At 37.6% G+C, this 72,089-nt stretch overlaps 2 protein-coding genes across 3 annotated transcripts in view; one reads left to right on the top strand and one right to left on the bottom strand.

The window, feature by feature from the left end:
* Positions 1 to 17,583, bottom strand: part of kcng3 (potassium voltage-gated channel, subfamily G, member 3) — a 26,898-nt gene extending 9,315 nt beyond the window's left edge. Inside the window, exon 1 of the mRNA XM_020940700.2 lies at positions 16,803 to 17,583. Within this exon, the coding sequence (XP_020796359.2) occupies positions 16,803 to 17,404 (602 nt within the window). The 5' untranslated portion in view covers positions 17,405 to 17,583. The remainder of the gene's footprint in view (positions 1 to 16,802) is intronic.
* Positions 17,584 to 18,683: 1,100 nt separating this feature from the next.
* On the top strand, positions 18,684 to 71,034 carry mta3 (metastasis associated 1 family, member 3). 2 transcript variants are annotated; one of them, XM_020940678.2, is made up of 14 exons: positions 18,684 to 18,910; positions 28,207 to 28,274; positions 30,176 to 30,269; positions 39,499 to 39,625; positions 41,639 to 41,702; positions 44,967 to 45,084; positions 46,645 to 46,747; positions 49,898 to 49,997; positions 50,758 to 50,946; positions 59,101 to 59,175; positions 61,162 to 61,220; positions 62,452 to 62,570; positions 65,131 to 65,288; positions 70,667 to 71,034. In XM_020940678.2, the coding sequence occupies exons 1-14, from the start codon at positions 18,883 to 18,885 to the stop codon at positions 70,913 to 70,915; spliced, it is 1,551 nt and encodes a 516-aa protein (XP_020796337.1). In that variant the 5' UTR covers positions 18,684 to 18,882; the 3' UTR covers positions 70,916 to 71,034. The 2 variants fall into 2 exon arrangements, with proteins under 2 accessions (XP_020796337.1, XP_055006209.1); XM_055150234.1 differs by having other exon boundaries at positions 65,131 to 65,300.
* Positions 71,035 to 72,089: the final 1,055 nt, after the last annotated feature.

The following is a 72,089-nucleotide window of genomic DNA, read 5'->3' as shown; positions in this document are numbered from 1 at the left end:
TCTGATATTCACTTGGGGCCATAACATATGCTATAACTGACCTGTATAATTAGCTCTACTTAATTACTAGTTTGGCCTGATAGCAATTAGCAGAGTCAAGCAAAACACACAATGGTTAATTGTCTCCCACGAGAACATGCTAATGGCCAGTCATTTTATCTAAAATTAGTGTGTACTGTGTGTAATATAAAAGCGCTTCAAGAGGGGGTATTATGCAAACTTGATTATTTTAGCTTTCTTGTATTTGATTTTTAAATAAAAGGTAACATTATGATCTAAATATGTTTTGTGTTAGCAGTTAATACCACATAGAAGTAAAAAAAAAATAATAAATAAGTATTTGTCCCTGTCTGTAATAGGTTACTACAACAACACCAACAAAACTATAAACTACTACTTCTTCTTTACTACTATTACTACTACTACTGCTACTTCAAAAAAAAAAAAACATTTTAGCTTACATTTTCTTTTCAGTCTTTTTTTCTTATCTTCATTTCACCAGCTTGAATTCTATGTCATCTTAGAGTGATAATAAAAGTAGAAATTGGACTAAACCAGGACTTAATGAGGGGGTATTATGCAAAACTGATTTTTTGGTGCTTTGTATCATGTTATAACGTTCCCTCATCATCATCATCGAAAACATGCCTGAAGCGGTTTCAGATATCATGCATGTTTGAGTAGTTTAGTGATCTCTCCTGGGCCCTATTGGAACTCTCTTTGTGGTGAGCTGTACCCAGTAAAAGGCGCACAAGACTACATCACCCATGATTCCGTACGGTAAATTTTCATAAATATATAAAAGCATGAAATAAAAAAAAGACTATAGCTTCACTCTAGTTTCATTAGTGATTGCGCTGCTATGAGTGGACAGCAAAGGGAGGAGGGAGTGTCAAATATGAAATTAAAACTTATGAAACATATTAATAGGTTGCTTTCGGTGAATATAGCAAAACAGTAAAAAGTAAGAAAGAACTAGGTCTAAACCAGGTCCAAACCAAATTACATTTAGTCCGACTGGCGCCACCTAGTGTCTCCGCTCAATTTCATTTCTCTCTAGCGACTAGGTCAGGAATCGGAATACACTAGACGGTTTGCAAGAACCTCGGAAGTTCTGCGAAGAGCTGTGAAGCCATGACGTCAAACTCAAGCGTCTGTCTGGGTCCCTTTTGTGGTGCAGCACAACAGTAAACAAAGCGGTCGAGATGGATGAAGACGAAAACAGACTTTCTTTGTTGGCAATGACTCCTGAGATTGAGGATTTTCACTCTCTGCTTTGTTTGCTGTTGTGTCGACAATTACTTGGACAGCACTGAGCGTTGCATTACATACATCACGACCAAAGCAGCGATTGGTTAAATTAAAAAAGTACCCACCTATCATCGAGCAAATTAATTCTAATGCTGCAAGCTCAGATGGTTTCCACAAAGTAAAACCGGCTGACGAATCAGGCTAAATTAAAGTTAGTGTTAGGATAAATAACTAGGCGTCGCTGTTTTGTATAACCAATTCTATAGTTCATTATTGTACCGAGGTCATTTGAAGATGAGGGCTCTAATCCCAGCTGTGAGACTCACAGACATATGTCAAAACAAATGCATGATATTCCAATCTATCTAATAGCAAACTAAAGAGGACAAGAACTATTGATAGGGACGATGTCAGGACTTGTTAGCCAGATAACTCCCCGGATGGAGTCTAATTGGACTGTGCAACGTGGCGAGAGATCTAGTTGGCCTAAACCATGGCAGCCTCTCATTATAGTTTGTGTATAAAAGTCACTGTACAGGCGTAAACATGGAGTGTCTGCATGGAAATGTCGGTATAGAATCCTTGTACAAATACAGCTTTCTAATATTGGAATAAGTAAATGATCTGAACTTTTTTTCAGTTTCAAGTGTATTTTTTATCTAAGCAGAAACTAACAAACGCGAGAGGAAAAGGTTGTTTTCTTCAATATTAGGTCTAAAGAAGGACAAATTATCATCATACTAGAACAAATAACTAGAGATCATCCAATATGTTTTTTTTCATGGCCAATACCGATACTCTTAGACTAATATGAAGGGCAAATTTGGGTTATTTTTGCCAAATTATGTAGTATTCATTTATGACAAATTCACCTTCAGTGGCTTTTTAACACAAACTTTCAACAGGGCATAGTCACATTTTGATTAGTTATCTATTTGCAATAAAGTTTTGTGTTTGTCCAAAATAAAACGTCAGCCTGCGTTGGAGATTTAAGGTCAATTATTAGTGATAAGATTTGGTAAAAAGTGGAAATATCGGCCACCAGCTACATTCTCTGTTATCTAATTGCATGTTTTTGTAGTCAACCAATAAATCCACTTAACCAAATTAGAAACACTGTCTCATCTCAGTGTCTTGGCAGTTTCCTCTGACACCTGTAGCTCTCATTTTTGACCGCCCTCTCCAGTTCCCCATTGGGCTGTAGCTTTGGCAAATGGCTCGTACTGAAGTCTGGACAGGCCACTATAGAGGCAGACTTTCTGGCAGGCGTTCTGGCAGAAGCAGGGGCAGGAGCAGGAGCAGACGGGACTCGCAGAGAGAGGAAAAGGATGGAGGGTTTGCAGATTGTGTCATCCGGTCTCAGATTTATGGGCTTATTGAGTGATTCACCCACTGGCTTCAACGTAACACGGGCTCATGTGTAATATCATGTAGCTTTGTTGTTGTACTACTGGAGGAAGTTTGGTTTATTTTAAAGGTACTCTGTAACTTTTCTGAAATGTTAGTGCTATGTCTGGAATGTTTCACAATACGGCATTAAGCGTGTCCATCTTGCAGTTAGTAAATTACAGGTGTTTTTAACTAATCAGCCTGTTTCACTAAGTGGAAACTGTCTGACCTCGCAGTATTAGGATCCGTTCGCTCGACGGTAGGCAGGTACTTTTTTAATTTAACCAATCGCTGATTTGGATATGTGATGCACCAAATCCCGTAGGAAGAAGAACAATAACATCTTTCCCTTGATAAAATTCACCAAACATTCTCTTTATTCCGGCTTTAAATCTTTGATCTCGGGAATCGTTGCCAACACAGAATGTCTGTCTTCGTCTACATCCATCTCGACCGCTTTGTTTACTGTTGTGTTGTACCACAAAAGGGACCCAGACAGACGCTTGAGTTTGACGTCATGGCTTCACAGCTCTTCGCTGATTGGCCAGTGCAAGGTCTACAACTTCCTGGGTTCTTGCAACCCGTCTAGTGTATTCTGATTCCTGACCAAGTCGCTGGAGAGAAATGAACTTAAGTGGCACCAGCTTGACAAAGTTTTAACTACTAAATAATGCATTAACTTTGTGTGGGGTCGCCTCTCCACAGATCTTGCCTGTATATGTAAGATGAGTTTAAAATGTCATACTGTGGAAAACTCAAGGTAAAGCAATAACATCTCCATGGAGACAAGCAGGTGAAGTTATATAGTATAGTGCACCTTTAACGGAACAGTTTGGAATTTTGGACATAGGACCTCATTTCCTAGTGATCAGAGTGTTGGAGACGTGTGGAGACACTTTTTAAAATATTCCATCCAGTCCTTGTATTTGCAGAGGTCGCTGGTGCTAGACTAGTGCATGTCAATGGTCACAGTTATCCTGACACTAAAAACAGTCTTACCCACTCCACAAAACACCTGAAACAAATCTGTTATTACGCCAGACTGTCGATGTAAATGTCTGTGTTGATAGAATAATTTTAGAAGTAAAATCAACCTTATATTTGAAGGATTTATGTCTGAGCAGCAGCAGTGAGTTGTACTTCCTGATAGAAAGTTTGGCAGCGGCGGACTGATATATGAGAAAATAGTCCCTCAATATGCAACGATTCATGCGATGCAAGGTTAGTTTTACTTCTAAAATTATTCTATCAACACAGACATTTACATCGACAGTCTGGTGTAATAATAGATTTACTTCGGGTGTTTTGTGGAGTGGGTAAGACTGTTTTTAGTGACAGGATAACTATGACCATTAACATGCACTAGTCTAGCACCAATGACCTCTGCAAATACAAAGAATGGATGGAATATTTAAAACAGTGTCTCCACACGTCTCCAACACTCTGACTCACTAGGAAATGAGGTCCTATGTCCAAAATTTAAAATAAACTGAGGCCTGTGATTTAGTTAGAAATGTGTAAAATATACAGATATGAGTCATACAGTGTGTGTTAGAATGTGACTTAAAAAGGTTTCTCAATATTGAAAAAAACTGAAAAGAAAAATATCTGAGGCACGTCTTGTGTTAGCTATGTGGATGTATTATAAAACACCAACATGTTTCGACTCCCAGAAGGCTTCCTCTGAACAAATATCTCAATATTGTCCTTGTGGAATGTTCGCCATCTCCTTGTGTCCATGGAGATGGTAATACTTTGTCTGGAATGTTCCACTGTGTAGCATTAAATCTTTCTTTCAAGCAAGTGAGCTCCACCAGGTCAAGACACAGATCAAATTTATGGAAAGGCGACCATGCTCACAATGAGAATACATATTGTTCAAAACACAAAACTGTAACAAAACTAATGTAAGGAGTTCTAATGCCATACTGTGAAACATTACAGGCAAAGCAATGGGGACAGACAGGACTTCAGGTACATTGTGCAACTAATTAACGCTCATGCTTGCAGCTATTGTGTTTGCTTAAATTGAACTGCTTGCTTTCTCTTTGTTTATTATATTTCTTATTAGAATGTCAAACAGCAGTGTTCTGAAGACTGGATAATACATGACCTGAAACCTGGAATAAATGAATAAAATAACAGACAAGTGATGAATGGACACATATATAGAGAGAGATGTTTGGCCCTCACAGCCCTAGAGTGGAACCATTCTCCCATTCACACTCAAGTGCTCAGTCATTACTACACAAATGCACATACACAACACAGACACTACTGTAGGCAGAGAGGGTGAAGTGTCTTGCCCAAGGACACAACAACAATATCCACTTAGAATATCCGCTCCCTTGACACAGTGAAAAATGCGTTTCTCTCAAGCCATTCTCTCACAACTAACTTCATGTCCTCTTCAGTACATCCGTAAATCTCCTCTTTGTTCTTCCTCTAGGCCTCCAGCTCAACATCAGCATCCTTGTAGACATATATTTGCGATACATCCTCTGCACCATATACTCACTGTCCCTCCTCTGTAGTCCAATGAGATTCATTTGGTCTTCCGATATTCTATGTTATTAGTTTCTTTTATTGTGTTATTTCATACCTGACAGTTTCGACTGCTCACTAGCGTCTTCCTCAGAGTGGTCACGTGATGTTGCTGTGGTGTGTCGGTCAGCTGATTTAAACAGGTTTTGGCGCTGCCTTCCTACTGGTGGAGGCAGGATGACAGCGCCATCTGCAGTCCGACTTCCTCAGGACTGTATCCCAGGTGTGTGAGAGTAAAAAAGCCCCCTCGTCCCGGTTTACAGTCCTGTGGGCACGTTTCCGTATTTCGATTGCTTCTTTAATCCAGCGGCGATGTTTGTTTTCCTCTGTCCCAATGATGTTTGCTCCATCCCAATCCATAACGTGGTTCTCTCTTTTACAATGGTCAGAAATGGCCGATTTGAGTTGTTCCTGTTCTGCTTTGTGTTTTGTTGCTCGTGTGCAGGCCTTCGCTGTTTCCTTCTCACATTCTGTTCTATGTTGCTTTTTTCGTGTACTGAACGCCCTCCCCGTTTCCCCGATGTATGTTTTATTGCAGGACATGCAGGGTATTTCATATATTACATTACATTTATGCATATTCCTCCTCTGTACCTTATACTCACTGTCCCTCCTCTGTACCTTATGTTCACTCTTCCTTCTCTGTACCATATGTTCACTGTCCCTCCTCTGTACCATATGTTCAGGACGGGCAATCTGTGCATTCTGGAATAGTCCAGAATGGCCGTCCAGTCTACTGACCGTCAGCCGTACTAGCAGCAGAGGGTGCTAATAGAATAATTTGCCCATTTATTAAGCATAAATTGCATATGCCTAAAAGATGACAAAGATGGTTTCTTTTTAAAGACAATATAGTAAAGTGTATTTACCTTGTTGACATGTTCCGGTTGTTAGCTGTAAACCATCTTCAGAACTGACACTGGTGTTAGTGGGCGACCGGGCGATGGGAGGCGTGGTCAGTCTGAGTGACCTGCCAAGTCAGTCAGTCTGACCACGCCTACAGGAAGTAACAACAGCTGATGTACACGCATAAACTGTATAAAAGAAGTGGACTAAGCGAGTGTGACGTCACCCACAGCGTTCAGCGCCGCTCAAATGAGGCTTGTGATGCTAAAGGTTACAAGAGCGAATCTGGAGCCTGGAATCTGGAAAATAATTTTTCTGACAGACAAAAAAGCAAAAAAAAAAGTTCAGGATCATGTACAGGATTAATACGAACATTTTAAGACCAAAATGACGAGACTCACTGCAGCAGTTACAAAGAGAGGGGTGATAAGATCCTAATGTAAGTCAATTGGAGCCAGATTCAGAAGGAGCCGGAAGAGCCTCTTGGCGAACTTCCTATTTGGTACGCGGCGGCTAATGCATTAGTTACGTCCACTCATATGTACGGTCTATAAGTACACGTCACCACCAACACTGGAGACAGTTCTGAAGATGGTTTACAGCAGCAGCCCAAACATGTCAACAAGGTAAATACACTTTACTGCATTGTCTTTAAAAAGAACTCAAACAGAAAACGTAAGGAGAAAGATGGGGGTGGAAGTCACTTTGAAATGAAGTGATTTAGGTGTTTTTGTTAATAAACAATCAAAAGTAGTTCATCTTTGTGTGTTTTCTTCCATTTTTCATTATAGATTTATTGAAATTGTGGTAGGCCTATTTGTTGGGGAAAAATCCAGGGCTGTTATTTGGCCCCTGTCTGTCCCTGGTTACTCCTCTGTACCATATATTCACTCTTCCTCCTCTGTACCTCATATCCCCTCTCCCTTGAACTGGCCCAATGAGTCAGCAAACACCTACTAATAAAAAGCCTAATATAAAATCACCATTGCTTCACCCACTTTGAAAACCAGCAGGAGTTATAGAGGTGAATGCTGAAACCCCTTATCTCCTGGTGAGGTGTCAGAAATGATCCAAGTTTAAAATATAGTGGAGCGCTGGAGGTGGGATGATGACATTTTTAGGTCTACCTTACTCAGAAACACATGTCAAGATGGATATTTAGAGCCCTTACACTGGGAAAAATCAACTATTCAGGACTTAAGAGCTATAGACAGTAAAAAAATAAAGTAAAAAGTAGCATTATGTATTACTAAGGTTATAATATTTTAGCTTTAGAGGTTTTATTTGGTGCATTTCAGAAAACTGGTAAATGCCCTGGAATGTTGCTCAAACTGGTAATTCCCACTTGTGAATTTGCTGGAAAATTGTTTACCTGTGTGTTTTTATTTTGTTTTGTTGTGTTTTTTTTATGTTTTTGTCTCCTTCTTGGTCAGGATGGTGTATTTTTATCTTTAGTTGTGTTTTTAATGTATATTATGACTGTTTGCATTATTGCTCATTCTATAAAATTGCTGTATTGGTGTCTGTCTAGTACGAAGCAGGTTGGTTTATCACAGACAATGAATAAAAAAAAAGAAAAAAAAGAAAATTGTGGTGTATGTGAGTGGTAAACATTGCATAAATGATTGATTTGTTACATACAACACTATTCTGTTATTTAACATGTTACAGACACAACCTCTAAACTCCGCCCACATCATCATTTAAATAGAGCCTCTAAACTGGGCAGGACCTGGAGGACTAATGGTGCGTTCGATTATCCATCTGTCTCGGAGGTCTGAGAACGTTGCCTAATGACACGCACTGACACGCCCCTTTTCCTCGGACGGTGAACTTGCCGCTCGGAAGAACTCAGAGGAGACCGAGCGAGGATTCCGAGACTGAATCCAAGATGGCTAGACTGAAAGCAGCACACAACTGTTTTGAACCAGAAACTTGTACATTTGCTCGCCCGATTCATCAGCAATTTTCACTTGGAAACTGTTTGACCTCACAGCATTAGGATTCGTTCACTCGATGGTAGGCGGGTACTTTTTTATTTAACCAGTTGCTGCTATTTGGTTGTCACGTATGTAATGCATTCAGTCCCATAGGAAGAAGGGCAATAACGTCTTTCCCCTTGATAAAATTCACTAAACATTCTCTTTGTTCCGACTTTAAATCCTCAATTTTGGGAATCGTTGCCAAAACAGAATGTCTGTCTTCGGCTACGTCCATCTCGACCGCTTTGTTTACTGTTGTGCTGTGCCACAAAAGGGACCCAGACAGATGTTTGAGTTTGACGTCATGGCTTCACATCACTTCTCTGATTGGCCGGTGCGCGGTCTACAACTTCCGGTGTTCTTGCAAACCGTCTAGTGTATTCTGATTCCTGACCTAGTCGCTGGAGAGAAATGAAATGGAGCAGAGGCAGTAGGTGGCACCAGCCTGGCTACACATTTACATGGTCTGCACTAAAATTGCCCAAAATGACTATGAACTGTAGACAGTGCTATTAGAGCACAGTGTACACTATTAAGTCTTTCCACTTTAAAGGGCTTTTGATACCCTGTTTTCTGATCTCAATTATAATGTTGTTTCCTCATCAAAAACATACCTGGAGTTGTATTTTCTTTCATTCACACAAACCCCGCATATTTAGGCTGAGTTTGTCTCTCAAACAGAAAACGCTATGTTCCACCTTGAGATGTCATGTGGTAATACAGGAAGTGCTCCGCTGTGTTTTTAAACTCCATCCATCTTCACTAGAATCATTTGGATGATTTCAGTCTTGGATTTGCCGATCTCTACTGAACAAAAGATAAAAGGTAGCTCATAACTTGAAAACTACCACTTCATGACATCACAAGGTAGAAGAGAACATTTTCAGCATGGGAGATGTCATCAGACTAATAAAGAATTACTGAAACATGTGTGAATGAAACAAAACACAACAATGGGTATGTTTTTGAGGAGGAAACAGTATTATAAAATGACAAAAAGCTCAAAGGAGTAAATTTTTGAGTAATATAGGCCCTTTAATATATATATACATTCTTTCAGCAATCGTCAGTTTGTTTACATACAGTTTAATTCAGCTTTACTCTGTTTTCATGTTTAACAATCGCACATCTTTGTTAGTTAATCCATCATCTGACTTTGTGGCTGTTTTTATTTTATCTCTAAAGCAAAACATTGAATGCTTGTGATTAAAAGCTACATTTAGTCTCATTACCTAACCACTGTGGCTGCTCCAAATACTCCATAACCTGACCTTATAAAGACAAATGCTTCCTCTCTATCTTTATTTAGCAGCCGATACACCAAAAACTGAAAATGGTCCAATTTCAAACCTTAAATCACGGCTTTGTGCTCGAGTTGAGCTTCTGTTTGGTTTCCATTAGCCTGTCTTCCTGTTTCACTGTAAATGTTGGATCGTGAAATCGAGTTTATGGCAGGCTGTTTGTCTTTGTTGTGTACACAGTCAGGTGAACTGATAGACGTACACTATATGAGTGGTTCTCAAACACTACGGCGGGTAAAACTGGTAGCCGGGAGTTTGTGGATTTTATTTCACGTTATAGATTGCGTTCACATGGGAGAAAAACATTGTAAAATCGAGCTGGAGGGCAGTTAACAATTCAGTGATAGTGTTTGTAATATAACTGTAAAAAAAAACAACTATTTGGCATGATCTGTAGTTTAAAGACCTGTTATTTTTTTATCTATGTTATAATTTTTTACCATTTTTTCCTGATCACAAACATACCTGAAGTTGTATTTTGCTTCATTCATGCCTTTATTAACTCACCAACCCTTTAAAACACTCATTTAAATATAAAGCTCCTTCTGATTGGAACAATCTTCCCTCATCGATTCGAGCTTTAACTTCTGTCCTTTCATTTAAAAATGCTCTGGTTCAATATTTACAGAACTCGTGTAATTGTTTTTGATTATTTTGTTGTTCATCTTGTTTTCTGTGATTATCTTTGAACTCTGTTTTATTTTTATGTATTTATTATTCATGTATTATTAATGCATTAATCATGTATTATTCATGTATTATTGTTATTATTATTATTATTGTTATTAATACTAATAATAATAATAATTTGTTTTTTATTTTATTTATTTTTCTTTCTTTTAAATTTGTTATATTATGTGTCAAACAGTCAAGCGTGTCATTGTATTTATGAGGACCCCCTCAAAAACGAGATGGCGAGACATGTCAAGGGGCTTATCCTCCAAACAAATAAATTCAAAATTTATGTTTAGGCTGAGTTCTTCGCTCAAACTGAAAACACTCTGGTCCACCTTGTGATGTCATATGGTAATACAGGAAGTGCTCCACTGTGTTTTTAGACTCCTTACACCTTCACGAGAATCATTTGGATAATTTCATAGGTGATCTCTACTAAACAAAAGGTAAACAATAGCTGCCCTGGAAAAAAACAATATCTAGGTAAGTTAAAATGACTTCAATTAAAAACATTTTACTTTATTTGAGCAGATTCAGCTTGACAAGTAAAATTATCTACCAATGGAATAAGTGTGCTTTTCTTAATTCAAGCAACATTAGATTTAGTTTCTTATTTTAAGCGCAAAAAGTTGTTTTTCTTATTTTAAGTGCAGCAAGACGTGTTTTCATATTTGAAGTACAAAACGTCATGTTCCACTGGCAGATAATTTTACTTGTCAAGTGAAATTTACTCAAATCACGATCAAACTTTCTTAATTCAAGTCATCTTAACTTGACTAGATTTTAGTTTTGACAGTGTGTTAGCTTGAAAATCACCACTTCATGACATCTCGAGTTGGAACAGAGCATTTTGAGCTTTGGAGATGTAGACAGACTAATAATAAATTGTTACTTCGACATGTGTGAATGACAGCACAAGGTGGAACAGCGTGTTTTCTGTTTGAGAGAAGAACTCAGTCTAAAAATGCAGGATTTGTGTGTTAAACATGTGTGAATGAAACAAAACACAACTCATGTTTTAAAGAGAAAGCAACATTATCACACAGATCAGAAAACAGCACAATACAGGCACTTAAAAAAACTACAGTGTCTCAATCTTTACTTATGCTGGTGATGTTGCTTGCTGGCATATACTGAGCTATTTTGGGTTAAGTACAAACTGATTTCAGTCGTATAGGATTTGGCAACCCAAAGCTCGGAGCTCGTTCAGCTTTCTGATTAGAATAAATCTACATTGCAATTGGTATAAGTAAAACGTAAAGGGCCCATGTTACACCATTTTCTGATCTATGTTATAATGTTTTTTCTTCATCAAAAACAGACCTGGAGTTGTGTTTAGTTTCATTCACACGTACAGGAAGTGCTCCACTGCATTTTAAAAATCCAGGCACCTTCACTAGAATAACTTGGCAAATTTCAGTGCTGATATTGCCAATCTCTACTGAACAAAATGTAAAAGGATCTGCATTTTGAGCTTTGGAGATGTAGACAGATGAATAATAATAATAAAGGATTACTAAAACATGTGTGAATTAAACAAAACACAACTTCAGGTCTGTTTTTGAGGAGGTAACAGGATTATAAACCTCACAAGAGTCAATTTTGTGTAATGTATATATGCTATTAACATTTAGTTCTGTTTTAGTATATAATGTTGATCTAATTTAGCAGCACACTCAAACATTTGTTGTGAAGAGCCCCAAAGTACGGAAGCCAAGAGGGGTCACAACAAACGCAAACGCCGCAACAAAATGAAAAAAGCCACAACAAACCAAAAAAAAACACAACAAACCAAAAAAAGCCACAGTGGAAATGATCGCGAGACTCTATTTTAATGCAAACGCCGCAACAAATACAAACACAAATGCCGTGAAACGAAAAATTATAAAACAATAAATTACTTTTACTTATATTTCCAACTTCTCCGTTCCTTTACTTTTTACGTTGTAGTTCTTCTTCTTCACTTGCCGCTTGATCGGACCTTCAGAAAATAGAGTCCCGCGGTCACTTCCGTTGTGGCTTTTTACTGTGTTGTGGCTTTTTAATGTGTTGTGGATTTTTACTGTGTTGTGGCTTTTTAATGTGTTGTGGCATTTGCGTTTGTGTTGTGGTGTTTGTATTTGCTGCGGCGTTTCCATTAAAATCGAGTCCCGCGGTCATTTCCGTTGTGGCTTTTTTTGGTTTGTTGTGGCTTTTTGTTGTGTTGTCGCATTTGTATTTGTTGCGGCGTTTGCGTTTGTTGTGACCCCTCTCGGCTTCCGTACCAAAGCACTCAAAAAAACCTTTAATAATCAAGGGTGCACTTATGTTAATCGTATGGATTTGTTATTGATTATTGATTGTTAATTCACTTAGGACAAGGATGAATGATGTTGGCTGCTTTTAAATCGGATTAGGTGAACCCCCCTGCTGATGCAATGTACACATAGGCTCCAATGTTAATATGTGTACAGCTGGAAGAGTAACAATATACTCTTACAACATTGCGTATTTGTTAATGGTTTTCTATCTGTGTTGAACTCTGCTTAAAGAACCCATTTTACTCTGTTTTCTGATCTGTGTTATAATGTTGTTTCCTCATCATGAACATAACTAGAGTTGTCAGATGAAGAAAAGAGGTAGAGCTCTTCACTGGGTCATAAAAAAGTTAAAAGAAAATAGCAGTACAGGTGCTTTACGAGGGTTAAACTAGTAATCTTAACAGAAGAATACCCTTACTGAAAAATGTAAAAGTAGGCATGGTACAAACCCGAGGCACTCCGACTGAATATATTAAAAGTTTTTTATTACATGTAGAGACGCCAACGCTTTTCGTTCAGCAAGATGGTGTTTGTCAGGGCGTAATAGTTCTGGAGTTGTGCTTTTGTTTCATTCTCACATGTTTCACACATAAACCCTGCATATTTAGGATGAGTTCTGCTCTTAAATCGAAAACACTCTGTTCCACCTTGTGATGTCGTGTGGTAATACAGGAAGAGCTTCACTGTGTTTTTTAAACTCCGTACACTTTCACTAGAACTGCCTAGTGTCCAAACGTCTTTCAACATGGCCCACTTATTAAAACACATATGAAGTTTAGGTCCGACTGAGGGCCAGTGGGTGGTAGACTGGTGCCTAATACAGTGAAAAATTTGAAATATGTGTATTTATAACACGCTAGAATGAGTCACTCGACCTTTATTCATGCTTTAATCATCCACTATTTTTAGGACTTGAGGCTTGACTTGAAAACATAGACTAAGACTTGGAACTCGACTTGGACGTGAAGATCAATGACTTGAGACTCGGACTTTAGGCCTGTGACTTGAGAAGACTTGAGAAACACTTTTAAATCTGAATTCTTTCAATTCTGACCATAATGATTCATACTAAGATCTTGTCAAGACATTTAAAAAGGAAAAATGTACTAAATTCATTTCTACAACTCTTATATAAATACTCATATATAAATATACTATGACTTTCAAAGTACAATTTATCTTAAAATTCATATAAATTGCAAAAATCTAAGCTATATTTGGTACTTTGACTTAAAGACTTGAAGCTCAAACCAGATGACTTGGACTTGACTTTTATGGGCCAGTGACTCGAGACTTGACTTGGACTTGCCTGTATTTGACTTGGGACTTGACTCGGGCTTAAGGTCAAAGCCTTGACACTTACTTGAGACTTGCAAAACAGCGACTCTGGTAAAAAGTTCTGCTGACAGTAACATGCACCTGGAAGCCTGAGGGCCAAGATACACTGGTTTGGATGCCATAGTTTTGGACATGAATCATTTGGATTTGCCTGATCATTTCACTGAACAAAAGGTAACCTGAAAACTACCACTTCATGACATCACAAAGTGGAACAAAGCATTTTAAGATTTGGAAAATGCAAACAGACTAATAATAAAGTGTGAGAATGAACCAAAACACAACTCCAGGTTATGAGGTAAAACAAATCATGGGTTAAAGCTCACAAGAGTCAATTTTGTGATCTAACAGAAATAATCAGTGACAAAAAAGAGGAAGAAATACATACATGCACACATCGTAAGACACAAACAGTCCTTATAAAAATAGATGTAATTGTCCCCAGAGAGAAATGTAGAAATGCAGACAGATCAGACTGAGGAATCCATCTCTCAACTCTTTTACTTTTGTAACTACAGTCTCCAGTGCGTTTCTCCATATCATTTATTTTGTTTTTATATTTAATAATAGCAAAAACTGCACCAGCCAAGTTAAGGGTGCGTTCACACTTGCACACAGACCACAGCAAAAGGAGGACTCACGCTGAGACTAAACCAGGGCTTAATCATGACCAGAACAGGACCAAACCAGGACTGGACCAGGACTATACCAAGGCTAAACCAGGACTAAACCAGGGCTAGAACAGGACTAGGATTAAACTAGACCAGGGCTAAACCATGAATAGGCCAAGACTAAACCAGGACTAGACAAAGACTAAACCAAGACAAAACCAGGACCAGCACAAGAGTAGACTAAATCAGGACTAAAACAAGAGTAGACCAGGACTAAGCCAGGATTAAACCAAGACTAGACCAAAGATAAACTAGGACCATTCCAGGACTAAACCAGGACTAGAACAAGAGTAGACCAGGACTAAACCAGGACTAAAATAAACTAAACCAAGATTAAACTAGGAACGTTCCAGGGCTAAACCAAGACTAGACCAAGGCTTGACCAGGACCATCCAGGACTAAACCAGGACTAGTATAAGACTAAACCAAGACTAAACCAGGACTAAAACAAGAGTAGACCAGGACTAATCCAGGACTAAAATAAGACTAGTCAAACATGAAACCAAAACCATTCCAGGGCTAAACCAGTACTAGACCAGGACTGAACCAGGAGTAAAACAAAACTAGACCAAGACTAAATGAGGACTATTACAAACCATTACAAACTAAACCATTTCAAGAACAGGACGAAACTAGGACTGGACCAGGATTACACCATGACCATTCCAGGGCTAAACCAGGACTAGTATAAGAGTAAACCAAGACTAAACCAAGACTACACCAAGACTAAACCAAGACTAAACCAAGACTAAACCAGGACTAAAACAAGAGTAGACCAGGACTAAAACAAGAGAAGACAAGGAGTAAAACTAGACTAAACCAAGACTGAAACAAGACTAAAACAAGAGTAGACCAGGACTAATCCAGGACTAAAACAAGCCTTGTCAAAGATGAAACCAAAACCATTCCAGGACCAAACCAGGAGCAGAACAGGACCAAACCAAGTCCACACCGGGATTAATGTTCTCAAAACGTATGAACACATGCACCCTTCAACTCGGTATAAATCAAAACATGCACAACCAACATTTTTCAATCCTATGGGAGAAAGAAAAAGAACATTCCAAATGGACACTGGCATTCCCACAAACACATGCATAATTGAACACACGGGCAGACAGAGCTCACTGATTTGTGTTCCTGTCATTCAGCTCTGGTCATGGGAGTAATCTGACTTCATGTTTTTTCTCTTATATTCACTCACAGTACCACAGTGTCGAAAAGCCGCCTTCAGGCCACAAACGCTGAAGCCATTAATAAAGACGATGAAAATAAGAATGGCACACACATAATTAGTTTTGGTCATTTTGGTTTGATTATTTGTGTAATGTATCACTGATGAGTAAATGGGTTTGAGACTGTGATTTGATTTAATTGGGTTAATTGGGATTTTGAATTAGGCACGGCATTTTGTGGTTGAATAAATCATTAATTTTAACACCAAATCTAAACCAAGACTAAAACAAAACTAGACCAAGAGTAAACCAGGACCTTTCCATGACTAAATCAAGACTAAATTAAGACTAAACCAGGATTAAAACAAGAGGAAACCAAGACTAAACCAGGACCATTTCAGGGACTAAACCAAGACTAAACCAAGTCTAAACCAGGACCATTTCACGGACTAAACCAAGACTAAATCAAGACTAAACCAAGACTAAACCAGGATTAAAACAAGAGGAAACCAAGACTAAACCAGGACCATTCCAGGGCTAAACCAAGACTAGACCCGGACCATTCCAGAACTAAACCATGACAAGAACAGGACCAAACCAGGACTGGACCAGGACTACACCATGACCAAACCAGGGCTAGACAAAGATTAAACCAGGACTAAAACAAGAGTAGGTAGACCAGGACTAAACAAGGACTAGACCAAGGCTAAACCAGGACCATTCCAGGACTAGAACAAGACTAAACCAGGACTAAACTAGGACTAAACCAAGACTAAATAATTAATTTTAACACCAAATGTCAATTCAAATAGTTTGAAATACTCATACTACAAACAATTTACAGAATCGTTCACATTTTTTGGAAGTAAAATGTAAAATTGTAAGTTTTTGAACATGAAAGCTTCTCTCTCATCCATCACCATAAGACATTTGGGGAAATGCTGTTCCCTTTTGTATTAACAGAGACGGTCTTTATACCCAGTGATATGAACGAGTGGAAATGAATAGCACAATTTCTAAGCCTTTTCTAAAGCCTACTAACTTGGTGTTGACATAACAGTTGCCATAACAATGACCTGATGGTGGATTTGGTGTAAACGGAAGGAACACACTGTAATAATGATGAACAACGCACGCGTAATGTTAGCACAACATGTAAGCCTACGTAGATGTATTAAATTTCACAGTAGATTCAGCTTTTAGTCTGGCTGTTTCAAAATTTTATGGCAAATTACTTTCTACAAAATCTTCTAAAACCTATTGAAAGATTAGTAACTTGGTAGAGACGATGGAGCACAAACTGAGTCTTTTACGCACAATACATTCCTACCTGTGTTCCTCCACGGTGTTCCTCTTCGCCGTGTCCCAGTCCGGTAAAGTGCTGGCACAAAGCATAACCATAGAAAGAATGACAAAAATCACAGAGATAGTCGCTAAAAGCTGCGCCGCGACAGACGAGTTGGGCTCCTCAAATGTTTTTCGCATCTTTTCCATCCATCTGGCGCGGCCGGTGAGCTCTGCCTCCCCCGGACTCTGTGGCTCTTCTTCGTCCGCGGACAAAGTGTCCAGTCCGATCTCTGACATGCGGTCATCCAGGCGCTTCTGGCAGCACGAGTCCAGATGCGCGCTCTCCAAACCCCAGTAGAGCATCTCGGAGTAAAAGGAGAGCTCACAGACCCCGGGCACGAAGCGGAGTTTACCGGAGCGCACGTACAGCATGATGAACACGAAAGCCTGCGCGTGACGGTCAAAGAAAAACTCATTTCGGTCCCGGTCGTAGTCATCACAGAGCTCGAGGACTTCTTTCTCGGTGACGCACGCGTGCAAACGGCTCACGCGCCTCAGAGGGAAATCCCTAATCACTTCGCGGGTGAAGGCGTAACGGGTTCCCCCCACGTTCAGTACGCACACGCTCTTCCCGAACTTCATCATTCAACCTGTGGCTCAGCAAGACTCTTCCCTCGCGCGTGAAGCCATCCTTGGTTTTGGTTCAGTATCTGGTCCAGTTTTGAGGTCTTAATCCGGGTTTGAGGCTTGTGTTTCGGGGTGTGGTTCGTCGCTTCAAACGGGACCGTCCACGCGCTGCTCTCTGCCGCTGATGTGAACTCCTCTTCTGCCTCTGAAGTCTGAGGAGGCTCCCTCTGAACACAGGGCGAGCCCGGCCCCTCGCTGATGTCACACACGCGCACACAACACACTCACGCACGCGGATGCAGGGAGGCGCTGATGGAGAGAGATGCGCTTTTTACGCACGGCTGGCACAGCGCTACCAAAGTGAGAGATGGCCGTGCCACGATGGAAATCCGTGGAACCACAGATGTTTATTGGATAGTAATAGTCTCAATTAGACATTAGGGATCCCAATATTGTGATTTATCTTACATTAGAAAACAATTCAATTATTTACAAGGCCTGGTTATTTGGAAATGCCTCTCTCTGGAGGAGGAAAGTATCTTTTGGAATAGACACATTGGGCCTTAGGCAACTGCTGATTGTTCATCGTTTTATGGGTTGCATATAGGCCTAATAAGATGATTTTTATTAAGTATTAATTAATTGGTGCTCACCATACGACAACTTCTGATCTGACCTGTGACTTCAGGCTTGTTTAAAAGGTTTATTTGTATTCTGGTCAGGAGATACGTCATTTTCCCACTTTTTTGATAGGGGAAGAAAATAATAAATCAATAAATAAATACATTTAAAAGTAATGTGGCCATCAACAACAATTTATTCGAATACGCAAAAAGAAAATAAGCAACATAGTCATGTCACAGTCAAATGATTAGCCAAAAAATCTTGTTGATTTATTATTATTATTATTATTATTATTATTATTAATAATAATTAATTTATTTATTTATTTTGAACTTTTTTTTGTCTATTTATGCATCACACAGGTGTACCTTACGTGCTTCGAATAAAAAAAAAAAGTATACGCATTATAGTTATTTTAGAAGTAGAGTTTAGGCTATCAACTTAAAAGAAAAAAAAAGAGAAACGTGCATTTATCGCAGTGAACTGATTAGCTAAAATATCTTATCTATCAATTATCGATTTTTTTTTTTTTTTTTTTTTTTCTTCCTTGTCCATCCATCACAGGTGTACCGTGCGTGCCTCGGCCGTAGGTGTGCGTGCTCGTGCCCGCCCGGCGCGCGCCCCCGCCGCCCCTCGTGACGTCAGCAGTGGGTGGTTTTTCGGGTTTGATTCTTTTGGAGCGGCTGAGTTCACGGAGCGGCGGCTGGAGGAGGGGGCCCGCAGCCACTGTTTCACAAAATACTCCGTACTGGCTTTACATCCGGAGTGTCCGCCGCTTTCCCCGCGCGACCCGCTCCAGTTTTATCCTTTAAGAATTTTATCGCTTTTATTAATTTATTGTAGTTTATGGTTTACACTCCGGGAGGGCAGAAATGGCGGCCAACATGTACCGGGTCGGAGGTAGGCTATGTCAATGTGGATCTCTTTTTTTAATCAAACTAACCTGCACACTTTGGGTGTAACTTCGTAATCTGTGCTGATATTACTGCTTTTGTTTGGCTTTGTGGTGAAATGCAGATGCGATTTGCGCGTGTAGCTTAATTAATTTTGTCTAAAAAGGTGAAAAATGCTAAATATTTGGGATACAAAATGGGTCGGGCCTTGCATTTGTCGTGGCCACAGTAGCTAGCCGCCAGGTTGCTAATCGCTGACAATGTAAACATTTTTAGCCTTGCACACCTTGAAGTCGCTATTGTTTAAGATCACACTCTGACCAACTTTGGATTTGGTGATTTGGAGGACTTTTTAGAGCGCACGTGTGTTTGCAAAATGTTGTTTTTGTGCATCCACGGGCAGTCTGAAGCTTGCCTTTGTATTTGCTGTTCTGGCATCCAGCCATCAGTCCGTATTTAGCTAATGTTAGCACCAGCCGTGAACCCACTCATTACCGTTAACATCACCTTCTTGCACGCAAAAACGCACGTCTAGCCCTGATATTAACCCCTCAAAACCACGCCATACCATCACACAACCCTTTTAAACCCGCCAGACCTGCTTAATTAACAAATTGGCTGTGAATGGCTAGCTAGCTCGTTAGCAGTCTGAAGAAAACCATCAAATTGTTGTCTTCATGGCGTCGTTGCGTCGCCAGCACTAAAACCTAACACCCACTATTCTCCTGACAATGCGCCTGCAGTCTGTGTTTTGGGCTGTAAATGAGCAGGAATTACGCACACGCATGGCTCTTCTTGGCCCATTATAATCTGCACACTTTGCCAATGCGTTGCTTCTTTGCATTACAGCACACACATGAACATTATTGATCAAAATAGACCAAACTTAGGCTTTTAATTCACTCACCCTGCATGCAGTTTTTACTCAGTTACATCCATGCTTTAAGTAAATTGTGTTATAACTTCTAAACTTTAAATGCATCTTGGTGAACTTTCTTGACTCTATGGACTTGAGGAATGTTTGACTCAGAGCATTTTCAACTAGAACTATTTCTTTCTGTTTCGATCTAGTTTAGTATCGAGTGTAGACTTAGACAAACTTTATTGATCCACAATATAATATAATAACAAAGAGTAAAAAATGTAAATGGTAGTAATGTAACAATAACCGAAATATTGTGATATTGTATCGTAAAAGTTCTCACAATAATATCGTGGACTATCACAATATTTCGAATTAGAAGTCTTTTTGCTTAAATCAAGAGTTATGGTGCAGCAATAGCTAAAAAAAAAAAAAGACAAAGGGAACTACAAAGACCATGATCCTTTGCTGCATTTCAGTGAAGACTACAAGAAGAAATAACAGTTATAAGCACTTTCAAGCTGTAGTTCTTTGGATTAAGTCTTGTCAAGGCATTTTAAGAGGAAAAACAGTTAACAGTTTTGTTCGCCTCCATAAAATATCACAATAAATATCGTACCGTGAGATGTATATCCTGAAAATAATCGTATCATGAGAATTGGATATCGTTACCCCCCTGATAAATTCTAAATAAGATGGCAAGAGACAGGTTTCAAATAAGACATAATTATATAAATGTATATGTACAAGTCAAATTAAAGTAGAAAAATTAGTAATACAATTTCAGCTTTATACATGAGGTCATATTAAGACAGTACAACAATGATATGGTTTATACTGTTTGGATATGATGAACCTGGTTTACTCGTCTATCTGGTTTTGATTGTGTTTAGGTATACTTAATTGTGATTACATAGGATATATTGACTTTTTGAAAACATCTAACTATCAGAGTCAGAATCAGTTTTATTGTCATTGTAAGAGAACAAAATTTACAGTCTAGGAATATGCTTTGGTAGCCAGACTGGCGCAACCTAGTTCCTCTGATCAGTTTAATTTTTCTTCAGCAACTAGGTCAGGAATTGGAATACACTAGACGGTTTGCAAAAACCTCGGAAGTGCGAGTTCGGGCACCAGCCAATCAGCAAAGAGCCATACATTCTGTGTTGGCAATGATTCTTGAGATCGAGGATTTAAAGCCGGAACAAAGAGAATGTTTGGTCAATTTTATCAACGGGAAAGACGTTATTGTCCTCCTTCCTACGGGATTTGGGAAAAGCTTAATATACCAGTTAACCCCGCATTACATACATCACGACCAAATAACAAGGATTGGTTAAATTTAAAATTAAAAAGTACCCACCTACCATCAAGCGAACAAATTTTAATGCTGCGCGGTCAGTTTTTACGAAGTGAAACCGGCTGATGAATCAGGCTAGTGCTTTGGCATGGTGCAATGTAAAAACATGGTTAATTATAGTGATCGCACTTTAAACTGATCAAATAAAAAGCAAGGTGTTAAGAGAGAAAACTGACTTTGACTAAGCATAAATACAAAATATACAGAGTGACCTATGTGAGAATAGTCGACATTGGCCTATTGAGTGCACAAGTTACGACACTTTCTCTGGCCACTGCTCAAGATCTATTTATGGATTGCTAATATGGCTTACCTATACACTTTAAACGTCCTTGTTACTTCATGACGAAATATTCAATTGATTTAAATGTTACAAATGTATTCAGAAATTGCAGTGTGCAGTGGAGATCTGATGAGTTGTATGATAAAGTAGAATTTGGTGTCTAGATTATTAAGAATGCGTTGTTTCTGAAAATTGTCTTGTTTAGACAAATATTATAATGTAAAAATGACTCTCACAAACTCACTTTTTGCCAAATTAAAAGACGATAACAAATTTTGAAACGGATATAATGCTACAGAGATATACTGCCGTAAACTATAATATTGTAACTACTTTATACTATTTACACAAAGCAGGATAATCCCAGTAAACCAGTTTTTAAATAGACTGTATAATTAAGCCTCAATTGTAACCACTAAAAGGCAGAATTAAACCAATAATTAGACTTAGATGTTATTTATTCTACTCTCTCCAGCTCAAATCTTATGGTATTAGATAAAAATGGTAAAAAAATCTCCCCACTACTGCAAAGAAAAGGCCTCCATGATAACTATAGAGCCCCAAAATATATTATTACAGCTTCCATGTATTGAACGATAAGTGGATATTGTAATTATCCTGACAGGCCTTCTTTAAATTTTGATTGAGCTACTGTGACGGTAAATGATGTCCTTATGCATTATCACTGAGGACAATGCAGTAAAGTGGCTGTCTAACTTTATTATATGCATTAAAATGGGGCGGTCTCGTGGCCTTGTTGTCATGCCCCCCGCAGGCTCCTGTAAAGTTTATAGTGCCGTTTTCCCTCGGGGTGGGGGTATTAGCACGTTACAGAGGGCTGGGCTCTTGTGTCCTCTGTTTTTTGTTGCACTGCCCAATTATAACGGTGTTTTTCCAGTTTTACCAGAATCTAAACCTATAAGGAGAGGCTCACAAAACTGACAGTCACTACATTTGTGCTTTGTTAGAATTAATTTTGCATGTACATTCTCGATTTTTCTGTTTTGTCATCTTTTGTAATAACGGCTATGGATAGACCTGTCAGGATAACACATTTTTAAGTTTGATATATTTCTAGTTAATAGATGAAAGATTGTAATATTGGAACTATATCATAAAGCAGAATTATCCTCCAAAAGTTTTCTAAATGTACAATAATAACAATATAAATAAATAAAAGAATGCAAAATTTAAGTAGTTTGTAATAGTGTTCAGGGTTCACACTCTTTCTCACAGGTACAATTTTGGTACTTTTTCATGACCTAAAGTGAATTTTCCATGACTTTACAGCACCTACATGTGTAGAATTGACCACACTTTTAGGGCTAAATATGAAATGTTTCCACTCACCTTGTGGTTTGGTATTTTTTAACATTCAAAATCCTGTCAGTGCATTTATTGTCGTCTCTTTTAAACAAAAGGTGCAGATAATTAGAAATAATCATAATAGCCTAATGAGAACTTAACAGAACGCTGTAGTTGCGTGAAAGAGATACTAAAATTCCATGACTTTTCCAGGATTTCCATGACTGGGAACCCTGAGTGTTTCTCAATAAAAGAGCATATGTCTTCCTATAGTCTAATTTTTGCCCCTAATTTTGCCTGGATTATTGTCTTAAATCAGGCGTGTCCGAACTACCAAACTATGGCCCGTGGACCAAATGCAGCTCTCAGACAAATTTTTCTTGGCCCTCAGGCTTCTAGGGGAATTGGCCCAAATTACCTTGCATCAATTAAAAATTAACTTTTTACTGCAATTTTTTTTTTTTGAAAATCTACCTGATAAAGCAGATATTTAATATTTAGTGTGTGGTTTTAAGGATCTTAGCATGAATAGACTGATGGCTCATTCTAATGTGTTAAACATGCACATATTTTAATTATTCACTGTACTGAGCTCCAGTCTACAGCCCTCGATCAGCCTCTGCTTTGTCTTTGTTTAGATATGTGGCCCTTGATGAAACAAGTTTGGACACCCCTGTCTTAAATCTATAGATGTAACTATGTTTTATTTGTATTTAGTCTTTTTTTTATCAGTAGAACCAAAAAAATCACATTATTTCCCATATATTGTATTGAAAAGTGATTCACACATGGACTGCTTGTACCGCCATAGTCTTGTATAAAAAATGGGGAACTCTGTGGTTAATATAAGATAGTATATAATTAGAACTGAAAAATGCAAATAAAAAGTTCCTAAAAGTAGTAGTAGTAAAAAGGAAAAGTCCGATAAATACTAACTGCCAAAATATATTGTTCGATGTATCATATATTGAAGTGGAGGTAGTATTTATTGTAGGAGGCCTATTTCCTCTACTGTAATAACGGCAAAGATAACTGAAGAAGTGCTTTAACCAGGGAGCCTTATCTGCTGATGGGAAGTTTGTGCGGTTTTTGGTCTACTACTACTACAACTACTGCAATTACTACATGATAATACTGAAACTACTTTATGCCACACACAATAACAAGAAAGTAAGATAAACTAAATTAACAGACTCAGACTCATCAGACTCCGACTACTACTACTACTCAATAATATTTAAACTACTTTATGCCACACACAATAACAAGAAAGTAAGATATACCAAATTAACAGACTGCGACTACTGCGACAACTGCGACTACTACTCACTAATATTTAAACTTTATGCCACACACAATAACAAGAAGGCAAGATAAACGAAATTAACAGACAACGACTACTACTACTCCTACTACTATTACTACTCAATAATATTCAAACTATTTTATGCCCCTGACACAAGAAAGCATGGTAAACCAAATTAACCATTTTCCAGTCGACGGTGTAATTAAAACACATGCACTGCAATTAATAAATGGCATAATGAAGCAATAATTAGTGAGAGAAATAACCTTTTCAACCTCCTACTGCTAAAATTTGATCATGTTACGATTAATAACATTAACAAAAATCTCTCCACTATTGCAAAAAAACCAAACACGATAAATCTAGAGCCCCAAAATATATTGAGCCATAATTTGATATAGTAATTGTCATGGCAAGCCTAAGGAAGGTATTCTTAGAGTATGTTTCATGATTTGGAGTTTATTTCAGTTCAGTAGCCTTATATTGCTTTCTCGTGAGAGTTCACACTTCAGTGTGATTGGTGGACTCCGTGTGTTTCTGTTGGACCACAGACCGGCTTCGATCAGAATAAACACAATAAATAAAAACTCTGATCACAACAGTTTCTCAAAGTTTTGGTCCAGGGTCTTGCACACATTCTAGTTAAAGGTCATATAATAGACAAAACTGACTCTTGTGAGATTTTAGTCATCGTTCGAATACTGTTACATCCTCAAACACACCTCGAGTTGCGTTTTGTTTCACTCACATGTTTGAGTAACACTTTATTATTAGACTTTCTGTGAAAGTTCAAAATGCTCTGTTCCACTTTGCGATCTCATGCAATAGTAGTTTCGAAGTTAACAGCTGCTTTTTTTACTTTTAGTTGAGTAGATAGTGACATTTCCAGAGCTGAGATTATTCAAATGATTCTAGTGAAGGTGTATTGAGTTTAAAAACACAGTGGAGCACTTCTTGTATTACCGCATGACATCGCAAAGTGGAGTGTTTTCAGAAGAACTCAGCCTAAATTTGCAGGATTTGTGTGTTAAACATGTGTGAATGAAACAGAACTCAACTCCAGGTCTGTTTTTGATGAGGAAAAACGTTACATAGATCAGAAAATGGCATAATATGAGCCCTTTCATGCTCCTCTGCTGACCTACCTTTTACCACAACTGAATGCGTAGTGAAAGTGGCACACTGCATGAAGCTTTAACTAAATTCTTGAATTTTAACGAACACTGCAGACAGCCTGTGCAGCTATTATGTCTAAATAGCTACTTTCAGTCTGCAGTCGCTGATTTCCCTGAATAAAAATGCAACATATTTTCTTTACTCTTCCCGTCGACGCTTGCCAAAATGACGGATGATATGACAAAAACAAAATCAAACTGTTTTCGTTGGAGGCATTAATCACAAGTTGCGATGCAGTTTTCCATTTCGCTTTTATTTCTCTTTCATACAGTATTAATTCCCTCAAAGTCTGAACTCTGACCCAAACTACATTTATGAGTAAATGTAAAATAAAGCCAAAAAAAAAATCACCAATTTTAATTTGTAAAGTCTTCCAAAATGGCCTGATAAAGGGTAATTGTTTAAAGAAGCATGGAAAAATTCTTGTCCACCATCTATACTAGAGCCCGACCGATATATCGGTTGGCCGATATTATCGGCTGATATGGCTACTTTAGGCATATCGGCTATCGACCGATATGCTTGCTGATAGGGGCCGATATTTCACGTGGGCATGTTATACCTCGTTATAAAGCTTAGACTCTCTACATTCTGTTCATTTAATCCAATTTACAGACAGATAAATGTCCTAATATGTGGCTCCACATCAGTATTTATCTACGGAGTCATTTGTCTGTGTGTGTCCGTACTGTCCCTGAACACACCAGAGTCGCGTCACTCACGTGTGTTTGTTTACACTCGCAGACATGGATCCAAACACTGAGATTATATTCTTTTTACGGACAATCGGTTTGAGTCTGGATTAAAAGGACATTTATTAGTGCAGACTTGTGATGTGGGAGGAGCCTGTATGAGCGGTGAGTGTTGGAACTATGTCGATTCTGAAGCTAGTTTTTGTCATTTGTATGGGTTAGCTGCTGTAGGTCTCGCACATAAACAGTCTGTTTTCTATTGGTCTGTTCTAAATTGGCTACATTGGCTATTTGCTACTGGACCTGCACTGATATGTAAATGAGCTGTGAATAGACGTGTGAATTATAACATTTGCGCATATAATTAATTATCGCGGCGCACACGTATTTACGGCTAAAGGCTAATAGCGCTACTTTCTTTACTAGTTATGGGTCGGTCGCGAACGAAATGACTCTTAGAACCGGCTCTTTGAAGGGAACGACAGGAGCCTGATCCTTATTGGGAGCCGTGTTTTCTCTTTCTCTCACTTTTTTTCTCTTCACGCCACGTGATTCGTGGTTTGACAGCGGCAGCGGCTAAAAACGAAACTTTGAGAAATTTGCGTAGGATTAAAAAAAAAACAAAAAAAAAAAAACGAGCATATTTGACTGTAGTTTAGCATAAAATAAATAAGTCCCGGTTTAGTCCTTTTTCAGTCCTGGTTTAGACCTGGTTCAGTCCTGATTGCAACAAAACAATCTGAAGAGCCACTTGGGAGCCAAAAGAACCAGCAGCTTTTAGTGAGCCGAGCCAAAAGAGCCGGTTCTCTAAAAAGAACTGGAATACCCATCACTAGTGTCTAGAATGTGATGCAAAAATGCCATTAAGCCAACCTACTGTCTGTAAATATGATGTAAAGAGGCAGAATAACAATAAATGTTGCCTAAATAAACCCAATTTAAAATCCACCAGAGCCAAACCTAAGTTTTTTAAACAATTCAACATTTACAGTGAATTTTTACATCACTTAGTATATCGGCGATTATATCGGCTATCGGCAGCTCCAACTCCAATTATATCGGTTTCATATCGGCCACAGCAAAATCCATATCGGTCGGGCTCTAATCTATACCTAATTAGGCAAGTATTTTGGTTGGAATAATTGCCAAAAATGTTATAAAGTCCTTCAGAAATAATAAAATAAAAGATAGTATGTATGGAAATGCAATAGAGAAGGCTAGTCCACTTTCTCTACCGCTATAAACCAAAATTTTGGTTGGAATCATGACCAAAATAAAAGAAAAATCACCAATTTTACGTTGTAAATTCTTCCAAAATAGTCAAATAATAGTTAGAAATGTCAGAATAAGACTTATTGTTCAATATATGAAAGCTCAATCTAAAAATGTTTGGTGTTTAATATTTATCATGGGTACATTTTCTTTGCGATATTGGGGAGATTTTTGTTCATTTTTATTGTAATACGATAAGATTTGAGCAGTAGTTTGAATAAATAATTTCCTCAGGCCTTCAAGTGATACTGTATATTTAAAAATGTCTTTACTAGAATAATCCTGCTTTACTGTTATTGTGTCAGTTGCATGAAGTAGTTTCAATATTATACTTGTTAAATTGTTATTTCTCTGAAGCAGTGTATCGTGCTTCGAAATGTGTTACCGTGACAGACAACTTTCACTAAAAACTAAACTATAAAGAGTCACCACATTGTTAATTTCAATTTTTAGTTCCTCCTCGTTAAAAGTTGAAAAGGTCACAGGTCTGAATCATTTGCATATTAACAATTTTGCATCTTACCACTCATGTCACTTTTGTAATTAGATGATTATAGTGGTAGAAACCAAGTCTGCCAACCTTAGACTAGGGCTGAGTATCATTAAGAATTTGCTTATACGATACATAACTTGATACAGTGCACTTTAGGTTCGATACAATATATTTCAAATCGATTTGATGCGGTTCAATTAAAAATAAAAGCTCCTGGCTGTGATACTAAAAGTCTTTGTTAAACCACCTCTTTGCAAAGTAAATATGAGACACACCCATTTTACTCATCAAACAGTGAAAATGTCAAATGTGTCGCATAAACGAGTTTCACTAAACAAGCAACAAAACTAGCTCTGTAACAAAATAATTGAGTAAAATATACCAAAAGTACTCTGTATCATCACATTAAACAATACGATATATCGATATTTCTACACATCCCTGCCTTAGACTCTCTTGTAACCAAATCTGACCTGTTTTTATTGACATGTTAAGTTGTCTTTCTGATGTGGTGATGGATGGTTTAATGGACCATTGCATATTTTCTTTTGCAGATTACGTCTTCTTCGAGAACTCCTCCAGTAACCCTTACCTGATCCGCCGGATAGAAGAGCTGAATAAGGTACAAACAAAGTCACTGTGGCCTAAAGATGAATATTTTGGATTCCTCTGCCTTTGTTACCCAACCAGAATTTGTGTTTTGATCTGGTGAAAGATGAAACCGGAGATGTTTTTTTCACGATGTTGTTCAGAACTAGCGTGCTTAAAGTGCCTATGACAGGTTAGACTACTCATGTAAGAGATGGAACAAGATCTCGTGAGATTTATTTCCCTGTGTTTTTATGTTTGGATTGGATTCAAAAATGGAATGAAGTACTGGTGATTAAAATTTTTTTGAGAAGCTGTAGTCCCACAAAGCACTGCTACAAAGACGGCAGGCCCTTTTAAAGGTCCTGTACCTGATTTTTATTGTCTTAAAAATGTGAACACATTGACTTTACAAGTGCTTATTTCCTGGTTCACAGACGATTTAAATGCCTTTATAATTAGATTTTTATTTTCCCGAAACGTTCAGCTGTTATATGGTGCACAGCAATCTTTTTTCCTGGTTCGCATTGGGGATGGGCATGATTAGTCCACGAATGGATAATGATCATTAAGAATTTCGTCGATTACGTTCTTTTCTAATCGACAAACCGAATGTAGGTTTTAGGGATGGGCATTCAATGAAATTTTCTTAATCAATCGTCGGAAGAATTAACGATCGATTATCAATTAATCATTAACGTTTTTATATTAAAATGATCATCATTATTATTACTATCTGCACTACTAATCTGTATAAATAAATTCAACTTTACGACATATAAACCGTGACCGCTCTAGAGCCACATCAGCCGTTTGAGATTATAATGTGTTTAATGCAGTTTTGCGCAACTCTCACAGAAACGAAACTTAAAACCGCATCGCTAATTTGCATAAACTAAGCGAAGATAAAACTACAGCTCTTGTGCGCTGATGCGGTCAATTTCTGTTGGATTAAAAGACATGACTCAGGCAAAGCCCCCTGGACACCGAAACATATGTGCTGCTTTGTACACTGCACATGGACTCACAGACTCACCGACTGTTTGTGTCTCGCTCCTTCTGAGTGCAGAGAGCTACATGTACGAACCCCTGTTTAGTCACTCTACACACAGCAACCTGCATTCAGTTTGTCTATTAAAATTAACGTAATCGATGAAATTCTTAATGATCAATTATCGATTAATCGACTAATCATGCCCATCCCTAGTAGGTTTCTTTGCGTAGATATGAAGCTGCGTCTGACAGCGCTAACACTAGAGTTGCGGCCTCAGTCCCACTTTTGGGCTCTGGCACCTCCTTGGAGATCAGTGTACCCTTCAGTGAGTGTGTTTACATGCACATCTGTATCCCCGGTTTCGTCATGGTGCATGTTTACACATTATTCCGGTTACGGCAACATAAAGAGCTAAACCTGCACACATAAGATCTTTGAAAACATTGCAATACACAGAACAGATTCACCTTCAGCATCAACATCCCTCTGTCACAGAAAGGACACCTATATTCCACTGAGTCGTGTCCTTTAGTCCGACAGAAGCTGAACCGCATCAGCGCACGAGCGATTTTTAAATTAATTTTTATTTTTTTCTCTTTGTTGATGCAAATTAGCCATGCGGTTTTAAGTTTTGTTTCTGTAAGACTTGCGCAAATCTGAATTAAACACATTATAATGTCAAACGGGTTGATGTGACTCTACAGTGGTGATGGTTTACATGTTGTAAAGTTGAGTTTATTTATGCAGATTAGTAATAGTAATAATAATGATGATACTTATTATATAAAAACGTTAATGTTTAATCGAGAAAATTTCATCGAATGCCCATACCTAGTTCGCAGACAATAAAATAACTTTATAAGGACTTTATTTTTTTCCGAAACAATTCAACCCAGTTATATGCTGTATTTAATGTCTTATTTATGTGTTTTCGTTTGCAGACGGCCAGCGGAAATGTGGAGGCCAAAGTCGTGTGTTTTTACAGAAGAAGAGACATCTCACACAGCCTCATTCAGCTCGCAGACAAACACGCGAGTGAGTCTTTTTAATTTATTTTGATTAATGTAAAAGTGGGTGAGCGGCAAAGAGACGATTGATTATATAATGTAGTTCAATAATGAAAAACGGCTTTAAATTATTCATTCCCCAGACAAACTTTGAAACTGTTATTTTTCTTCTAAATAATTCATGTGTTCTGACTGGAAATGAAACAACCCAAAAACCCAAACAAACACAGTACACTGTAATCAATAAAATGTTTTGCTTTTAATATTTTTCCCAAAATGTAATTCATCATATTCTAAATGGTCTTACTGAAACTTGGATAGCAACAAAGTTTTTAGAAACAATGTGTGGTTTATAAAAATATGATATAAAAGTAGGGTAAAATACAGTATTAGTAAACGGGGCTGGGGATCACAGGGATCCTCATGATTTGATACGATACTCAAAACACGGCTCACGACACAATATTGTCACAATATGGCGATATATGTGATAATTTATTTTATACTCTTTTTTTTACTTTAGTACAGGCTTGTCCAAACTATGGCCCGTGGGCTGAATGCGGCCCTCAAACCATTTCTTTCTTGGCCCTCAGGCTTCCAGGTGAATTGGCCCAAATGAACTTGCATCAATTAAAAATAAACTTTTTACTGGATTTTTTTTTTTTTAAAAATCTACCTTGATAAAGCTAGTGTTTAATATTTAGTGTGTGGTTTTGAGGAGGAGGGTGAATAAAAGGTCATTCTAACATGTTAAACATGCAGATATTTCAATTATTCACTGTACTGAGCACCAGTCACCGGCCCTTGATCAGCCCTCTGCTTCATCTGTGTTTAGGTATGTGGCCCTGCTTTAGTGTATGGTGTTGTGTGAGCTACTGTGTCCAAATAATTTCTCTTGTGGATCAGTAAAGTTTGTCTAAGTCTAAGATATTGCATACAATACTTTAAATCCATTTTAGCAACAATATTTCTTTGTTAAACCACTACTTGTGCAAATTAATATGAAACACATCTATTTTAATCATCAAAACACTGAATATGTCAAGTGTATTGCATAAACGAGTTTCCTTCCACTAAAAAAAGCACACAAAAAAAGGCTAAAAGCTACCAAAAATACTCTTGATCGATATAACAGCCCACGATATCAATACAGTATCATCAAATTTAGTATTACGATATATTGATATTTTGATATTTTTACACATCCATGTTAGTAAAGTTAAAGATAATTTTTACGTTGTTTTTTTTTAGCATTTTTGCCACGACAAAGTGCTTATCACAGATACAAAAACCCTGATTCCAAGTTTCCTGCACAGCCTAGTATCGGATTAAAGCACACCCTGCTTTTTATGTCTGTATTTCCCCATCGCATTTTATATCTGTTAATTATCTGCAGAATGATGACATTTTCAGAAGACATGAGACATTCACTTTAGTCACAGTAATAAGCTCAGTATCAACCATGTGATAAACTGTGTTATCTTCGTCATTGGGAGTTAAAGGACAGAGGTCGAAAACAACGGATATAATATAAAAAGATGATCTGTTCCTCAATATTAAAGGGCCCATATTATGCTATTTTCTACCTATGTTATAATATTGTTTCATCACCATCATGCCCAGAGTTGTGTTTTGTTTCATTCACACATGTTAACACACAAACCCTGCATATTTAGGTCTGTTCCACCTTGTGATGTCATGTGGTAATACAGGACGTTTGTTATTAGGTTCTTGTTTCAGACCAAGGGTTTGTTTAGTTTCAACTTCTCACGAGCGCTCTTCCTCAGAGTGGTCACATGATGTTGCTGTGACGTGTCCGCTCAGCTGATTTAAACAGGTTTTGGCGCTGTCTTCCTACCGGTGAAGGCAGGACGACAGCGCAATCTGCAGTCCCACTTCCTCAGGACAGTATCGCAGGTGTGTGAGAGTTAAAAAGCCCCCTCGTCCCGGTTTATAGTCTCGTGGGCACGTTTCCGTATTTCGATTGCCGCTTTAATCCACCAACGTCAACCTCAGAACCTAATAATATAAATTATCAGAAGACCAAATGGACCTCATTGGGCTAATACAGGAAGTGCTCCACTGTGTTTCTCCATACACCTTCACAAGAATAATTTCAGCCCATCCCTACTGAACAAAAACTAAAAGGAGCTGTTAACTTGAAAACTACAGCTACATGACATCACAAGCTTTGTGTGATGTGTGAATGAAACAAAACACAACTCTGGTTTATGTTTTTGAGGACATAACAATGTTCTAACATGAATTCCACAAAACACCCGAAACAAAACTATTATTACACCAGACTGTCGATGTGAATGTGTTGATAGAATAGTTGTAGAAGGAAAACCAACCTTGCATTTGAAGGATTTATGTCTGAGCAGCAGCAGTGAGTTGTACTTCCTGATAGAAAGTTTGACAGCGGCTGACTGATATGAGAAAATAGTCCCTCAACATGCGACGATTCATGCGATACAAGGTTAGTTTTATTTCAAACATTATTCTATCAACACAGACATTTACATCAACAGTCTGGTGTAATAATAGATTTGCTTCGGGTGTTTTGTGGAGTGGGTAAGACTGTTTTTAGTGTCAGGATAACTATGGCCATTGACATGCACTAGTCTAGCACCAGTGACCTCTGCAAATACAAGGACTGGATGGAATATTTAAAAAAAAAAAAGTGTCTCCACACATCTCCAACACTCTGGCTCACTAGGAAATGAAGTCCTATGTCCAAAATTCCAAACTGTCCCTTTAAAGGTCATAAGAGTCAGTTTTGCATAATATGTGGCCTTTTAATATATACAAAATTGGGAGATCACTAATGCACAAGCAAAAACTGTGATTAGAATTGCGATCTCTGTTCAAAGTTCACATTTTAAACACGTCCAGAAGAACTGCCAAAAAGACTGAAACTGAAAATGAATAAAATGAACTGAAAATCTAACCCAAGCGTCACATTTCAGAACATGTTTGTACAGATCTAAACCACAGCGTTGGCAGCTTTTATATAGAATGAGACAGGATATTTTGTTACTTTGTTTAAAAATTCACGGTGCGTCCAAAATTGCAGCCTTTGGGGTTTGCCAATTCCATCCATTGTATTCAGTTTCGATTAATCTCGCAGGCCTATAGTGCACTTTTACCTCTTAACTCTGCATTCTTGTACCAATATATATTCAGTATCCATCCTCGGCGCACAGGGTAATCTTGCTCGCCAATGTTGTTTGCTTTAAAAACGATGATGGAAGCACATAAGTAGATTTGTATCGTTCGTTGTAAGCGAAATGGCAAATATCAAACAATGGCTCGATCAATAAGGCTTCAAACACAGATCTTTGGCACTGCAAATGTCAGGAAAGGACAAATTTAAACAAGGATCAGTGAGTTTAAGATGGTATCACTGAAAAAGGGAAATTGAAAGTACTTGAAAGTAGTGCTCTAGTCTGCAAGAAACTTTGAACTGCTCTGAAGTTAAGAATCTGTATTGCATTTAACAGATGGCTGCGGGGCGTCTCCTGAAAGTTCATTCTTCCTTATGATTGAGTGACAGGTGGATGTAACCAATCAGAGCAGGACTAGGCTGGCCAACAGGAGATGTGGGCGGGGAAAATGCAAGCTCTAAATCATAACTGTTACAACCATAGGCTTTATTCACGCTCGCGTCACAAATCAGGAAGACGTTCGGAAGCATGCGACGACAACTTCTGGTGCTAGTAAGTCTGACGAAATCTAGAAGAAAAAATGACAAAGTGACCCAGTTTTCTTCATGTCCATGTAATTGCAGCGTTCCGTTATGTTCGGCTAATCAACAATTACAACCATACCTCAGTTTTCACAATTTCCCCACTGACGCACAACTCCGAGTGCACTGGGTACATGCAATTAGAAGAGATGAAGGCAGCGAATTAAAGGACATATGTATGCATTCTTCAGTTTACTGCTGATCATTTACTTCAGTGGGTTTGATCACAGTCGGTTGGTGAGCCCAGTGTCCCGGAAATTGTCATCGAATGTTTCTAAATGTCTTTCTGGTTTGTGTTGTAAGCCTGAATAGAGCCTATTGACACACTAAAGGGAAAGTCCTTGGTTAAAGCTGTAAGTTAATCTGTAAGTTTGTTTTATTTTTTACCAGTAGATGGCAGATGTGAAACCTGTTCACCTCCTCATGGCCCCTTACCTGGCGCCTCCCCTTACCTGTTCCCTCTTCTCACCCGGCCCCTCTACTCTAACTTGGCCCTTCTCCCCTCACCTGGTCCCTCCTTTCCTCTTCACCTGATCCCTCCTCTTCTCTTCACCTGGTCCCTCCTCTTCTCTTCACCTGGTCCCTCCTCTTCTCTTCACCTGATCCCTCCTCTTCTCTTCACCTGATCCCTCCTCTTCTCTTCACCTGATCCCTCCTCTTCTCTTCACCTGATCCCTCCTCTTCTCTTCACCTGGCCCCTCCTCTTCTCTTCACCTGGCCCCTCCTCTCCTCTCACCTGTCCTTTGTTCAGACTCACCTGTTCTCTCTGATCATCTTCTGTCATTCTAAAACTGGAACATTATTAGACTTCATCAAAATGTGAGAGTACAACATGGCCCACAGTCATTTTTATTTGTGTATTTACTGGTCATTCCATTTCATTTTGTTTGCATCAATTTAAAGAGAAAAACACAAAAACCTGAGTCTAATTGTAGACCATAGCTTTAAAGGTGCACTAAGTCACTTTCCTGGTGGAGAGTCTGTTACCCGCTTGCCTCCGTGGAGAAGTTCTTGCATTGCTTGGAATGTTACACCGTACGGCATTCAACCTAATCAATCTTCATGGAGAAAAAGCAAGAAACTCCAGTCACAACAAGAATGCAAGTTATTCAAGGTATTTTCTTTTAACAATAACAGCACAAATAAGGGAATTAGTGCAAAATCGGTAAATCTAATGCCATATTGTGGAACATTCCAAAGCAAAGCAATTACACCTCTACTGACGGAAGAGGTGAAGGTCCCTACTCCACAAAAGTGCGTAGTTTTTCTTAAGTCCACAGACACTATACGGAGAGATCTTGGTTAAAGTACAGCCAAACAGAATTCATTGCACATTTAAGAGACACTTCAGGACATGAACAAATCCTGGTCTGGACTTTGGACTGGACTCCTGGTGTCAGTTCGCAAAGGATGGACCTGTTTTATGTGAGGCGTGGACCGGGCGCAATGCAGAATCGATAAAGAGTCATTGGGATTCAAAGCAACAGCTGCGGAGTACAGCCTCTGCAGGACAATTACTCAAGAGGAAGAGACGGGACTAGAGCAAAGTTTTAAACAAAGTACCGCCCCAGAGAATCGGAGGTTTTCACATCCTAGAATGTGGTGCTCTCAGAGTCCAGATGGGGGCCAAGAGCGAGAGTTCCCTTGTTGATGTCAATAACATTCCCTGGGTGGCGGTGTGATGCTAATTGTAAGAACTGCTCAGTCTGAGGCTTGTTAGACTTTAATCTGAGTTTTATTTGAACTCAGTCTGATAAGAAAGAACAGACTTGGCTGGAACTACAACAGGTGTGCTTTTAAAGTCTCTCACTCAAAATAACACAGTCTCTCTTAAATAACATGACTCACAAGATAGCTGGGAATCAGCCAATAGTTTTTCAGTTAGTCTCTCACTTTTTTATTGAACATTTAACATCTAAAGATTTAAACAGGACCATGAACACTTGTATTGATCTCAAGTTCCTGAAAATGTGTTTAAATCCATTTTGTTAATATAGTCTTAAAACAAAAAAATGTTTACTCTTTTGGCAATTTTTACTCTTTTGGCAATTTTTACTAATGTGTGCAGAAACTTTGCACCATAGAAATACATGTAGAACACTCCCCAAGTATGATGTCATAGCAAAATATCAGTTGATTACATTCTACTTTGTTATGAATTGTCCAGAAAGTGTATTCACAAATGTGTAACGTGTCTACACCCATTAACTCATCATATTACAACAGAAATCCCCATTTTAAACAGGGATGGGCTGATGGATTTTTTTTAGCTGATATGATATCGGATATTTGTCCTGCTGCTGGCACAGCTGACCAATCGTTACTGATACAGATACTTATCTTTTAAAATCCATCCAAAGGGCTAAAAAATTATCTAGAAAATTATTCCTAAACTGAAGTAAATATTGTAAATACACTTTTCACTTTTGTAAACTAATAACAAAATGTGTTTATTTGGGATGTAAAATAATTAATTACATGTTTACATATAAGCACAACTAGGGCTGGGTATCATTAAGAAGGTGTTCATACGATACATACTTCGATACATAGGCCACGGTGCGATACATATCTCGATACTGTGCACTTTTGGTTCGATACGCTATATTTCAAATCTATTCGATATGGTTCCATAAAAATAAAATAATAAATCATGTCTGTGATACTAAACGTATTTGTTAAACCACTTCTTGTGCAAAGTTAATATGAAAAACACATTTTAATCATCAAAACTGTGAAAATGTCTCGTGTCACATAAACAAGTTTCCTTCCTCTGAACAAACAACAAAACTGTAGCAAAATAATTTTGTAAAATATACCAAAAAATACTCTTGCCAATATATCGACACAGCAGCCCCCACTATCGATATGTATTATTACATTAAACAATACTGTGTTTCAATATATTTGCACACTTCTCACCATAACTAATTACACCCAAACAATATCTGTATCGGATGTCAGTGCCAATACTGGACCATTTTATCGCCCATCTACATTTTTAACTATCTATTTTAGCTGTACTAAATCTTATTGTCTTATAGAATGATGTAACAGCAATACCTGAAGCATATTTAAAGGTGCACTATGTAACTTTTCTGATGAAATCTGTGCACCATGTTTATGCATTATGAACAGAATCTTGATTAACCTATTAATCTGGATTAATGTTGATATAATTGTAAGTAGAACTGTGGCAAAAATCAGTATTTGATATTTTTACAGAACCAATCGAGCAGTTGTAATTTCCTTCCAAAGTTTTCTCAAGTTAAAACTGCTTTAATATAGATACTTTGCAGAGGCTTACCTGATTTATAATGACCTTGTTGTTTCCTCCTTTATGCATAAGTAATTTGCAAACACACAAGTGTGGAACGAGAGCTGTCTCTTTTACTGATGAGTTACTGATAGAAATTTCTCCACTGTCCATTTCTTTAAAGTACCTGTTTACCCTGGCATGGTCCTGCGATCATCTGAGATTTAAAATTACATTTGTTGTCACGGCAACAAAGGGCTTTTTCAAAATCAATGGTGCAATAGTTTGAGATGGCCGAAGCCCCCGGGAGCACCAGCTGTTTTATGACCCTACCTCCTGACGGCTCAGAGTTTTATCACACAGAACAAACTTTATAACTCAAATAATTCACGTTGTTTCATTCCCACCAGTGACAAGAATCCCCAAGGTTTTATTGCACTACAAAGTAGAGATGGTAGTAATTCGAAAGTGTTTAAAACCTGGATATATTACATTTATGTATACACTTTATAATAACGACACTTTAACCTTAAGTTTATTAAGAATGAATCTGGCTTAGAGACTACTTTAAAGGCCCTATGTTACACAGAATTGACTCTTGTGAGCTTTTAGCCATGTTATAATGTAATGTATTATTAGTCTGTCTACATCTCTCAAGCTCAAAATGCTCTGTTCCACCTTGTGATGTCATGTAGTGGTAGTTTTCAACCTAACTGCTATGTTTTACCTTTAGTTCAGTAGAGATCGGGAATTCCAGGACTCAAATTATCCACATTATTCTAGTGAAGGTGTATGAGTTTAAAAACACAGTGGAGCACATCCTGTATCATCACATGACATCACAAGGTGGAACTGAGTGTTTCCGTTTGAGAAAATATCTAAGCATGCAGGGTTTGTGTGTTAAACATGTGTGAATTTGAATAAAATTGATCTCCAGGTATTTTTTGATGAAGAAACAATATAACTTAGATCAGAAAATATCGTAATATGCGGGCTCTTTAATAAACTATTATGAATTAAGTCTTTTTGTTTTGCTTTATAAGGGATAATTAGGTTAGAAATTATTAAACTACAATTTACTATTTCGTGGTCTTCAATTCATATCATGCAGTATTTGTTGGAATTTTTGGAACTGATTTTCTTTTCTTCCCACTTCCACCCAAAATGAAATGTTAAGTTTCTATGCTACACTTGTGTTGGCATGAGTCTCAAAAACTGCACCAGCCAAATACTAAAAAATTTATGTGGATTTACAAAGGCTTAAAGATTAACTTTCAACAGCAGTTTGGACTATAGCTGTAATATGGAAAAATACAGATTCTTCATTGGAAAATTGTTATATATAGCACAAACATTTCAAACTTTATTTCTGTAGCAAGAAAAGTGCTTGATACAGATTTCAATCCAACTATTATGTTTGACAATATAATGTAATTTTCAAAAGTCAAATGAAAATAATAGTTTTTTATGTTACCATGTGGTCTTATATAGGGCTAGGTATCATTAAGAAGTTGCCGATACGATACTTACCTCGATACAGTGCACTTTCGATTCGATATGATATATTTGAAATCGATTTGATACGGTTCAGTAAAAAAATAATGGCTAGATCATGGCTGTGATACTAAAAGTCTTTCTTAAACCATTTCTTGTGCAAAGTGAATATGAAACCCACACATTTTAATCATCAAAACAGTGAAAATGTCAATTAAACAAGTTTCCTTCCACTAAACAAGCAACAAAACTGTAGGGCTGTAACAAAATTTGTAAAATATAACAAAAAATACTCTTGGCGATACATCGATACATCAGCAAATGATATCGATACTGTGTCATCGCATTAAACGATTAAACAATACGATATTTTGATATTTTTGCACACCCCTAGTCTTATATTGGTTCAGGTCAGGTCCGTTGACAGAAATTTGAGGGCCTGGACCAAAAAGCCTTACATGGGTCCCCTCTAATATAAATTCATAAGAAAAAGGTTCAGTTCTGGGCCCCTAAAAACCTGGGGCCCGGGACAATAGAGCACTTTATCCCGCCCATCTACTGCCCTGATTGAAATACTGATCCTGACCCATTTTAAAACCTTAACTTAAATAAAATCTAGTTTGAGTGCCAGATTTGGTGTGTCGTTTTGTTTGTGCGACGTCGCTGAAAAGACCTGCTTCTGTCTGGATGCTTGTCCCAGTTGCTTTGCTCTTTAAAAACATATATTTAAACCTTTTACCGTCTCTTTTGTTTCTGCAGAGGAGCTGGAGGAGGAGAAGGAGAGCCCCACAGAGACAGAACTCACAGACAAACAGAAACACCAGCTTCGTCACAGAGAACTCTTCCTCTCACGGCAGTACGAAAGTCTACCCGCCACGCACATCAGGTCAGACAATACTGCAGTACAGCTTTATATTCATGCACCGTTGTTGTAGCAATTAACAAAAGAAAATCCATCTTTGGAATGGTCAACCGTGCTCAAAATGCGAGCTGAAACCCATGAATATTCGATTACAACTTTTGTTCAATCCAGCGGAGAAACCACAGACATCTCTCCTGTCCACAAATGCACAAAGCGGATCCCTCTGCACGCTTTTCACAAACAAAGAGTCTGAGTTTACGCTAAAATGGGCTTTCCGTGTAGCTGTTTGTTTTGGATTGTTTGGGCAAAATCACCTGTATTTGTGAGACTGTGAACTCGAATATTGTGAGAATTCATCTTGCTGGCCAGATCAGAACGAATATGATCATAAGCAGTACTTTTAACTGCAAATGTAAATAGTTCTGCTACAACAATTTCAATAAAATCACATTGTGTTATGATACAGCCCTAAAATTTATGTTTCAAGAGTTTTCATCAATGTGGTCATCAATTTCTATCAAAGTTGTGTTAAAGGTACATTGTGTAACTTTTCTGGTGAAGGGTCCTTCAGATGCTTTTCTACATGGAGATGATTTGGCATTAAACCTTTCTATCTTCATGGAGGCCAAGTCAGACCAAGTTAGAGGTCAGATCTGTGGAGAGACGACCCCGCTCACAGTCAGAATACTCGTGTTTCTAGATACTTTTGAGCCATAAAACCACTTGTAATTGAATAAATGTAAGTAGAGCTGTTTAATGTCATACTGTGGAACATTCTAGGCAATGACATATCCATAGAAACGAGCAAGTGACTGACCCTCAACCAGAAAAGTTACATAATGCATCTATTTTAAACATTCTCATTATTGACATCACTGTATGCTTCACTGGCCACGTTTACATGATGTTTTTTAATAGTTCTAAATGATTCTCCTTTGAGTTTACATTGAAATAATAATTCTGAATTGAGGCTTACATGGAAAACACGTTAAATCGCCTTTATTTAATTTTACTCAACGTCTGGGGATGGGGAAGGGTTCTGATTGGACAGGGACACGAACGTATTTACGTCGACCAGAAGAAAACACACATTTCAGCTGCTACCGGCTTTTCTGTTGTCTCGGTTTGTCGTTACGCCACGGATACAAACATGATCCAAACTTTTTTCGCGGATGTTTCGATGATAATGAAGCAGCAGCTGGAGAATTCTGTCATCGCTCTTTACGTCTGTCAACTGAGGAGAAGGGAAGAGTGTCGGAGAAGGAGGAAGAAGACAAACTGAGTCAACGGCTGCTCTACCTCAGCCCACTCCCACATCCCGCTCACAAATCCAAAGAGACGTGGATGAAAGTCGAGAAAGTCAGATCGTCCAAATTGCGTCAGAAGAGCGACCCAGCGAGCATGTACTGAATGTCCCGAATAATTTTTAAGAAGAAACGTTTACATGATCGAGGAATAAATTAATTTGGCTTTAAAATGTGAACAAACCACCCACTTACTTCATTATAATAATCATTTATCATTAGGAATTAAGTGTTTATATGGTCTTTTTTTTTTAGAGTGGAATTAATTTTTATTCAGAATTAAATTATTTTTATTCGGAATTAAATTATTTTTATTCGGAATTAAATATTTTTATTCGGAATTAAATTATTTTTATTCGGAATTAAATTATTTTTATTCGGAATTAAAGCTCTCATGTAAACGTGGCAAATATTAAGGCCCTCAGCAAAAAAACAACTTAAACTAAACTAAAAACTAGTAACAGATGCATTTAAGAACCTACACTCTCCGTGTTGGTGCAATAAGTCACTCTAGAGTTTTGAGCTGTTATAATATCATTGTGTCTACCTTATAATTATCATTGCGTCTCGGAGTTACACTGATTTCGTTATATACAGTTGAATTGCTGCTTGTTTTCATTATGTCCAGTCCACGAGGCAGTGCACATGGATAAACTGTCTGCTTCGGGACATGGCTCACTTCCTGTTCGGTCCTAAATCTTTCTTTTCGTTTTCTTTTTTTTTTTTCTTTCAGAGGGAAATGCAGCGTGGCTTTATTGAACGAGACTGAAGCTGTTCTCTCGTATCTCGACAAAGAGGTGAGGAAAATAAAACTGACATGCTCTAAACCTCTTTCGCTTCAATGTAAAATGTGTTACAACTGCAATTAAAAAGCGGAGGGTTTTTATAGCGCTTCCAAAACGAAAACAACTTTACTGAATTAATTATAAACGTGTCCTGTGACTTCAAATATTCAACAGTCTGGTTTTAGTGATTTCCTTTTGAGCTTTTACTACTCACTAATGGGAATAGCATTTTTTATTGTATTTTAAAGGTAGGATACACAACTTTCTTTTTGTAAGTAGTAAATTTGTTATAAGACCACCGTGCACAGATCGATCAAGTATTTTATTGATCACAAACAAAAGTTTCTCCAGTTTTGCTTCGTCGTCTGAAAAAAGTTGCTCTGAAAATGAATTTATGTGAAGATTAACAATCTTCCAAAGGTTTTGTGAGAGAATCCGTGTATCATTTGTTCATTCATTTTTCAATATAAAACCAAACATAAGAAAACCAAAAAAAAAAAAATGTTTTCTGCCTTATTTGTCTCCAAAACCAAAATGAAAAAACGGTTTGTTTTATCAGTTTCCGAATAATGGAAAAAACGGATAACGGTTTCCTGTTTCCGTGACTTAAACTTCGATGCTGGACTTTTGCGCTGCATACGGACTGAACCAGGACTGAACCAGGTCCGACCAGACTGGGACCAAGACCGGGACCGGGACCAGACCAGGACTGAAAACGGTTCAGTCCTGGTTCAGTCCATATGCAGCGCAGAAGTCCAGCATCGAAGTTTAAGTCACGGAAACGGGAAATGGTCATTATCCGTTTTTTTTCCCCCATTCTTCATTTAAACACAAAATCGAAAACAGAAAGAACTAATCGTTATCCTTTTTTTTCATTTTGGTTTTGGAGACAAATAATGAAGAAAATTGTTGTTTTTTCATTTTCTTATTTTTGGTTTTATTTTGAAAAACAAATGAACCAACGGTACATGGATTTGAGAGCTAGAAAAGATTTAAAGGTGCATTGTGTAACTTTTCTAGTGGAGGGTCTGGCAAATACTTTTCTCCATCGAAATGTTTTTGCTTTGTCTGGAATGTTCCACAGTATGGCATTAAAGGTTTCTATCTTCACGGAGACCAAACCAGACTAGGAATGTGCAAAATTATTGCAATATCCAAATTTTGTATCGTTTAATGTGATGATACAGTATCGATATCATGGGCTTCTGTATCGATATATCGTCAGGAGTATTTTTTTGTATATTTTACTCAATTAATTTGTTACAGCGCTACAGTTTTGTTGCTTGTCTAGGGGAAGGAAACTCGTTTATGCAACACACTTGACCTTTTCACTGTTCTGATGAGTAAAATGTTTGTTTCATATGAACTTTGCACAAGAAGTGGTTGAACAAAACTATGATTTTAAACATTTATTTGAATAAGAAAAGGTTTAACATTACATATTGCGAAAGAGAAAATATGGAGATGCTGTTGAAATTTGTCAATAAATATTTAGTTTGGCCCACGACTTAGTCCCAGTTTTTAATTTTGGCCTCTGTGAATTTGAGTTTGACACCCCTGGTTTAAATACTTGTTTCTTCCTTTTGGGGTTTGAATATTGGATAATGTCGCTTTAATTATATATTCATTATAACGCTGTAAGTAATAAGTAAAAAATCAAATTTAATTCTATGCTCAGAAAGCTCCATTTTGGACATTGGTGTCATTTTAATGAACCTTTCCCAAAAATACCAAAAGTGAAGAACCGTTTTATTTGTCAGGGAATAAAATATATACAGCAGAAGAGCAGAAGATCTACATGTTTTGAATACATTTGCATAGATTTGTTTTAAGAGTCTAATTTACAGTGTCCTTCCAACGTTCTTGAGTCTGTAGATAAATGATACAGTAGTAGGTCATTGTTAAAACCATTTGAAATATGTAGAGTGTTACCAGGCCAAATTCTGACACAGTTTTGGTGTGAAGAAATAGATTTTTGAAACCAATAGTGAAATGTTAGTTCACATTATTCACATTATCACCTATCCAAGGGTTTGAAGGATGGAAAAATAGGCACCATATAGGGATGTACAGAAACAGATACCAGTATCGAGTATCGCCCTGAAACTTCCTTAATATACTCGTACTCATTAAACATTTGTCGATACTACGCACCAATTACACTATTATACGACACATCATGCAGTATCCCGGTTTCAGTATCCCAAATCAGCTAGTATCCTAGTTATGAGAAACTGGGATAAATAAAGTGACAATACATGAGTGAAATGACTGTGTGAATGAGCTGTGCTGCGTGATATACACACAGAACAGACTCACCATCAGCAGAACACCCCTCTGTCACAGAAAGAACACTCATATTCCACTGAGTCGTGTCCTTTAGTCCAACAGAAGCTGAACTGCATCAGCGCACAAGGAGCAAGTTTTTTTTTTTTTCAGGACTTATAGTTTATGCAAATGAGCCATGTGGTTTTAAGTTTAATTTTTGTAAAGCATAAACAAATGTGCTCAAAGCTGTAGTAAACATTTTATGATTTGTTTGTAATTTTCCTGGTTTATTAAATATATATTTTTTGCGCTGCACATTTGTAAGATCATGTCAACAAACCCGGATACTACATTTGATCATGTACACAGGAATATGAGTATCCTGTTTTCTCAGTAAACATGTAAACAGCATATCCCAAATACTCCAATAACCGGGATACTGAGTTGCATGTAAACACAATCAGTGTATGTTCATGGGGGGAGGGGTTAAAGTATCGGTATCGGTGCTCAGCATCAGCAAGTACAGAAATAATTATACTCGTACCGGTTTTCAAATAAGTGGTATCGGTGCATCCCTAGTACTAAAGCAATCAACAACAGTGTAAAGTCTCAATATCGCCTTATAAAATAACTGAAACCTATAATATATTATGACTTTTAATCAATTTCTCACTAAACAAAAAAAAAAAGTATGATTTTCTTTGCCTAATTGACATAATACCATAAATATGCTTTACTTTGCTATACTTAGACTTTTCAGGTAGTTTCTAGTTAACATTTAATTAAATTATTGCTACGTTTCGCAAAATTATCCCACCATGACGATTGTAAAATGTCTGGAACCATGACAATAAATAATATATTTGGTTTTACATTTTTTAGGATTGTATAGTAAACTCAATTCAATCAAATTAAATTCTTAAGTTTTTCCAAAAAGTACTTAATTAATTTGCTGATTGTCACTGTGCATTATATTACATTTATTCCTGGCATCTGTTTTTATTTCAGGACACATTTTTCTATTCGCTGGTGTACGATCCCACACAGAAGACGCTGCTCGCCGATAAAGGGGAGATCCGGGTGGGCCCTCGATTTCAGGCCGATGTACCGGAGATGCTACAAGAAGGTTTGTTTAGATTTATTTTGGATTTGTCTTTATGGTCGTCTTTTATAAACTGGAGAGAGTTTGATATTTGCACGTTTATCGATCTGACCTTAAATTTCCCAACATCAACTGATGGTGTCGGCTTGTTTGTTTTGTCTTAGTGATAAATGTTGTCGCACAGTTTTAGTGGTTTAAACTGGTTTAGATTCCTGTTTGGATCTTGGTTTAGTCCAGGTTCACTTCATCTAGGCCTGGTTTAGGTCCTAGTTTTAGGTCCTAGTTTTAGGCCCTGGCTTTAGGTCCCACTTTTAGGTCCCGCTTTTAGGGCTTGCTTATAGGTCCTGGTTTTAGGTCTCCTTTTAGGCCTTGCTTCTAGGTCTAGGTCTTGGTTTTAGTTCCTGCTTATAGATCCTAGTTTTAGGTCTCAATTTAGGTTTTAGGTCTTCCTTACAGGTCCTGGTTTTAGGCCTTGGTTTAGCTCTCGGTTTTAGGCCCAGCTTATAGGTCCTGGTTTTAGGTCTCGGTTTTAGGTCTCGGTTTAGGTCCTGGTTTTAGGCCCAGCTTATAGGTTCTCGGTTTTAGGTCTCGGTTTTAGGTCTTAGTTTTAGGCCCAGCTTATAGGTCCTGGTTTTAGGCCCAGCTTTATAGGTCCTGGTTTTAGGCCCAGCTTATAGGTCCTGGTTTGAGGTCTCCTTTGAGGTCTCCTTTTGAGGTCCTAGTTTTAGGTCCTGGTTCAGATCCTGGCTTAGCCCTGGTCTAGTCCTGTAGCAGTGACTTTAATTCATGGGTCCATTAGAAGATTGACGGCCACAGTTTTGAAAGCGTCGATTCAGAGACACTGGACATAAATCATTGTGACGTTGCTCAAAGACAAAAGATGAGCAAAGAATTGAATGTGACAGAAATAGAAAGTCCGTCTGGGTTTAACTGAACAACAACAGATACGAAAGTGTCAAAATATTATTCAGATGTTTGGAAATACTTCTAAAAGAATTAATTAAAGGGGCTTATTTGGAAAAAAAACATATCTGTCATATTTTTGAGAACTGGAGATGGTGAAATTGTTCCTTTTATTCTACTACAAAAATTCAGGAAATGTTGGATATTGGGACTGAGCGATTTGGGGCAAAAACATTAAACTGATTTTTCTGACAAACATTGTGATTGCAGTTTGTGTTTTAATAATAGGATTGTGTGTCAAAATGCACACGTTAAACGGAAGAAGTGACAAAAAGACTGAAAAATAAACTGGCCAACTAATACAATTTCAGAACATGTTTGTATAGATCGAAACTACAGTGTTAGCAGTTTTTATACAATACAACAGAATATTAATTATGGGACTTTTTGCCGCCTTTGCGATTTGCCAATTGCGTCCATTCTTATTCAGAATGTCCTGTTGTATTTGCAGATTCTTGTTCCAGTCTATTACACAAAATAGAAATGGAATCGTTGTTCGTAGCTATGAATGAAAAATATTTGACTGCCATGCCAGCTCTGTGGAAATACGTGAATTGTTTGAAATACGTTGTCAAATCTAAGTGCAAAGTGCCTCATCTCCTTTCTGATCTTTCTGTTCAGGTGAGGAGGACGAGAGGGACCAGTCAAAACTCGAAGAGAAACTGTGGGACCCCGAGTGTCCCCTCACCAACAAACAGATCGACCAATTCCTGGTGGTGGCACGGTCAGTATAGAACTCATTTAATTTTTTATTTATTTGAATATTAAAGCTACAATATGTAAATTTTTTGCCAATTTGCCTAAACAAAAGCCTTTTTTAAATTTTTTGTTGTGTTGCTTTGAAAAACAGAGAAAAATACATTCTTAGTGTGAGCAGACTTAACTCTAGAATCAACAACTAGCATGCTAATAGCGAACCAGCTGTACTTCTTGGTTCTCAGGTGATAAATATTATAAATTTATTATAGTTTGACAGCTCACAGCAGGCTGATTTTGGTTCTAAGAGCTGCTTTTACAACATATCTGAACTGGAGCAAAACAGATTTTACATTATGATCTTTAAAAAAAAAAAAAAGGTTACTGCCTCTTTTTAAAGGTGATTACAATATACCTCCATGCATTTATACCTTTTTGAGACACTGTAAAAGAAGTTGAAGTTGTAAATTGGAAATGGCCCATAACAATAAGGCTTAAAATCTTTATAATCATGATCTATTTGGACTGAACAATCTATAGTTTTGGATTGAAAATCGCAATCTCAGACAGTATGATTTTGGGAGCGTCAAAGCAGTGTTTTTTGTAGTGCTCCTAAAGCCCAATTTAAGGGCGAAGTTTAATTACTCGTCGACTCAACACACACTGCTCTTGTCGCCGTTGTTTTAGATTTATTGGTCGAGGTCTATGCGTCATGAAGTAATCCACCACCACAACACAAGGAGGCGAGGATTTAAACCTGGCATTTGTGTAAAGTTTAACATGAACCATCTCCAACGCGATAGAAGCACAAAATAGACTCACCATCATCATCAGCACATCCTCTGTTACAGGAAGAACACTCATATTCCACTGAGTTGTGTCCTTTAGTCTGACAGAAGCTGAACCTCATCAGCGCACAAGGAGCGAGCTGTTTTTTTTCAGCGCTTATAGTTTATGCAAATTAGCCATGTGGTTTTAAGTTTTGTTTCTGTAAAACGTAAACAAATGTGCGCAAAACTGCATTAAACACATTATTACTCAATCTATAATGAAAGAAAGGAAAGCGGAGTACAGGAAATGTATGTAGAGCGGTGGTAGAGAGGACCAATCACAGTCCTTGTTGCTTGTGTAAATTGGTCTTTACGGTCCAGCGTCAAATCGTCGGTGCAGGACTCTGGTTTGATGTAAGTTTCTGTGATGTTTGCAAATGTTCATGCGCACTGAAACTTGATTTGAAAAAAAGTGTGGATAAAAACAAATGCCAGAAAAATCGTAATTCAGGTTTTTCTTAAAATCGTTCAGCCCTATGATGTATCAAAATGAACAGTGTCTTAAACCAGGTATATGAAAATACAAAACAGATCTCTAACTATGCAGACATTTTCCATATTAGTTCTACTGGAATTATAGATTACGGAGAATTTTCACTTAAATTCGACATTCGACACCGCAAAAACAGAAATGCATAAAGTGCTGTCCTCATTTTTACTGGAAACTCAAATGATTTTCTTTATATTAGAAGCTCTTCGCACTGCTGCTTTGACCCAACCCCGGCTCTCATGATAACCTTGAGTTTCTTAGATTAAAAGTGATTCAAATGTACAAGCTTCAAGTTTGTGCTTTTAATAATCCACCCAGGCAAACTGCACGGACATTTTTGAATACATTTGCATACATTTCCATATCTTATTAAAGAGTTTTGTACATTTTCCCTCGTCCATTCTACAAAATATGCAGCACATGCTTTAGTTTCATTCAAAGAAATCAGAGCGAACTTTGTCACATTTTAAAAGGGAAACAATTTAAAGGTGCGCTGTGTAACTTTTCCAGTAAAGGGTCCACCACCTGGCTGAGTTACAGGTCAGATCTGTTGAGAGGCGCGTCTATTCAGTTAAAAAATAATGCTTGGTTTTAATTAAATTCACCTTGACTTGATTAAAAGCAAGATAGAAAGGTTTAATAATGGAATGAACATTTAGGGTCACCACGACTAGGTGTGCAAAAATATTGAAATATCGATATATCGTATCGCTTCATGTGATGATACAGTATCGATATCGTGGGCTGCTGTATCGATATATCGCCAAGAGTACTTTTTGTTATATTTTACTAAATTATTTTGTTAGAGCTACAGTTTTGTTGCTTGTTTAGAGGAAGGAAACTTTTTTTATGCAACGCATTTGACATTTTCACTGTTTCGATGATTAAAATGTTTGTTTCATATAAACTTTGCACAAGAAGTGGTTTAACAAAGACTTTTAGTATCACAGCCATGATTTAGCCTTTATTTTTATTGAACTGTATCGAATCGATTTGAAATATTTCGTATTGAATCGAAAGCTCACTGTATCGAGATATGTATCGTATCGTAGCCTATGTATCGAGGTGTGTATCATATCGGCAACTTCTTAATGATACCCAGCCCTAACCACGACTATAAGAAAAGTTACATGGTGTATCTTTAAATGCCATTTTTACACTGCGATAATGTAAACAGAATTTTAAAAGAACCTAAAAATCATTTCTTTTAGATCAGGTGTAATTAAAATAATTTAATCAACCATTCATATAGTCCAAGTTTTTCCTCTTTGGACATTTTTGAGATAATTCCACATGACAGATATTTCAAGGGTCTTTTATTCTGGTTCTTTTGATGAGAAATTGTATCACAAAGTCTCGCTTTCTGTATTAAACCAGCTCACCCCGCAGTTTGGAGCTTTACTGACATGTTCTGAAATAGGGCAGCAACTACTGATCAACAAATTGTGACTTGTCGACTTAAAAAAATAATTGTAGTCAAATTTTTATTGTTGTTATATGGACCACTACAGGCTCAAACTCGTATCAAAAGCCAATTTTATGAGAAACCCCAAAATGGCAAAAAATATGAATTATTATTGCTTTGTATTTGTAAATATTCTCTATCTAGAAGCCTTCAGTCACCGTATTTCAGCCTTTATTTGGTTCATAATGTATTTGAAAATGAACAGTAGAAATAATCATTTAACTCTGCTAATTGAAACAGGAATATCTGACCAGTCGAACAGTAAATTAATCTTTAGTTGCAGCCCTATTCTGAAATACATGGGTTAGTTGGAGGAGTTGTTGTTGTTTTTGAAATTATTATTCGTAGTTGTGTAATATTTATTTGAAATATGTCCTTGTCTGTGTTCCTCAGGGCGGTGGGGACGTTTGCTCGCGCTCTGGACTGCAGCAGCTCAGTCAGACAGCCCAGTTTACACATGAGCGCGGCGGCGGCCTCTAGAGACATCACACTGGTAAGTCACGCATCATTTATTTATTTTAACATATTACATAATTCAGATGAACTATTTACACTTTTGGTCTTAATTTGGAGTCATAATTTTAGACCGGGATTCCAAATTTCTCACAATCTCTGTACGCTTTGTAGCTTTATATTCGGTTAATGCCATCTACAGTGAATACAATGAATTAATAACTCATAAAATAAAGTAAAATGGGCTTTTATACAAATTTTATGAAGATGGACAAGGCAGACATTAAATCATAATGGGAAAAATAGTCAAATTTTCCTCCTCCAAAGTCTGAACTCTGCCCCAAAACACATGCTTTTACTGACACGTCATTTTATTTGAAAGGTTTACAGCGGATTCTGGCTAATGACTCAACCCAAAAGCTGTTTTATTATTTCAAAAACTGTCCTACCTGTCCTGTTTTTACTGTTTTTATGCAATCACTGTACGTTTTTATACAAACATGGTCGTCTTCACTGTTTTTGAGCCTTGTCCTTTTAGGTAGTGTTGTTCCGATACCATTTCCGATTCGATTTCGATACTTGGCCTTGGCGTACTCGCTGATTCCGATACCATAGTGTAAAGAAAAGGCTAATTTTAAAGAAATGCAAGAATAAATAAGTTTTCAGGACTAAAATATGTTTGAAATCTTACCTTTAGAAGCTCCTGTTCTGGACTTTTAACTAATAAAAAACTCCCCTGAAGCTCACTCCCTCTCTGTGTTTCTAAACTCTCCTAACATTTCCTCTTTTCCCATGTGTAGTTTCACGCGATGGACACTCTTCACCGCCACAACTACGACCTCTCGAGTGCCCTGAGCGTGCTGGTGCCCGCGGGGGGTCCGGTCCTCTGTCGAGACGAGATGGAGGAGTGGAGCGCTTCGGAGGCCGCCATGTTCGAGGAGGCGCTCGAGAAGTACGGCAAAGACTTCAACGACATACGGCAAGACTTTGTAAGTACACGGGAACTAAACAGTGATTACAGCTGAATATTTAATTGGTAATGTACATGGTTTTGAGTAGGTATGGTACAATATTCAAATTTGATGTCACGGTTAAAATTATTATGATTAACCATTTATATCACGATAATTATTAAAGTTACCCACAGTTCAAAAATTTTATGGATTTGATTAATTATACTTTTAATATTAATAAGTTCCATATTTTAACTAGTGTTACAGAATTGTACTTTGTTATGAGTGAAAACAACAACAATGTAGAGAAAAACATCAAGGATAAGTCACTTTTTCCTTAACATTCTGATGGTAAAATGGCGATTATCTTCTTTGACGATTATCACGATTATAGAAATGTCCCACGAACAATTATTATTATTGTTTATTGTCACTTCCCCAGTTTTGAGAGCTCATTGATTTTGGCAAAATGTCTAATTGCAATTTTCTTGTCAAGGAAGATTTGTGATTTAATTTAGAATGGTAGATTTATTTCCAAGTTCAGCGTAAACATTTGAAAGAACTGCTTGTCTTGACTTCAGAGTTACCAGATTTTAAAAATGAGGCAGGACTTTTTGAAAGTTGTTAATTACTTGCAGTCATTGGGATTTGATAATAGTGACCATTTAAACAGCAATCTAGATTAGAGCTAGACCGAGATATCAGGCCAATATTTACACTTTTAAGAGTATCACAATTGACCTTAAATCTCCAGTACAAGATTTTTGGGGGGTCAAACAGCTGCCTAAAAAGTTACATAAGAGAACACTGCACAAAAGGTGACTTTATTTCTCTCTTATCCAGTTTGTAGTAAAACAATCTCGTCATGAGATTGTACTAAATTCAAATGACATATTTCGGGAATTTTTTTTTTTAAAACATCCCAAAATATGAGCAGAGTTTATCAGCCATTGGTTTCTCTGGATTCAAAACAATCTGTATCTGCATCAGCCATTATTGAACCGTATCGAATTGATTTGAAATATATCGTATCGCATCGAAAGCTCACTGTATCAGGATATGTATCGTATCATGACCTGTATCGAGGTCTGTCATCATCATCATCATCAACTTTATTCCAGATTCATGGTCCATTTTAAGAAACAGACAAGGACAGTGACAATACAAAAGAATAAACATTCATGTTTTTAAAAGACAACCACACCAGTGTTTCCACATACTGGACTGATATCTTATTGCACTGAATCTCATATTTGTGAGTGACATTATCATTTCATTGTCTGATTTGTTCAGTCTGCAGATAAAACTGTACATTAAAATTCTTAGTGCAGCTTGCAAAGTGTTCACTCGTTATTGTTATGTGTCGTAACGGCAACTTTTTTATGATCCCCTGCCCTAATCAGAACACTGAAAATGTTAAGTTTTCTTCCTCTAAACAAGCAACAAAACTGTAGCGCTGTAACAATTATTTAGTAAAGTATACCCAAAAATACTCTTGGCGATATATCGATACAGCGATATACAATATTTTTGCACAACCCTATTCACACAGTACTTCAGTTTGACCTGGTTTTATTGTTCTGCCTTTTCTGTTCTGCCTCTAATTCATCAATGTCCAGAATCACCAAGGTCTCGAGCCGTCACTGTCACCTCTGTGAAATCTGGGTCAGTGTTTTGTGGTGTATAGATTGAGCCGTGCCCACTGCCACTGTTCAGAGAAAGCACATTATATAGGCCTCACAATATAAAGTTAATGACGATTTTTAAGCATTTAAAGTAACACTGTAATGTGAAAGCCTAACAAATTGAACTCCTTTCTACTTTATAGAAAATTAAAGCCAGTGTATGTAACATTTTGGACAAAGTATAGGCTAAAATGAAATCTTTTTGTAGTCTTACACGCTTACTGTGAGCGGGTTTGCATTTCCACAAACTTGACTCCTGACTTTATAATATTACACAGTATGTCATAAAACTTGTCTATTAGGGGTGTAACTATATCCAAGTCTCGCGATACGATATTCTCACGGTATGAACCTCACGGTACGACATTTATTGTGATATCGTGGAAAACCTCACGATATGGTGGGGAGGCTCACAATTAGGGATGTAAAGATATCCAAATCTCTCTGTACGATATTTTTACGAAATACATTTCATAGTACGATATTTATTGCGATATTTTCTGGATGTTAACAAAACTGTTATTATGCTACTTTTTCCTCTTAAAATGCCTTGACAAGACTTAATCCAAAGAAGTAAGACTTAAAAGTGCTTCGAAGTGTTATTTCTTCTTGTAGTCTGCACTGAAATGGAGCAAAGGATCATGGTCTATGTAGTTCCCTTTGACGATACGATATCACGATATTTCGGTTATTGTTACATCTCTATTATCTATCTCCATGGAGAATGTTCTGAACTATGGCTTAAACTTTAAATTTCTGTGGAATCAGAAATTTTACATACTTTAGCTTTTAAGTACTTGTACAAATTTGGGGAAAGGGATTCTGGTGCATCTTAATTAGGCCAATGCCTCAGTATATAAAAGTGCTAAAATAACAAACTTACAACTGAAACAATAGATTACAATGTGAGGAAATTTAAAAAAATACACAAAATTAAAGATTGTGATACAACAAAAATATAAAATACATTTGAAATAGAACTGGGTTTGGACTGGTTGTGGACCTGATTGTGGATTTGGTTTGGGACTTGTTTTAGTTGAAATATAGTCCTGGTTTGAGTCTAGTTTGTTTTGTTTGGTGCTGATGTTAAATCTGGTTGGCCATTAAGTGGTTCTCAGTTGAGACTTGGTTAGGGACTTGGTTTGGGACCTGTTTTAGTTGAAATATAGTCCTGGTTTGAGTCTAGTTTGTTTTGTTTTTTGTGCTGATTTTAAAACTGGTTGGCCATTAAGTGGTTCTCAGTTGAGGCTTGGTTTGGGACTTGGTTAGGGACTTGGTTTAGTCCAGATTGTTTTAGGAGATAAAAATATACACAAATCAATTAGAAAGACTGTGATAATACATTTGAAATAAAACTCAAATTCATAAACTCACCAGAAAAGTGGATTTTGCAAATTGTCCTTTTCCAATTCTAAATCATCAACATTGACAAAAACAAAAATATTTAACCTTTCAGAAGTCAGCAGTTATTGGAAATTACTGTTTTTTTTCTGTTTAAATGGGCAGCTGTTTGTTGTGTAGTTGCAAAATGGATCTCACCTGGAGGTTACATACAGGACAGAAATGTATAAAGGTGTTCAAAATAGACTTTGGTTGTTTCGAAATGGTTGGTTTGGTTTGTTTTGATACCAAAGTCAAAGCTGTCGACTGGTGGCTCACAATAAAGTCTTTGTCAAAACCTGAACAAAAGGAGACGATGTTTTGTTTATTTTGAAGAACGAGACACAAAGAATCTGAAGGGAAACATGTCAGCACCATCACAGCCTCTGTCCTGTGTCGGATCGTCTCAAAATGGCTCCAAAAGAGGCCGCCGTCTCACATCGACTTTTGGGAAAAATACATAAAACATCTGATCTGCTATTGTGCTTTTTCTGGCAATTATGCAGTAAAATTGGTGCAGCGATTTCATACCTGAAGTTAAATTCTTAAAGGACAAATATTGTTTCAGTGGATCTTCGATTTAAATAGTTAAAGTTGTTTTTGTCTTAATATGTATACATTATTTTATTTTACCTAAGGGGAGATATTATGTAAATCAATTCACCAACCTATCGCCGCCCACTTCCCTGGACTTATGATTCTTCAGATTCCAGGATAAATGTTGCACACTTATTTTAACATGTGTAGTTATTTCAGCACAAATAAATCAAAGGCTTACCATATCAAATTCTTCTAATCCAGACATGTCAAACTCAGGCCCACGGACCAAATTTGGCCTGTGATATAATTATATTTGGCCCGTGAGGTCATATCAAGTATGTTTTAGAGCCACTCGCCAGCTACAGATAGACTATAGAGACATTATTTATTTAAAATTTTGTTATGAGTTTTGTATTGTGCTTGTTCTGGATTCAATGTTTAAGCAAAATAATTATTAAACATTTATTTTAATAAGAAAAAGTTTAACATTACATATCTGTAAATTTGAGTTTGACCCTCGTTCTAATCCTTCAGTTTTACTTCACCCAAGAAGAAAAATAAGTTAAGTTACTTCAGTAAGAATCAGTTTTGTGACCATGGAGGCATTTAGGGTAAAAACAACTAAATATTTTATCAGAAGTGCCTTTCGTTTAGACGGTGAAGATGTTTTTGGGTCTCAAAAACGTAAAAATCTGAAACCATCGTCCAGAGTGGAAAAGTTGAATACACTCCTCCGTAGTGTTTCCATCTACACTGCCCAAGACTCAAAACTCTGGTCAGATCTGCTCACGTCGCGTACACGTTTACATCACATACATCACCACTGAGCCGCCTGGCATGCATAAACAATCAAATTCCACACACTTTTGCATCACCGTATGCACACAGATTTCCTCCCGAAAACTCTTGACTAAACGCGGAATAAAAAGTGAAGATGTGACACCACTTTTCCATCTTCTGTTCAATCCCTCATCCTATAAACATAGCTTTATTTTACAGTAATTTTAACTTCTGGCAACTCTATACCCAAAATATTATTGTTACCATAATGTTCTGTAGTTTGGTATTAAACTTTTATTTTTCATTGATTCTGTCAAATTCAATTAGATTTGTAGCTAAACAAAACAAAAAAAAACCTTAACATGCCTTCTTACTGTGAGAAACTTGGCCTGTTATCGCCATGGAGACGGGTCATTTTAATGTCGATCATTTGAAAGCAAAGCCGTAACATCATGGAGATGACCAAGTGACTGACCTGCCAAAGAAAAGCTAAAGAAAAGCATAAACCCAATATCTCGCTTTTAGTTTAAATACTTTTTTTCCAAGCAAAATGAATCTGCCAACTTTATAATACACTTGGGAAAAGAAAAACCTGATTTAAAGGTGCACTGCGCAACTTTTCCGGTGGATGCTTGCCCTCTGTTTGTCTTCACGGAGGTGTTAAGACTGTAATGTTCCACAGTGATGGTAATAAACGTCTATCACCATGGAAACAGATGGTCCATCAGGTTAGCTCTTGGGGGCTGTGGAGTCAAATAAAAGACGTTCAGACGGTGGACGGGTGCAGCAGGTGCCCATGAATATTTATTAACGATCAGAATCACTGTGGCGCAGCAAAGATGGCCGACTGCATTTAAATACATTATAGGCCTGGAGGGGAGTGTGTGTGTGTCGATGTGTGTCGATGTGTGTCTGTGTGTGTGTCTGTGTGTGTGTGTGTGTGTGTGTGTGTGTGTGTGTGTGAACATGTGAATGCAGATCAGGCAATAAACACATTTGTCTCAGGGAAGTTTGAGAGTCGGCCAAGGAAGTGTTTCTCAAAGTTTAGATCTGCTTTAGACTTGGGTTTAGAACTTGTTTAGGCCTTGGTTTGAACCTGGTTTGGGACCCGAAGTTGGACCCGAAGTTGGACCCGAAGTTGGACCCGAAGTTGGACCCGAAGTTGGACCCGAAGTTGGACCCGAAGTTGGACCCGAAGTTGGACCCGAAGTTGGACCTGGGTTTAGTACTTGCTTTAGGACCTGGTTATAGTCTGGTTTTAGGACTCAGTTAAGACTAGGTTTGCACTGGTTGTGGACCTGGTTTAGTCCAGATTGTTTTAGTTGAAATATAATCCTGGTTTGGTATGGGGCCTGGGTATGGGGTCTGGTTATTAGCTATTAGACTAGGTTTGGATTTGTTTTAAGACTTGGTAAAGACCAGATTTACACTGGTTTGAAATCTGGTTTAGTCCAGATTGCATTAGTTAGAATATAGTCCTGGTTTGAATCTAGTTAGTCCTGATGTGAGTTTCGTTTGTTTTGTTTAGTGCTGATTTTAAAATTTGTTGGACAAGGACGTGCTTCTCAATTAAGACCAGGTTTGGGACCTGGTTTGGAGCTTGGTTTAGCTGGTTTGGTCCACATTATTTTAGTTGGAATGTAGTCCTGGTTTGAGTTTAGTTTGTTTAGTTCTGATTTTAAAACTGGTTGGCCATTAAGTGGTTCTCGCTTGGGACCGGGCTTGGGACCGGGCTTGGGACCGGGCTTGGGACCGGGCTTGGGACCGGGCTTGGGACCGGGCTTGGGACAGGGCTTGGGACAGGGCTTGGGACAGGGCTTGGGACAGGGCTTGGGACCGGGCTTGGGACCGGGCTTGGGACCGGGCTTGGCTTAGTTGGAATATAGTCCTGGTTTGAGTCTAGTTTGTTTTGTTCAGTCCTGATTTTAAAACTGGTGGGCCAAGGAAGTGGTTCTCAGTAAAGACCTGGTCTGGGACGTGGTCTTAAACCTGGTTTGATACCTGGTTTGGGACCTGGTTTAGTCCAAATTGTTTTAGTTACAATATAGTCCTGGTTTCGGTGAATTTGTGACACACGGTAAAAAGATGTATTCAGTGTGAGTGCAGTCGCCTCTTGACAGCTTTAACTTGGTCTAGTGGCATCTTCTTGTCTCCATGGGCATATGAGTCATAATGACACACTGTGAAACATTTTATGCAAAGATAACCTCCGCGGAGACAGCTCACCAGAAAAGTTGCATAGTGCTTCTTTTAAGTAGCGATTTTTTTTTTTTTGCGAATCCCTTAGAATCCTCGTCGTCAGTTTATTTACTATGGTGACTCACGTCTTTGTCGCTGTCAGTCTCCACTCTCGTCTCGACTCATTATCTTTTGACAGCTGTAATTTTAACCTGTCAATTTCTTCAGTGTAAACACGTTTCCATAGCAACGCACTATCTAATCTATTATCTTGCCCAAGAGAGTTCAGAAACGGCCGCTATGACTCAATCCACTGATGGCTTTTTCTTAGTTGTAACGATTCAACATTTGGATGAACTTTTACAACATAATAATGGTAAATAATAGTTTTAGAACTGACATACCATACTTTTCAGAATATATGGCGCAATATCAATAATGTTGAATTCTCTAGTCTATTTTCATACATAAGGTACACTGAATTATAAGGCGTATTATGCCAAACAAACGGACGAACACTTGAGATTAATCCCTTAACCCAGGCGTCCAGAGGTCAGTAAACACAACCAGAAATAATGCAGAAGGCTAATAAAATAAAATAAGGCTAACCCAAAACAAGATACATAGGTCTCCAGGAAGAACAGTTGATAGTTAAGGTCAATTAAATAAAATCAATCAATGAACCTGCCCAGGGACTACAAGTGGAAATTAGTGCTGATGCTACAACCTGGTACAAGCATCTCTCCTGTTAAGTTATGTAAAAAATATGCACTGTCCCTGTCTCATTAAATAAATAAATACATAATAATATTAATACAAAAGGACATAAGGATTATAAGGCGCACTGTCGATTTTTGAGAAAATTATTGGATTTTAAGTGCGCCTTATAGTCCGAAAAATACGGTAGTTTCTAGAATATTTAAGGTCAAATTAAATAAAATGATCATATAACTTGCATTGTATTATCTAATGTAAACTGTTTATCATAGAGAGGGTGAAGAAAAGGATTAATTTTTCAACCAGGCCCGTCGACAGAATTTTGGGGCCCAGGGCAAGAAGCTTCATATGGGCCCCGCTAATGTAAACGAATCCTGCCCCCCCTCCCCTGATTACAACCAAAGCAAAACTGCAAATACTCCCATTATATACTTTGGTTTGTTTTTTTAATACCTTTTAAAAGTTTTGGCTTGTAGAGATTAGTGTATTTTTATCTGTGTTTGATTTTTGTTGTTGAAGATTTGTTTTTGTTTTAAACAGTGACAATAAATGAGCTGCTCAAAGACTCAACTACAATCACTATCAAAGCTCAGCGGCAGGTTTTCAGTGCCAAGATTAAAAACAATAGGTGAAATGGAACTGGAATGAAAATTTTGGCACACTTGGCCTGTCAAGACAATTTTCTCAATATTTTGTTCCTTTTAAGATTCTTCTGAGTGTCTAAACCTATGAATTTAAATAAAATCTCGATGCTTGTAATGTGATCCAATGTCCGTGAAACACATTCTCATGTTTTTTGCATACGACTTTCACTCCCACATTTGTAAAAACTGAAATATTAATCATTTCCTCTCCTTCTCTTCCCCTTCCTTCCTGTTTTGTGTTTTTGTCCATATTTGGGCGTGTGCAGCTGCCCTGGAAGTCTCTGACCAGTATCATAGAGTACTACTACATGTGGAAGACTACCGACAGATATGTGCAACAGGTGAGCCATTACAAATATTCAGAACAAATATTTATTAACACTTAGACTTTGTCCTTTCAATAAAATGCTGTGTATTCCTTAAATCTAAAAACTAAACAACAAACGCCCAATTTAACACACAAAATGAAAGCGGGTCAGCTGTAGTTGTGACTGAAATAATTCTTGACTATTTTTATAAGCGTTAACAAACAATACAGACACTAAAAACCTTATAATGAAGGCAGCAGCAGCATTCTTCAAAATATCAAAAGAATAAACGCTTTGATTTGAATGAATATCCACTTGATTAGGAATTGTTCTTTCTAGAAACCTTCAGGCAACAAATCCACTTTCATCGGGTTAAAAATGCTTTAAAAATCCCAATTTGCAATAGAAAAATAAACAAAACATTTGACTAGTCGACAAAAAATGATCGCTCACTATTAGTCTACTGAAATAACTGTTAAACCAACATTATATTTTTTATCAAATTTGCAAAGTTAGTAAACAAAATTGTCTTATTTGGAACTACACTACAGTAAGGATTAAAATGTTAATCGTGGTGTGTCAGTATATCTGTGTTTTTCTGTTTTTGTTGACTTTTATGTGAAGCTGAAGTTGTTTTAAATATGCTGTATAATTAAACTTGATTTGAATTTAATCAAAATGAAGAAAAACTAATAATTCAGACCAAACTTTTTCATATTAGTTCCAATGGAATTATTCATTGTGGAGAATTCTGACACTTCCGGTAGAGCGAAAAGACAGACACAAATATATACAAAAAAGTTCACATTTTAAATCATTCCAGGAGAATTGACTGAAATATGTTCTGACAAACTAATAAAAGAACCACATTTCAGAACATGTGTGTGGTGTTAACAGTTTTCATGCAGCATAATAACAGGATATTTTGCAGTTTGTGGAGGAAACTATACTTCAAATATTGTGTCTCCTTTGGAAGCAGATGTCCCCGCTTGGATCCTTTTACTAATACAATTTTAATATCAGTTTGGCTCGAAATCACTATCAAACATCTGTCTCCTACCATATAAGGTCGATGATAACGCTGAGCCTCATTCATGAATCTTTTCTTTAAAATGTTTGTAATTTCTACTTTAAGAAAATGCAGAGAGAACTCAAAATGAAAGTGTTCTTAAGCTCCCAAATTCCTTCTTAAGTGACAGTTGCGCCTAAATCACCAACACCCAGCTACAAACCATGCTCATTTACAAAAAAAATGTATATGTATTTAGTTAGAAACACCTTCTCAACATCCGTATATGGCCAATATGGGTTTGGTATTATGACATGTGAAAGTACGAGGGAGCGAGTGAGGAGGAAGTGAGGTGGAGCGTCTACAGACTGTGGCCGTTTTACAGCTTCAGCGTGGATTTCAAATGTCAAAACTCGCAAGAACACGCTCAGTGAGGGAATATTTAAGTCATAAAGTTATTGAAATAAGCCGGCACTTGTCATATTTATCGCACTTTCCGTGAGTGTGGACCTACGGTAAATGGCGAGGGAGGGGGGAGGGCTGGAGTAGGGATGCATAAGGGTGCGCTCTGGTCATGAGGGGTCAGGAGGGTAATGGGGGTGATGAGTCCAGCGCGGTGACCAGGCTCAGGGCTATAACAGAGGCCCATATGGAGAGCACTGGGACTGGGACAGACTGAGACTCACTGCAGTCTGTATAAAGTCTGTTAGACCCAGTAGACCCCATAAAACACCTCATAAATGTTACTGGATCACATAGAAAAAGTTTTGTGAATACTGAAAATGTTCGTTAGAAGGTCTTAAGTACAAAGCAGTTCACTAGTTTGCCAAATTATAATATTATAAAACTATTCTGACCAAAAGTCTATATCTGTTCACTGTATTGTTGACTGATGTGGCATTCAAAAAGTGCTTATTTCTTTTCTAATATTCTGTGGTCATATTTCTGGTCTGTTTTCACCTGTCAGTCTGAAGTGTGGTTTTTAATGATGTGATGTTTGTTTGTTATAGAAGAGACTGAAGGCGGCGGAGGCAGAGAGCAAACTGAAGCAGGTCTATATACCCACATAGTAAGTACTGAACTCTCCCTTAAAGATGCACTATGTCACTTTTAGGTTGGAGGTTTGTTACCTGCTTGTTTCTATGGAGATGTCATCATTGCTCTGCCTGTAATGTTCCATAGTATGACATTTGACAGCTCTACCTTACATTTATTCATTTACAGGTGGATTTATGGCTCAAAAATACCTAGAAAAACGGGCATTCTGACATACTGTGCTATTCAGTTGTAAACAAAAGCATATGAGAATTTTGTATGGCAAGATATGACATTTGACATACAATATACACATAAAATATCTGTATTTTTACACATTCTCATAAAAATATAGATATAAGCAGGATGTATAATGTGATATCCATCAAATACATGGGATTCTTGTATTTATCGATTCATGTTTGTTTTCTCTCAAATGTTACTGATTTTAGATTTGTGCATAATAATTTGATAATTATGTAATGTTTATGGGTTTCAAAAGCTACTATAGGCTCTATTCACGCTTACTAGAAGAAGTTTGGAAACATGCGGATGACGACTTCCGGTGTAGTTACGGACACTGGGCATGTGATAAACCCGTGGATTCAGAAGCAACGTCTTCACAACCTGCCAAAACTTTCCACGGGGGATGTGACTCTAATCGTGTCTTCGGTGTCACTTACAGGCAGCTGGTTTTAACTGTTGATCTGCTTTGTCAAATTATAATACATAAATGAATAAGCAATTTATAAACGGAGAAAAAAAAAAGTGAGAATACAATGACATCTAGATGAAGAAAACCGGTCCCCATCGCTAACAGAGCCCGAAGAAAGTAGTGATTTTAATGTTTTTTTTTTATGATTCATTATTTTTTATTATAATTTATTTAACAAATACAGTAATCAACACATCAAACACACACGCACAATTTTATGGCTCCCTTATTTTGCTATTTTGGCCAATGAATATAATTTAAATTCCTTTTCTCTCTCTCTCACTCCCCACATTTTTTAGTAAACACGTTCATCAACATTTTTTGTCGTTCAAATTTTTCCAAACGTCTTCCAGGTTTGTGATGTAAACGTGAATAGAGCCTATTGTGTTTTAAATTGTTAATCTCTATGGAAACTTATCTTAATTTTTCCTCATAATGAAACCGATGGATGGCTTTCGTTTAATCAATTAAAGAAGTTGTATCGTGTACCAAATATCAAATATGTCCGTTGTAGTTTTGTCCTAATCGTCCGTTCTTCCTCCTGTGACAGTAACAAGCCGAACCCAAACCAGATCTCGATGACCAACGGGAAGATGGCGACGGTGAACGGAGCGGGGCCCGGGGCCTTCCACACAGCGGGCGGCGGGAGAGCCTGCGAGAGCTGCTACAGTAAGTACAACATGACAACTATAAAATGTATTTATTTATAGAAAATGCAGCACAATTACTTCAGAGGAGAATGTGACAGTGAATGAAACTGAAAACACACAAACCAACATTCTTATAGAGGTGCTAATTGAAGGAGCAGCAATTTAAACTTGAAAAAATGCACATATGCCATCTGAGTGTGCTGGGTATTTTTTCACTTTCAGTCTTCATCCAATTATCAAACTTTTTCTTTTGCAAACTTGCGAGAAAGAGCCCTGTGAGTCACTATGACATTTTTGGGGTGAGAGCGGATTGGCTCAGCAAAGATGGTCCTCCCTGGTTCACTTCTCCTTTTGACTAGGCGACTTTAAGCTGTCTTGACTTTCAGAGAGCAAGCCTTTGGGAAAAAAAAAAAAAAAGCAAGTGACCCAGCACCACAAAAATGTTTCGAAAGTAAGCAATATATCAAATGTTTCAGGTCACTTCCCAAAATAAGACCTCCAAAGTCGCTGTAAAGATGTGGGCTTTGCAACTCTGTGCGAGCTAGAAAGATGTTAGATTCAAATACCTGCTTCTGTCATGGTTTGAAGCTTTAATATTGCAATGCATGCGTTTTGCTTTAAACTTAAATCTCTTCAAAATAAATATTCCTTCGGCTGTATTTCTTTTTCTAAATAAATATAGTGAATTATGGCCTGCACAGTAAAGTATCCATTTATATATACTTACACTAAAAACAAGCCACATGGTAACCAAACCGAGGGAGCACATATGGACTTAAGATCACGACTTTGGGCAGTGAGAAATGACCTGGATGCCCCGCCACGCCCAGATCAGACCGAGGCATTTAGGACGCAGCCATGTTTCCACGACAACAGCTGTCAGTCTTCAGCCCTGAGCCATCTCTCCTCTCGGCGTCCGTAGATCTGCCGTCTTTATCGTACCCTGCAATTTCACTGCATTCAACATGGATGTACTTTTATTATATATAGTTCTTGGCCTGCAGTGCCATTTTTGTAACAGTAGGGGGCGAGTGAAAGAAGAAACATCTCTGGAGTATAAAATTACCATCTTCTGTCACATTTATAGAGCAAAGTTTAAATTAGAACTTTTAAACCAACTTAATATGTAAAGATAGATAAATAAACAGATAAAGTAGATTCATTATTTATTAGCAGATAAAATTTGCAGTAGTTTTCTGTAGTAGTGTGTTTTATAAATGCAGATTAGGGTTGGGCGGTAATACAGTGTTACAGTATCCCGCAACAGTAGTGGTTTCATTACCATCATAAAACACCAAAAATTTATATTGTAAATTATTGATACCTAAATTTGTTTGCTCAGCACAAATTAATGTGTGGTTGTATTTTCAATTTAATGCTATCATGATTTAAAACGAATATTATCTATAATGTTTCTTTTAACTGCGTGGGGAGATGACGTTCGATTAGTTTTGTTCTGTTGTCACGTGACACTCATAAGGGAGACCAAGACAAGACGGCAAGTCCAGCCTCAAGAGAGTTGGTGCCAAAAATATATATTTATATATACTAGTACTTCTGCAATTTGGCAGCATTTTGGCTTCAGGTGCACATTTGTTTACATTTTACAGAAATGAAACTTAAAACCACATGGCTCATTTGGATAATCTATAAAGCGCTGATAAAAACAGCTCTTTACTTGTGCGCTGATGTGGTTCAGCTTCTGTCAGACTAAAGGACACGACTCAGTGGAGTATAAGTGTTCTTTCTGTGACAGGGGATGTGCTGCTGATGGTGAGTCTGTTCTGTGTGTGTATCGCGTTGGAGATGGTTCATGTTAAACTTGTCAGATCATAAATCTGCAGGTCATACACATAGACCATATAGCGAGCCGTCTTTGTAGATTACCAAAATCATACTAAAACATTTTGGTAATACTGTATACCTCGGTAAAATCTTCTGAAGCTTTAACGGTATAAAAATTTGGATACCACCCAACCCTAATGCGTAGTCATGAACTTTGTCGTGGCACTGTAAGCATTTACCAAATATCGACTGCAAACAAAATAACTTCTCATTTTTAAAGCCCCAGTATGTAAGTTTTTATTTTTAAACATTTTTATTTTTCGTTTCGGTTGTTTTTTATTGAAAAACTTGGGCCCAGTGGGGGAGCTTGCATCTCCACAAATCTGACTGAGTTTTATTTTGCCTGGAGGAGCGCCCCATCTGCTTGTCAGTTTTTGTTTAGTTTTTTTTTTTTTTTTTTGGCTGTAATATTCCGCAGTTTACTTTGTTTTATTTCCATGCAATCATACAGATGACATGCCAGAAAGTTGCACAAAATTACAACTTCACAAACTTGGTAATTGGTATTCTAGCCGTAACAGTGGGTTTGAGCAGCATATTTCCATCTTAATGTCCCTAAACCTTCACAGCCCTTTTTATCCACCATATTCTCCAAATGTCAGAGCTTTGGTGAGTGGTGAATTAATTTCGACGGCGATGAAACACAGGCAGGAGATAAACACTGATGAGCACTGGGATTCGGGGACCTCTTGTACCTCTAACCAGCTCTAATCTCAGCCCTGTCCTCTTCGCAGCGATGCAGTCGGCGCAGTGGTACTCCTGGGGCCCTCCCAACATGCAGTGCCGTCTGTGCGTGTCCTGCTGGATGTACTGGAAGAAGTACGGGGGTCTGAAGATGCCGAGCAGAGCCGAGGGGTCCGAGGAGAGAACATCACCCACCCCCACTGGCAATGTAAGCGTCAAGGCAAGAACAGACATTTTATTACTTTTTACACAAGCGTACGGGGTTTCACAATATTTCTCTGCACAAACAAATAGAGCACCCAAGTTTTAACACAGATTGATGATTGTTCTAGGTTTTTTTGGGCTATAAAATCACCTCTAATTGAATAAATGTAAGGTAGAGCTGTTTAATGTCACACTGTGGAACATTCCAGGCCTAAAATAATTCAAATATGGACGCTTCATGCCACCAGTCTCAGTATAAACCTATATTAAACACTGAGCATTAAGTGTGTGCAAAAATGTTGAAATATCAATATATCGTATCGTTTAATGTGATGATACAGTATCGATTTCGGGCGCTGCTGTTTCGATATACCACCAAGAGTATTTTTTGGTATATTTCACTAAATCATTTTGTTACAGAGCTACAGTTTTGTTGTTTGTTTAGTGAAAAGAAACTTGTTTATGCGACACATTTGACATTTTCACTGTTCTGTAAGGCTGGGTATTATTAAGAAGTTGCCAATACGATACATACCTCGATACATAAACCACGATACGATATACACCTCGATACATAAACCACGATACGATATACACCTCGATACATAAACCACGATACGATATACACCTCGATACATAAACCACGATACGATATACACCTCGATACATAAACCACGATACGATATACACCTCGATACATAAACCACGATACGATATACACCTCGATACATAAACCACGATACATATACACCTCGATACATATAAACCACGATACGATATAAACCTCGATACATAAACCACGATACGATATACACCTCGATACGTAAACCACGATACGATATACACCTCGATACGTAAACCACGATACGATATACACCTCGATACATAAACCACGATATGATATATACCTCGATACATACCTCGATACGTAAACCTCGATACGATATATACCTCGATACGTAAACCTCGATACGATATATACCTCGATACAGTGCACTTTCGGTTTGATACGATATATTTCAAATCGATACGATACAGTTTAATAAAAAATAAAGGCTTAATCATGTCTGTGATACTAAGAGTCTTTGTTAAACCACTTCTTGTTTAAAATTCATATGAAACACAAACATTTTAATCATCAAAACAGTGAAAATGTCAAATGTGTCGGAACAAGTTTATTTCTTCTAAACAAACAACAAAACTGTAGCGCTGTAACAAAATAATTGAGTAAAATATACCAAAAAATACTCTTGGTGATATACCGATACAGCAGCCCACGATATTGATACTGTATCCTCACAAAAATATATATATAATATATAATATATATAAATGATACGATATATCGATATTTTTTTTTTTTTTTTTTGCACACCCCTACTGTTCTGATGATTTAAAATGTGTGTTTTCTATTCACTCTGCACAAGAAGTGGTTTAACAAAGACTTTTAGTACCACAGCCATGATTTAGCCTTTATTGAACCGTATTGAATCAGTTTGAAATATATTATATCGAATCGAATGTGCACTGTATCGAGATGTGTATCGTATCGTGGCCTGTGTATCGTATCGGCAGCTTCTTAATGATACCCAGCCCTACTGAGCATCTATTGTTTTGAGAGGAAATAATTATTCACAACTATGAACCACATCATGACACCAAATGACAGAAGCTCCAAGCTCCACTTTTCGATCCCTGAGCCTCAAACCACTAAACGCAATACAGTTTATCATTTTCAAAGCGACTTTTTGGAGCTTTGAACTATTTTCCCTTCTTAATGACCATCTCGAAGTTGTGTTTAGTGACTCGTGCACATTTGAGTAATCGTTATAATCCTGTTTTTAAGACGAGTTTGATTCGTTCTACCCGTTTTCACCACCAACGCTATATTCTCACTGCTCCATACTTGGTTTTCTTAATCAGTGACACACAAAGGATTCAGAAGTGTCATGCAGTTATTTTTGCACGAATGAAAAACAAAGATGCTGCTCACTACGGTGATCTGTAGAGTGTTGTGCAGTAGAGCAGCTCTCTGTTGTGATTGTGGTTATGTTTTTTGGATAAATTAAGACAAAAATCAGTTTGGAGAATAGTCAAAAGAGTGAGACTAAAACTAAATAAGTTTCTTGTGTAAATTACCACCGCTGTATGTGCCGTAATAAGACTTCCTGCTCGTTGCTGTTTTGTTGAACCTGTAGTGCTGGTTATAAAAGTAAAACGCGCGACCTTTTCTTAAACAAGACCTCTTGTTTCCAGGCAACAGCAGCTTCTCTTAACTGAGGAACAACACGTCTGGACATAATGTTAAGTCATATGTATTTTAAACTGTGATTCCAGTTATTGCTCTATTCAGTTAATAAATACATAAGAAAATGAAATGGAAATTACAATTAAATAAACTCATGTTGAGAATGTATGCTTGAACCTTAAGCAAAAACACTTTTATAACACACAGCGGCTTTGAAAAAGATTGGGTTCATTCTTTCTTTACAGGATCAGGATTTTGATTGTTTAAAAGAATAATTATTTCAGTTTCAGCCTAAAAAACATGGTTATTTTTTTTTAAATATATGATTTAAGCAGCTCTACATGTGCCCACTGTTTTAATTCCCAATGCACACATGAGCAAACGCTGCCAAAAAGTTTTAAGATCATCTGACAACTTGAGTAAAAATGAAAAATGGAGCTTGTGATCAGTAGTGTTCATGATTCTGTTTAGGAGTTCGATTTTCAACAAAAAGGTGAGAGTGACTGATAGAAAAACTTGATGTGATTGTGATTTTATGAGAGAGATTTAACAGCATTAATCATCTCATCTGTTGTAGATCCAGCTAAATAATTTCTTTCTGGTCAAATTGTGTTCAAACAAAACTCAGATTAAAATCTTATCTGAGTAACAGAGCTTCAGACTAGGGTTGGGTGGTAATACGGTATTGCAGGATCCCGCGGTATCAAAAAGTAACAACGGTATGAGTTTTTTTACCGTCATTAAAAAAATCTGCAGCGCATAAGAACCTAATATATATTGTAATTTATTGATACATAAATTTGTTTCCTCAGCACACGTGACAGTGTGGTTGTATTTTCAATTTAATACTATCACGATTCAAAACTAATAGTGTTTATAATGTTTCTTTTAAATGTGTGGGGAGATGATGTTTGATTAGTTTCGTTCCGTTGTCACGTGACGCTCATAAGAGACAAAGACAAGACGGCAAGTCCGGCTGCAATTCAGCTGGTCCCAAAAATATATACTAATACTTTTGTTTACATAAAGCGCTGATAAAAACAGCTCGATCTTTGTGCCCTGATGCGGTTCGGTGTATCGCGTTGGAGATGGTTCATGTGAAACTTTTCAGAAATTATAAATCTGCAGGTCGTACGCACAGACCTTAAAGCTGTGCAGCTTCCTAGTTTACCAAAGTCGTACTAAAACATTTTGGTAATAGAGTAATACCATACATCCTGGTAAAATCCTGAGAAGGCTTAACAGTCTCAAAATCTGGATACCACCCAACTCTACTTTCTGTTAGTTAGTATCACACCCCCAAGGAATGTTGATTACGTGGGCTGTAAAGTACCAGTTGTGATGTACGCTGTTGCAAAAATACACATTTCTGTATTTCATTGACACTGACATTGACTTGCTAACTGCTCTGTCTGAGGCTTTGTTCAACTTTAATCTGATCTTTTATTTTGACACAATCTGACTTGAGCTGTAACTACAACAGACGTGCTGCTAAACAAGTCCCTCTCAAATAACATTAATCAACAGTTTTTCAGTTCGTCGCTCTCAACTTTTGGTTGAAAATTAAACTCCTAAAAAAGACCATGATCGCTTGTATTGATCAGATGCTTGTAGATGTGCTGTTTAAATCCATTTTGTATTTTTTCTAAAACCTTTTTTTTGGCTGCGTTTACAAATGTATGCTTTGTGTCTCCGTGGCAACTGGTGAACTTTGTGCAAATACACATAACTGTAGAGCACCCCCAGCATAGGGTGACCAGATTTTCAAAATTCTAAACTGGGACTCACGTCGTTTAACTTTGTGCATTCTTGTGTCAGTCATAATCTGAGGGACTTCTGACGCTGCATTTTTGTGCTTTATGGTCGTTCACAAACACGGATTTCTGTATTTTGACTCAACAAATGACAATTTATGCTCCTCTTTACTCTTATCGTAGATCAGATTAGTCAAAAATCGCGATAGTCCTGTTGTAGTCCTGGTTTAATCTTAGTTTAGCCTTGATTTAGACCTGGTTTGGATCAAATTGGTCAAAAAATAGGGACACTTGGGGCATTTCTTGTTTAAAACTGGTACCGATAGAGACGTGCATATTCGACAAAAACTGCAACTGTGTGCTCGGTCCAAAGACAAAAATAGAGCAAAAAAAAAAGAAAAAAGAAAGAGATTCGCACTGCAGTTCTTCGAAGCTCCCAAATTTTAATTTCAGTGACACCACAATGTGACATTTTGAAACTTTTTTTTTTTTTTTTTTTGTACTATTTTTATATAAAACTGGGACAAATCATTGGTTTTGTTTAAATCTGCTGGGACATGGGGCACAGGACTCAAAACTAGGACTGTCCTGGATAAATATTGACGTCTGGTCACCTTCAGTCCCATTAGTCCATGTATCATTCGTTTTTCAAAATAAAACCAAAAATAAGAAAACTAAAAAAACAACTATTTTCTTCATTATTTGTCTCCAAAACCAGAATTTAAAAAAACAGATAATGATTAGTTTTTTCAGTTTTTGATTTTGTGTTTAAATTAATAATGGAAACAAATGGATAACGTTTCCTGTTTCTGTGACTTAAACTGTGATGCTGGACTTTTGCACCACATACGGACTGAACCCGGACTGAACCCGGACTGAACCGTTTTTTGTCCTGGTCTGGTCCCGGTCTCAGTCCCGGTCTCAATCACTGTCTAGTCCTGGTCCAGCCTCGGTTCCCGCTCTCAGTCCCGCTCTCAGTCCCGCTCTCAGTCACGCTCTCAGTCACGGTCTCAGTCACTCTCAGTCACAGTCTGGTCCTGGTCCAGCCTCGGTTCTGTTCCCAGTCTCAGTCCCGGCCTCGGTGCTGTTCCCGGTCTGATCCCGGTCTCAGTCCCAGTCCAGTCCTTGTCTAGTCCTGATCTCAGTCTCGGTCTGGTCCCAGTCTGGCTCCAGTCTGGTCCCAAACCTGGTTCAGTGTTTTGTTTTGTTTTTTTTCCATTTTGGTTTTGGAGACAAGTAATGAAGAAAATGTTTTGTTTTGTTTTTTCATTTTCTTATTTTTGGTTTTACATTGAAAAACAAATGAACGAATGATGCACGAATTCTCCTCCAGTTTCTCTTATTCATCTTCCTCTCTCTCTCTTGTGTTTTTCTGTGCAGGAGCCTCGTGCGCGGGGTCACGTAGCGCGTCAGTCCAATCACATGGTCCCGATGCGAAACAGCGGCAGCCCCAAATCGTCGATGAAGACCAAGCAGGCCTTCCTCCTGCAGGCCACCCGCCTCACCAAACTGGCCCGCCACATGTGCCGCGACATCATCAAGCTGCGCCGCGCCGCACGCAGACCCTTTGTGCCCATTAACTGTGGCGCCGTAAAGGCAGAGTGTAAGAGCTCCTTTAATTCCTCCTAACTGCTGCCACATGGACACACACCTCACCTCACCAGTCTGTTTTTATTATTGTTATATTATTATTTTGTTTTTGTATCTCCCGCCCCAGTTCCAATAAAGACTGCCTGTCCTCATCCTGAGTTTGACCATCGTTTCATTTGTGCCTTTTTCACTCTTTTGTTGAATCCATTGAATGTTGCACAAACTCATTCACACACGTCACAGAGTCTGAGCCAGCTTCATGTAGACGGAGAATGTATCTGAATAAAGCTCCATTTGCACTGCTCCCCCCTAGGGCCGCACTAGATTGGAAAAAAAATTGCGATATAGCTGTTAAACTGCAATTTTAATGAGATTGCAGTGTTTAATATGTATATAATATAATCATTTCAGTTGTAATAAACCAAAAAAAAAACATGCTTTAATTTTCTAGTGAAATTCAATCAAAATAATCACGTAAATCAAGACTAATTTTGGTCTTATTAAGGAAAATCATTCAAAAAGTCAGCTTTATTTAACATAATCATTAAAACAAACTGTTTTTTTATCAGGTGGAGAAACCTGGTGTTATTATGATTTATTTAAAGGCCTTTGTTACACTCTTTTCTGGTCTGTGTTATGTTTCCTTATCAAAAACAAACCTGGAGTTGTTTTGTTTCATTCACACATGTCACATTTGGACTATTTTCTTTTGTCAAACAGAAAACACTGTTCCACCTTGTGATGTCATGTGGTAATCAGGGTTCCCACGGTCATGGAAATCCTGGAAAAGTCATGGAAATTGAAAATTACATTTTCTAGGCCTGGAAAAGTCCTGGAATGTTAGTATCTCTTTCACACAACTACAGCGTTCTGTTAAGTTCTCATTAGACTGTTATGATTATTTCTGAACGTCTGCACCTTTTATTTAAAAGAGATGACAATAAATGCACTTAAAAAAACTATAAAACCAAACCATAAGGTGGAAAAGTGTTAACATTTCATATTATATTTATCATATATATCATATTTGATCAATTGTACAAATGTAGGTGCAGTAAAGTCATGGAAAATTCACTTTTAAATAACGAAAGTCATGGAAAAGTTTTGGAATTTTGTCAGTGAAACATTGTGGGAACCCTGGGTAACACAGGAAGTGCTCCACTGTGTTTGTAAACTGTATATATTTGCACCAGAATCATTTGGGTTATTCAAG

Source organism: Boleophthalmus pectinirostris, unplaced genomic scaffold (genome assembly GCF_026225935.1).
Source record: "Boleophthalmus pectinirostris isolate CB_2022bp ecotype Guang Dong unplaced genomic scaffold, ASM2622593v1 HiC_scaffold_14, whole genome shotgun sequence".
Lineage (NCBI taxonomy): Eukaryota > Metazoa > Chordata > Actinopteri > Gobiiformes > Gobiidae > Boleophthalmus > Boleophthalmus pectinirostris.
This window is presented reverse-complemented; position numbering and strand designations above follow the sequence as displayed.

Bases quoted from the DNA above. Each gene is read 5' to 3' on its own strand.
- mta3 (XM_055150234.1), top strand. From the start codon at position 18,883: ATGGCGGCCAACATGTACCGGGTCGGAG. The intron at 41,703-44,966 runs GTGAGGAAAATA...TTTTTATTTCAG, and splicing joins TCTCGTATCTCGACAAAGAG to GACACATTTTTCTATTCGCT. The intron at 62,571-65,130 runs GTAAGTACAACA...TCCTCTTCGCAG, and splicing joins AGCCTGCGAGAGCTGCTACA to CGATGCAGTCGGCGCAGTGG.